Consider the following 64762-nt stretch of genomic DNA (forward strand, 5'->3'; position numbering starts at 1 on the left):
AGGGGTTGGCACCTATGGCGTGGGTTGCCTGTATGTATTTGGCTGTATAGTTTTATGATCAATACAAATTTTTGCACTTCAAAAAAAAAAAAGAATTGCAGCGGAGGAGAACACTGAAGCTGAAAGACCATGAGAGAAAACAGAAGCAAGGCGCTGCAGTGTCAAGCCTACAGCGCCGCAGCTGTGTCTCCATCAGCAGCAACCCCTCACCATACAGAACCTCCAGGGCTGCAGCGCTGTCCAGCACTACAAACACTGCCTTTGGCAGTAAGCTCGGCGCTGCAGCTCAGTCACTCCTTTACAAGACAGTAGCTATAGCGCCGTGGCGCTATGTTCCCAGCACTGCAGTGCTGTCCAGCGAAGCAACACTGGCTTTGGCAGTGAACTCAGCGCTGCGGCGCCAACATTTAGAAGTCTGGAGTGGAGTGGTATAGAAAGATGCCTTTTTAGAGCTGAAGGGCAGAAGAGGCAGGGATGCCATTTCTTGTTTTTCAGTTTTGATTTGTTTTCTTCTTATTCATTTTCCCTGCAACCAAACATAGCTTTAATTCTCTCTCTCTCTCTCTCGCCTATTGGACCTCTTATTAACTAAGATGCTTTTAGGGGATAAGAATAAGATATGTTTTCTGAATGATAGAAGATCAGAGCTAAGATGGAAACACATACTTTATTATTATTATTAGTATTATTATTTTATTTTCATTCATAAGATATATATGTATCTTTGGAACTGGAACTTTGATAGTGTCTAAACAAAGTTATAAAGGCAAGAAAAGAAAGGGAAAAAAACATCCTTTTTAAAGATATACTAAGGTAACACAGCACTATATGTATGTATGTATGTCTAGAATCGCCACGTTCATGACTTAACCGTAAACAAACTGTTCATACAAAATGCTTTTCAATATGATTTTTATTTTTTATTTTTTGCTTTGTTTCAGTCAATTGATCCTAAGCTAATTCCCATGTAACCCACATATCCAAATTTCCTCATCTTATCTGATCATTTGTCTTCCCTAACAAAGAAAAAGCAAGCTGCCCCTGTTTGATAACCGAGGCTGAGTTGGTGTGTATCAGATTGAAGATTGCAAGTAAGATTCATGGCCACTACAAGGCAATTGCGTGCCAGGAAGGTAGACTCCTGGATGCTACCTGGCTGAGATCTACCTGGCTGAGATCAGGGGACAATCCAGGGTCAAATCGCCTTACATTGTCGTGCATAAAAGACACAACATTTGGTCTTCGTGGGGTCTTTATTTGGGCCTCTGTTCCCTGAATCAAGACATGGGCTGAAAAAAGGCTGACTTGCTCAAAACCCAGGTAGTGTATTGATAAACAGTGTTGGGTTAATGTCCTTAGCTCCCTTCCTTTGCTTTAGAACTTCATTATTAACTTGAAAAACCCATTTGTTTAGTCTGGTACAACGAAGACCTTAAAAAACGTTAAGCTAAGAGATGGGACTCGCCAGAGAATCATGGCCATGCAAGGTAACTTTAGGAATGCATGGTGCAAAACAAAAGAAAGCTACACAACATCAAACATGAATCCATCCAAGATCATATGAAACTTTGGCTAGAGGGGATGAAGGCATTAGCTAACACAAGTAACGACAAGGGTTCAATGGAGATTGGAGTGTATGCTTGATGATCATGAAAGTTTTTTCTATCTTAACCAACAGCCTAGCGGGGCCAAATGCATGTGGTCACCTTCCAATCCGATTCATGGTTCCTTTCCTTGTGTAGGACCTTCCTGGACCAAAGATTTGAGGCACATGATATTCCTTGGTTATCCATGGCTTGAAAATAATTACGTTTTGAAGACCATTCCGAAGTCTTGCTTGAGAAAATCATGTGCCGAAGTTTCTTCAAAAGGAATGGGATGGTTTACTCAAAATAATGAATATATGATGGAGCAGAAAAGCCTTTTCCCTGGCAAGTTTTCACCAGAGATCGTGAACAGATTTGCTTGAGATGGAGACAGTGAAGAATAGTCACGAGAGGGGCGCAGCAAGATTTGATTTTGCCATGGGGGAGTTTCCGTTAGAAAAGGAGAAACCAAGGACCGCCATACATTAAAAATCTTTCCACATCATTCACTGCCATAAATTGACTAGACCAAGTGATGATCTTAACGCAACTGTCATGATCATCAAACTCAATTTGGCCTTGGGTGGATCCTTTAATTCAAGTTGATATCCATAACCATCAAAGTTTTGATGAGGAAAGCTAACAAACGACATCATGAAAGCCACGTGTGCCCTTCCGGTTCGTGATGTGCGCACGTGTGCCACGGCCTAGATATGCCCACACACACACATGCTGGATCCCAACCACAGCCCCCAGCAGGAAGAGATGGGGGTTTTGTTTGATATAGGCAAAGGATAATGAGTACTATTATTGACTCACCCAATATCTCTAAAAGGGGAAAGCTATTGCTACTATTGCATACTGGTTTTCTTTACACTAAAAAGGGTTATTTCCCTTTTTCTTTTTTTCTCATTCTTTGGTGGGACTTCACAACACACAGAATGTAGTTGTACATAAATTCTATATTCAAGTGTACCTAGAGAGAGTACGTACGATGAGGAATGAGTGCAGAGAAAATAGATGGATCACAAACTTGTCCTCACATGTTTTTCAAGTTCTGAGGGAGGGTCAATCTTGATTTGCTAGGAATGGTATCTACCTTTGATCCAATGGTGAACATAAAACTTCTTCTAGTGGAGAATCATACAGGTTTTGTATTGAAAAACATCTGTATGGAAGCTGTTCGTGAGCCATGAGATAGTATTCCTATTGACTGTTGAACCAGAGCATTACATGAGATTCCACTCAGTGATTTCATACCCTCTTCCCCTGAGAGAAAGGGCAACAACTTAGATATGAAACTTTTCTGTTCAAGCTAATTTGGCTGTCAATTACTCTTGTTAGTTAGCCTGTAATGCATCATTTTCCCTCCCCTAATTTCATGACAATGCTTGCAAGATTGAAAGATTCTTTTGTCTTGCTGAGTTTTTTTTTTTTTTTTTCCAAAATCCTAAACTGTTTGTGTCACATTTCTCTTTTCCTTTTTTCCAAGTAAAACAAGTTGTCTGGTGTATTGATAAAGACATTGTCAGGACCATATTTAAATTCCAAAATTACTAAAAATGATGCCAGGAATTACCATTGATTTCTTAACCTGCCCCCAAAACAAGGATTGAATCCTGAAACTCAAGCCACTGTTCATCAAGCTCTGATCCCTACCACTCGTAAAATGTTTTGTAGCTAGCTCGATCACCTATAAGGTTTTACCCCAGAGCTTCCCCAAAGAGGGGGCAGCCAGATATTACTGGGCCATGGTTGATTTACATCAGTCAAAGGTGACTTAGGAAACAATTAATTAGAGCCCTTATAATGAAAGAATCTAAACCTATTAATTAAAGAGTGACTTGCAAGCTCTATAAAAGAAAGGGTGGGATCTACCAAATTCTCTCTATCCCTGTAATTGATATACAGGTAAAAAAAAAGTTTGAGTTTGTAGAAGTACACGACATTGAACCATGGCCAACAACCACTCAAAAGCCAATCCCACTAAAACCAGAGTAGGGTCCCTAGAATCCAAGGAAACATAGGTTTTTGCCCCCCCCCCCCCCACCATTCCACAACACCAGCTCTGGTTTTTTCACAGTGTGAGAGAAAGGATAAAAGCTTGTTTCCCTTGTACCCCACCTTCACTTGTACAAAACCAAAGCACAAATTCACATCAAGTGGGGTCTCTTCCAAAGCCTCCAAAAACACTCTTCATCATATAATATTATTAGACAGTGCATTTGATTATTATTATTAGTAATATAAAGCTAACCCTTCCCACTACTCTCAATCATTTCAAACCCATTCCCTCTCTATACAATCCCACCACTTCCTTTTCTTCCTTTTTTATGGTTCCATCCCTTTGCTTCATCGATCTCTATCCCAACAAAGACCTTGTGCATCTGTGACATATAAACCCCATAGCAGGAGCATTGAGGTTTTAAGCCATGTCGGTTACAGGAGTTTCAGACCCTGATAGAATGTTAAAGAAGTCATTCCATCGCAGGAATGACTCTGGTGAGCTTGATGTGTTTGAGGCTGCACGGTATTTCTCAGGGTACAATGAAGCAGCCAGCTATAACTGTGCAACATTCACTCAGAAGATCATGCGGGAAGAGAGGCAGCCCTGGAGAGGAGGCAGGATCAGCTTGGACGTACCGATGAGAAACCCTTTTCCTCAACAAACTCATGCTGTGGAAAAGCAAATTAAGGAGAAGAAATACAAGCAACCGAGCTCCCCAGGTGGTAGACTTGCTAGCTTCTTGAACTCTCTTTTCAATCAAACAGGTTCCAAAAAGAAGAAATCAAAATCTACCACGCAGTCCATGAAAGATGAAGAAGAAAGCCCTGGTGGGAGACGGAAAAGGAGGAGCAGCATTAGCCATTTCCGTAGCTCTAGTACCGTTGATACAAAGTCCTTTTATTCTTCTTCAAGTTCTGGTTTCAGGACCCCACCTCCTTACGCACACACGCCCACGAAAAGCTACAAGGATTTTAGAAGCTATTCAGATCACAAGCAGGTGGTAACTCTGTCAAAGTACAGTATTGGACAAACAAAATCTACAGCTTTAGCAAACGAAGTCTTGGAAGACAAAAGGAATACAACAGACTATTCTTGGTTGGATGAGAAATTCAAGTTCAATGATGGCTACTCAGAAAAACACAAGAATAATCTCGGTACCCGTCATCAAGAGAAGGATAGGAATTGGGCTGATCGATATCCATCAGAGGAGAAAGAATTCAAGAAGTTCAATGAGGTTGACGACGGTGCAGATAGTGATTCAAGCTCTGATCTGTTTGAGTTGCAAAACTATGACTTAGGCATCTACTCAAGTGGCTTGCCTGTGTATGAAACTACACATATGGACAGCATCAAGAGGGGAGCACCAATTTCCAATGGTGCACTATGAGACTACATTTTCACCTTGTTGATGGGTTTCATTTGTTTTCATTGATAAGAAAAATTGATGTCCTAGATTTTGCTTTCTTTTCTCTTTTTTTTTTTTTTTTTTCTTCTAGCTAGCTTCTTTGAAACTTCGTTGAATGCTTTTCTCTCTGTATGTACAGTTTGGAATGTTTGTTTGTCTTTCCATTCTCATCAGTTTTCTTTGTTTTACCCTTTCTTTGGAGCTAGCTATTTCATTTCATGGATTAATGCATAAACATCAAAAGTCCCCCATTGGAATGGTTTGCTTAGATTGTGCCATGATTAGTGATTTTCCACTAAACTAATGGAGAAACATCAAAAAAGCCATCATCACGTCACACCATGTGGATTACATCTTCTACACTTTTGACTTTTGGACAAGAAACAGTAATAGGTATCACATTAATTAATGTTTCCTACCCGCACGTGTGATTCACATAAGCTTAACCTTTTCTCTCCCTTTTTTTTTCCTTTCCACTACTATTTTTCATGGGAAACAAACATTTATTGTCCTAGAAATTTATTAAGTTTTGCATGCTTGATGATTAATTAAGCCACCCCATCAAAATTCTGTCTGCAATTTCAAATGGTCCCCTCTCCTCTTGCCTAGACTTGATCCAGCAGGACAAGTTAGTGCCTATTATCTGATCTATGTGTAGAAGGATATTTTTAGATTTTAAAATTGAGCTCGGGTGTCAAAACATTTTTGGCAAATTCAGTGAACTTAATTACAGCTAGCCTTCCTAGAATTCATCATTCTTGCATGTAAAGGAAACGTCAAACAGATGCAATGATGCAGAATGGTGGGTAAATCAGCAGGGGAACTTGTAAAGCATACAAGGGTAAAACGTTGTACGGACGCTGTGCACTTTCGCCTAAAACCCAAATTATTAAGAGCTTGATTAATGCCTCAGCATAAGTTTTGTTGTCTAATCAGACAATCAACATGGAAAGGCAAGCATTGTTAATACTTTATAATATTTTCTTGTGAGAGCAGATGGATCGAAAGCCTAATCTACATCCATTAAAGATTGGTTGGAATAGCTAAGAAGCAAGAACCAACTTTTTGTACCTATATTGACAAGCTATGTCGACAAGGATATCATTGTTAACGACAAGTTTATGCCAAAAATATTCCATACAAAAATGGGTGTGGCATGGGATTTTCTTACAGGCTTTCTACCAATAAAAGGTTAGGTCATTTCCAGTTTTCCGACCTTCAGATCATTCCGGACAGACCTGTTCACAACTAACTTTGGGAACCAAGTTAGTTAACAAGAACACTCTCAGGGAAAAACAGGTGAATTGACCTTAAACAGAATGAAATGATGGATTGCCAAATATAAAGGTTGTAGCTCTCATTCTCCCTGTGTGAGTACATGCGTATAAAGCTAAAAGTGGGGTGTTTTTTTATCCCCTCCTCTCAGTCTCTTTTGCCATCAAAATGAAGCCTAAAGCTAAATTGATCATGAACCCTATTGATAGCCTTTAGAAAGAATGATGCAGAAGAAAATGATGCATATAGGGCACTAGAATGCCCATCAGAAGGCATGATATACTCACAATGATGCATGGGGTACCAGAAGGGTCCAGCAGGGCATGTAGCATCGGGATGGATGGGCCTTGCCTTGTGATTTGTCTAAGTTAATGTGATGACCAAGTTTGATAGGAGAGAAAGAGGAGACAGGGACAAGATAAGCTTTTCTTTTGGGCAAATGAAAAATCTTTCTTTTGTAAAAGCTGATAAGAACCCAACGAGTGAAACACAACCCAGAACTGCAATTGCTGCGAGATTAACTCCATTTCAATCACCCAAAGTATTGATTGTATGCAATCTAATCTATGTATCAAATAAATCTAAGGAACCAGATATGTTAATTGTAATGCTTGGAATTATTAGATGGTCTTCACAAGTACCACCCAAATCTCCTGTTAAGAACATTGTGAAGACAGCATCAGACCTTATTTCCAAGGCATGAAAGCGACTTATGGAACATGGTCACAAACTGATTTGATAACAGGTGAAAACGATATACCAATTACCCTGTAGAGAATTCACTCTGTTACATGTTTATCCTGAACAACATGATCATACATCATGTTTTTGGTATTTCCATGACCTTGCCTGTCTGAAGAAAATAATAAGAAGGCCTAATGATACCTTATCAGTAAACATGATATAAGTGTTGGCTCACAAGACCTTTACAAAAGAACATAAAATAAAATATTGGCTTTGTAAGCAGCCAAGGAATCATCTTTATTATTTGTATTAGATACCAATGAAGCATTATTTCTGCTAAGAAAGAAACTGCCAAAAGATCACAGTGGCTGTCACTTAGAATAAATCAAGTGGCTGATACAAAAATCACAGAAGTGCATTATTAGTGAAAGCAGCAGCCTAGTTAAAGTTTGTGATCCACATAAATGACAGGTACAATTCCAGGACAGCCATCAAATTATCATGAGCCTACCATAACTTCAAACAGTGTCTATATGTCTTAATATCAAAAGGGAATATAGGTGCTGTGTTTTCATGCGGGCAACTTGAGCTTGGATGCAATTTGCACCGATAAAATTTGGAAAAAAAAAGAAAGATAGAGAACAAAAGCTAAAGTGCACAGCAAATAAGACAATGAAAATCAAGGAAGAAATTTTTTTTTCCCCAGCAGACCAAATTTAACTCATGACATACTATCCAAATATCTAGTATCCTGTTGTATGATGAAGCACTTAAACAGATAAAGATTTGCTCATTAATTCTATGAAAAAAGATATTAGCAAGTATTTAAGCTGTGCTTATCAAAGTTTTGTAATTGATCTTTAAGCTGACCTCAAATCCCTCTAAAATATGCTAGACTGGTTTGAGAAGATTCATATTGCCTGCCTCTTAGTGGAAGAAAGAAGATGATAATTATAACCATGAAAAGATATATATTCCTAAGAATTTTCTTAACATTGTCAAAAACACACATGCCTACTGTTATACCATAATAACAGAATCTCACCAGATGGTTCTCAAGAAAAAAGAAAAAGAAGTGAGGAATCCTGATGTATATTACAAATTTACCAGAGAATACACTGTTGAACTTTTGCTCCACAGCCATCTAGGAATCAAAACCTTATAAAGTGACTGCCAAGGGATATATTAGGTACTCAAAAAATAACAAAATGTGGCACATTGCAGATAAAAAAAATTGGGGAACAGCATCATTGACAATGAAGAAACAAAAATTTAGTCTTTTGCTCAATGCTTATGGAAGGAAAGCTAATTTCAAGTAGGGCACTCTCTCACCGTGTTAATAACATAAGCCTGTGCCACTTAAGAGAAAAATGAAAAAAGAGTTCAAATTAAGTTCACTTAATGAGCAGGACTGAATCTGGTATGCTGTGGTTTTTAACAGTAATGTTTGTATACCTTCTGTTTCAATTTGCCATTTTGAGTTTGTTGTGTCTTCAGTTTTAGGAGCAGCACACTTTCTTTAGTTAACAAAATGCATGCATCATTGATCAGCTGTTTTATAATGTTGTTCCAGGAAAGGAAAAACAACTATGCTTATGCCTTTTAGATTTAATGCTTGCTAATAATTTCCCAAATATACATATCTTTTAGAAGAGCATGGTCATGAGTTTTTCCATCAGAAGAAACAAAAACTTTGTTAAAACAGGTAAATTACAGAACCCACCAAAGGAAGAAAGATTCCACATACAGAAAGGAATAGAGCAGCAGCACAAACAAAACAGGAAAACTAGTGCTTAATTAATTAAAAGAGCACTCTGCATTGATTGCATTTGCTTGCACCTCCCCTGCTGCTGCTCCTTTTAATACCTTTCAATTCTGTCATAGCAAGGCTAGTTGCAAAACCAATTCTCAAATCCTGTGAGGAATCGTTGGGCTATCTTTCCTAGTATTACTGCATGGGTTGGACCCTAATTGGAACAAACGGTGGGACTTAGTCCAATTGCTCAAACTTCCTCTTCATATCAGCAAGGTTCCTTTTCTTTTCATTGTAGTCACAGCCATAAACATAACAATAATAATAATAATAATATTACTTTGATATAAAATGTTTATATTCAATATTAATAAACTCAAAATGAATTTGGATAAAACCTTACAAAAAGTGAAATAATTTATCCTATATTTTGTTCGCAATAAAGCAAAAGATTAGAATTTTAGCTAGGCTCTATGTCAGGGAAGTGGTACTCCAAGACTCCACGTTGTAATCAGCTTAGTTATTTGTGTCATTTTCTATCTTTGCCTTTTCAAGCTTGTTACCCGGAGTGGGAAACGAAAGGGCTACACCACTACTTTCTAGCTATAGAATGGAAGACAGGCTAAAACCTGACAATATTGTAACGTAAGGACAAACTTAAATCAATGTCAAATTTGGAAAGTAAGGAAAACTAACAAGGAAAAAACTTCTCTCAAAACAATCAACCAATCTTGTTTCCCACATCCTCTATTTCGATAACAAATGTCACTCAGTGCAATTCTTGATGGGATCGAGCCTGTTCCTTCTGATTTTCCAACACATGGCAATTCTAGAATGAATTGATTGCGAGAAGCAAAGAAAAACTTGTGTGATATCAACAGTTCATCCACCCTTACAATCCTGAGTATTGCTTTAGCTGAATGGGGAGGCTAGGCAAGGCAGCATAGAAACCAGAAACAGACTATCTGTCAATTGTCATTCATCCTGATCAAGCCCATTAACCCAACATGGCATCAGGCTAACTAGCCCAAAAACCAGCGTCTTTTCCTGTCTATCTCTTGTGTCTTTACCAGCTGTCTTTCTTTTTTGTGCCTCATTCCATTTTCTTCTATATATATTTATGAAGATTTGTATGCATATGCCAGTCTGTCTCAGTTACAAACACAACTGCAAAACTAGCTAAATGGCAATTGAAAGTAGTGGAGTGTTTTTTTTTTCTTTCCATAAAGCAAAGTGCAGCTTTTGCCTCACATAAATTGCAAAGAGATTGGATTGGTGATGGGGACATATGCACCTTCCTGGTGTGAGTGCTTAGTGCTTAGTAGGAAGGGGCTTACTTTCCCTTCCCTTTCTTTTTCATATCTTTCTCACACTTCACACCCAAAAAGTATTGAGAAAAATGTATTAGCACCTATCCCTCTTGCTTGCCATTTTGTGACCTTCACTTCCCAATTTGGCAGTATTCCCCAACCCCCCTTGCTACCTTTTTTCCCATCACTCTCTTTCCTTGGCTTTGCCTTTCAAAATCATCATTCTCTCTTTCTTTGCCTTTTATTTTTCTATTGCCTAATGAAGGTAAATGTTCACATCATTATCTAGAAGAAGTGCATATGCCATTTTAACCCTTATGAAGAAAGAGGTTGTTACCCACCACTTGAAATGATATGAATTACAATGTTTTTTTGTAATGCATTTGAAAAATCTTGCTCCTTGTATCTTAATGCTTCACATTGTACATGCACAAAATTTCCCAGTACATATTTCTTCTGTTCAACAACCAACAAGATATTGGTTATTCAAAAAAAAAACTTTAATGTTGTCCGAAAAATCAAATTATAAATTATATCAATAATTTAAATAAATCTAACGATCGTTATCTTTTCTTAAAAGAATTAAAGTTAATAATAATCCTAATTACCATGAACTTTAAATACAATTAGCCATGGAATGTAATAAGCAAAACAACAAAAAGGACAAAATAAAAATAGGATGACATTCTCTAGAACATAGCTAAAAATGGGATTAACCCAAAGAGGAAAAAAATTGTGTCCATGTGCATGGCTTGAGGATTACAAAGTCACATTTGCTGTAACCCCAAAGAGATACTTTGGGATTATGGGGTTTTTTCTTGGTGAAATGCATGCATCACTATTAACTTGAGATATGTTTGACAGTGACAATGTTGGTTAACAACTTAAAATGGGGCATCAAGCAGGTCATTTTCAGAGATCTTTTGCTTTTTTTTTTGTGGGGGGAGGGGGAGGGGGAGGGGGGCAACACTACCAAAAGTGGTCCTTAACCCTAATTTGGTTAAGGGAATTTGGAAAGAAAACAACAAATTTCAATAAAAACCCCCATTTTCAAAAGCTGGAGAATGGAAGGCAGCTTTGAGCATATTGTGTTCTTATCCCTGGGAAGGGTCTGGCTGCTGCCACTGGGCTGCTGCAGAATGGACAAGTTGTTGCAGAGAGGGGAATGGATGGATGGATGGCTGGCTTTTAGTTGGCATTCAAGCAAGAAATGGCTATTATTGTTGTAAAGAATAAAAAAAAAGTTGTCAGCTGAGCAGAGCAGGTTCACTCACTGCCCACAGTGCCCACTTCCCTCCACATTTGCTTTTTCCACTAGGACACGTGTTAGCTCACCAAGATGTACAAGTGGCAAGAAGGGGTCTTGTCATATCCCAACATGATATCTTACCAGAAATTTCAATTAATTGAGGAGAAACATATGGCTTTCAATTCTTCTGCCAGTGACCTTTTGTGGGTCATCCTTTTGCCCCCAATTACCAGCTAGAAAAAAAGAGTAGGAACAGCCTGTATCTTCATTTTCAGTGTCTTTTTCTCTGTGGTTAAATAGTAAAACAGTGAAAAATAAAAATAACTTTTTAACTTTTAACCCAACCCAGACGACCCTTTCATTAAGGCAATGCTCCCTAGCACAGGTACATGACCATGTGTGATAAATTGTGAGGTTTTCTTAAGCCTTCCATGTGAATTTACTGTGAGAGTTTTAATACTGAAATAATAAAGTGTTTGATAATTTAGTTATTTAACTATTCATAAAAAATAAATGTTCCTAAAGTTATTATATTTATTATATCTTTATTAATTTTTTACCAATAATTGAACAGTCAAAATTTAAATAAAATAACTTTTTTTACTCGATGTAAAATTGATCATGTGATGCCCACCTTGTTCATCATTTTTGTCTCACAAATCCCCAACTGAATTTTTTTAATACATTTGATAATTAAATTTAAAAAATTAGTCCTTCGAAGATTTTCAATGAATTTTTTAAGTTAATTTTATTTAAGGAAAAAAATTATTTTTTTCCTTTTAACCATTTACTTTTTTTCCTTTTTAACTATTATCAATACAAAATACTTGTAAATTTACAAAAAAAAAAAATCCCACAAAAAATCCACTTAATATTTAATTTTCATTAACATACCAAATAATTTTTATATCATAAATTCAATATTAAATTTATTTCAAAATTGAGACCATTTCCATAAGGTTCAAAGAGGATATTTGTTACGGAATCTTGACACCCCATACACCCCAAAGGATCAAGTGTTCCCAATGTCCAAATTTATAAAATGTCCCAAAAAAATTTTAATTTATATTTAATCATGAATATTATTAGATATATACGTATTGTACTGATTCATATATATGTATACATATATAAATGTATAGAATAAAAAGTGGTAAGTAGGCACTAGAAGCAGAAAGGCTTAAGCAAGAAGGAAGGCTCCCATTCCAAGTGCTGCAACATGTTGTAACTTTTGATCAATGGATGGGTTTAAAGAAAGCAGAAACCAACCAGACACATCAAAATCAAAACAAATCAAAGAACACAAATCAGATTAGACAGGGACCTAATTTGACCTTAATCAAAACAAAACAAACGAATATAAAAAACATTAGGAGTTGATGATCCTCCCTCTGCCTGTGTGTGTAGATTGTTATGTCCCTGGAACAAAAAGGGTCAAGAATGGAATTTCAGATGGAAAAACACCCACCCCCGCAAAAGCTACAAAATACCTGGACATGCTTTTGAGACAGAAATACTAGTAGCAGTAGTAATAGTGGAAATCATGTTGACTCACAGTGTATCTGCTTCGACCTCATCACAAACCTGAGAAACAGAAAAAGCAATAATCAAAATAAAGCCTTTTGCTTTTCTTTTTCGTTTCTTTCTCTGTTTCCTCTCTTTCGTTCAACATTGCTTTCTTGTTTTCTCTGTGGTAAGCCAAAGAAAATCTCAATGACCCCTTCTTCTTTTTTTTTTTGCGGGTTTTTGTTTTCTTCGAGGGTCTTTTGGCTGTTGGTGTTTTTTGTTTGGTTTCCGAGAAAACTGTAGGAAAAGGAGAGAAAAATGGGAATCTTGCAACATCCCAAATTGTTCTGCTACAGTTTTTAACAGGGACTAAACATGCCCATGTGAATTCTTTTTGTCTGTTAATCTCTGAAAATGGGTAGTTTTACTTTTTTTTTTCCTCTTTTTGTTTTTTTGGGTGGATTAAGCTTTTGGTAAACAAAAGAGTGAGCTTTTTTCCTTACCAACTCTGTTTTCTTGGGATTTGAAATGTGAAAGTATTTGGAGTTTTTTTGATTCTATAAGCTTTGGGTGGACTTCTACTTGAGCAGAGGTTCATGTGGTTATTATATTTCTTTACATGATTTGTTTTATGGGATGGGAAAACTCAGGAATATGAGAGAAGCAGTAATAATAGGAACTTGTTCATTTTATTTTCCTTCTTTTTTTTCCCTTGTTCTTGGAGAAACACAAAAATGAAACATCAGCCCTTCTGGGCAACTCAAAACATCAGCTTTACTCAGTTAAATTCTTGTGAAGAAGTTGATTGAGTTAGATTTTTTGGTTTCTCTAACCAATGAACAAGACAAGCATTCAGTTTTGATTTATTTTCTTCTTAGTCATTTTCCCTGCAACCAAACATAGCTTTGATTCTCTCTCTCTCTCTCTCTCTCCTATTGGACCTTCTATTAAATGCTCATGTGCGATGTCTTTAGCTTTCCTTTTTGTAATGTAATGTTAAAATTGAAATATGCTAAATGTAATCAATGGGCTGTATCTTTATCACTCTGTTCTTTACTTCTTTTATTATTAGCTCATTTTTTTTCATGTGTGTGTCTACAGATAAGCAATTATTATGTTCTTCAAGTTTCCAATTTATCTGTTCCTTGAATTGATTAGCCTAATGATTCCTTTTCTTTTCTTTTTTTTCGTTTTATGAATTATGTGTAGGCATTTATATTATTCATATTGATGGAGTCTTGGAGCTATGGCTCTGAAGGCAAAGGCCTTCTTTTTACTGATGAAATGGATTTGCCAGTGGATGCTTTTGCTAGAAGTAGAAAAGCACTCATAGGATGGGACCTAAAGCCTTCTACTGATTTTGAAGCTGTTGAGGGTATGGAATTCATGGATTTTGGTTTCGCTGATATGAACAAAAAACCCTTTTATGGTAACACCAGTATGGAAATCTTTGGTGCTGAGATTGGTAATGGTTGTGCTAAAAGGGTAGTTTCTCCTACTTGTATGGTTACCTCTAGTTCATATTATGGTGAAGAGGAATCTGGTTCCAAGCATTCAAGCTCTTTGATCGAGTCTAACAGTCAGGAATCTTCACTCATTGATTTGAAGCTAGGGAGATTGACTGACCATAGAGATGGACAGGATGGCAAGTTTTTGAAGGAAACTTCTGTCGTTTCTTCAGTTCGTCCGGCTTTTATGGTGAAGAGAGCTCGCACAACAAGCTCTTATTCTCATACTCCTTGCTGTCAAGTTTATGGTTGTAACGAGGATCTTAGCTCCTCAAAAGATTACCACAAGAGGCACAAAGTTTGTGAGGCTCACTCTAAGACTGCCAAAGTTATTGTTAATGGAATTGAACAGAGATTCTGTCAGCAGTGTAGCAGGTTGGTTTTTTCTTTTTACACTCTTTTTCCCTTCAATTTGATATGCTTGTGTGTGAAATTTAATTGTTATCTAAGCTATTTTTAATTTAAGATCATATTGTTATTATATTTATAATGAGCCCATGCCCATGTACTGGCCTATTTGTTCCATTTAAGCTTACTATCCTAATTATCATGGTATTTAGTTTTGCAGTTTCATGGTCCATATTTTGACATTATTGCTGGTATTAATTGTAATTCCTATTGCTTCATCAGGTTTCATGGACTGGCTGAATTTGATGATGGTAAGCGCAGTTGTCGTAAACGCCTAGCAGGGCATAATGAGCGCAGAAGGAAGCTTCATTTCAATACCCTTTCTGGAAAACCACATAAATTGCTGCAGTCATATCAAGGTATGAAACATTCTCTTACCGTTGTATCTCCTAAGGAAATTAAGTTACTCTTCTTTATACAATTGAAATTCAGATATAAACTCAACCTGTCGTGAAAGGCAGAAGAAAAAGGAAAAACTTTTTGGTCATGTGATTTGAGCCACTTGAGACAGTTTGGTGCTAATGTCCTTGACTTTATCCTCATTTGCATTGGTACAGATAGTAACCTATTTTCTTCAAGTAAACAAGGTCAGTGTTAAAATTGATGCAAGCCTTGCGAATTTTTTATTTCTCATACAAGAAGAAGTTGAAGGATTTGTTTTCCTGCAAGGCTTTGACACATTACTTTTTGTACAGAAGTGATAGTTTTGTGACAAAAGAAAATTTAGATAAGAATGAGTTACCTTTTTGATATGTTTCTTTTATGCTAGGATGATAAAGTTAGACTTGATGTTTTGGAGTTCAGATTTTCTGTTTCCTTGGGGTAACTGCTATTCAATGAATCTGCTTTCTAGTGTGTTAATTTCAGGCATTTATATAATAGAAATGTATATCAAAGCTGAATTGGTGCATTTAAAGAAACAACGTGAATGTTAGATGTGATTTAAGCATTTAAGGTTTGTTGATTTGATTGATAAACATATAATTTTAGAAGTTATACTGTTTATGTGTATAACATCATATATTTTCATTTATAAATGAAGTTGTAAAATAAAATTTCGGTGCTATCATTTGATCAAAAGATGATGTTTTCCTCAATCCCCACTATAAATGTGCACCTTTTCTTAATGTTTAAGGAATTCCTCACTGCAGATTGCACTAAATGAAAAGGTGGAATGGCCCAGTCATCCACTCCTAAGATTTATTATAATAATCTTTTTCCAACAATCTTACATGAAAAACATTCCAAATATTTTGAACAAGCTCCACATGGAAGCCATTCCATATTTTACCAATATGGTTGACATTTATAGGAACTTTTGCATGTTCAGCTACATGAAGTTGTAATCCTTCACAATCCCCTAAAACATGGTACATCCATGCAAAAAAGAAGGAAAAAAAGTTTCCAGAGAAAAGCATCCTAATTTTGTTTTCTTACATGTACTGGTTGCTTTTAAGTTTTAAGAATTTGAAAAGCAAATGCCATACCTAATCAGGAATTTTTTAAAATGAAAAAATCCTCATTGTCTTCAGAAACGCTGAATTGGAAATATCCATGTGGAAGCAGTTTTTCAAGCCTCATATTAATGGAATATAAAATGCTAAAAAATAAAAGAAGCATATTAATCTTATCTAAAGTTTTAATGAGCTCAGACATGCTTTTCAAAGTCGATTAATCAGTTTGATTTGCAAGTTAAAAGAGCAGTTGAAGCAACCCTACGGTCTTTGCTTGCTTTGCTTCCTAATTTGCTGTAGAATGTCATTTTGCCAAATGTTAATATATTGTTCATCTATGTGGGCTGTCAGGTACCAAATTTCTGGGGACCTCCATACCAAAAAGAATGCCCTTTGTTATCCCAAACATCTTTCAAGGTGACTTTGTTTATCCAGGAAGATATGAACAAGCTAATCAGAGTCAGCAGGTTAAATCTGAAGAGAAACCAATTTACAATCCTCAGTCAGCAATACCGATCACTAATTGCCAGTTGCAACCAAAATCTATCTTTCACATGCAAGGCAGTGGGAAACAGTATGGTTCTGGAACATTTTCATCATCAACTGAAGGCTTCAATGCTCCTAATGCAGCATCAACTGTGAAAGTATCATCTGGAGTTTCACGCTCAGATTGTGCTCTCTCTCTTCTGTCAGCTCAATCACAGGACTTGTCAAACCATGCGGCAGGAATTCAAATGACTAGGCCCTTGATCAATCATGCTGGCCATGCCTATCATAGCTTTGAGAAATCTGCTGGGATGAGTTCTTTGGAAAAATCGAATGGCTTTTATACATGTGGAATGAACCCTATGGGAGCTGGCCAAGTAGGGGCTGCTGTGGTTTCTGATGCTGGTCATAATGCTAATTTTGAAGTCCAAGGAGATGGACATTTTCAAGATTCAGATCTTTTGAGTGCAAGGTATTGTCTTTCTCCTGAAAATGGAACCACTGTAGATTTGCTTCAACTTTCAACACATCTCCAAAGAGTGGAGCGACATAGGAATTCTATGCACGTAAAGCTGGAAAATGAGGACCTGTGTTATTTCCTTACCACTTAGTTGGTATGAGAGCAACAAGGTATGTGCCAAAATCGTTTTCTGATTTTCATCTTTTGTGTTCTATTTTTAGTTATCCTTGAAAGTAGGAAACTCTCTTAGCTTAAATATCTTTGTATAAAAGGGCTGTTGGATTGTTACGGAGCCCACAAGACTCTCATGGTGAACTTTGAAATGTTAAAAGAAAGCAGACAAAAAATAAATAATGAATGAAACAGCACATTTATTGAGTTTGTTTTCCATAATTTTCTAAAATGGACGAGTGTGGATTACTTGCTTTCAAATGTTCCCCATAAATCTAGAATTGGTTAGGTCAATAATGATTTCAAAGGTTAGGCTTACAGAACCTGTTGAGGAAAGAGTAAGCTAATATGCCAATGCGAAAACCATGAATGGCCTTCAACCATAGCTATTTAAGCATAGCTGTTTGAGGATTAAAAGAGAAAGATTAATGTTCTATTGTTCTTGCAGGTTTACAGGAAGAGGTGCAACAGTGCTGCATTGAATGTTTCACCTAATTGATGCACTTCAAAATAGGTTGTTAGAGATTCAGATACGATTGGTAGTACATCTTGTTTCTGATAGGTATATATATAACAGAGTAAATTCTGGACTTTGTAACTGTAAATTGATGCAAGTTCAATATTTGCTCCTTTTGAGAACTCTTGTTCTCCACTGGATTTATGTAGTTAGCTGGTTTAATGGTTCTGTTACCACATGCTAGTTACTATTTGAGACAGTGTTGGACTCGGAAGACTTTTAGCTGGTTTAGTGAACCCATCACTTTGGTTGCACTTAAGGGGCAAAGTTAAAAAGGAACAAACTAAAGAGTCAAGTAGGAATAAGACCCCTATAAAAAGTTTAGAATGGAATCATGTAGCACTAACTGCTTTTATTTATAAACCTCTATACTGTATAAAACTTTAAGTGGTTCGTGTCCAATTGGAAGAAGATATGCTTGTGAGTGGACTGCATATCTTTGTTAAAATACCTTGCAGATTTAGTGCCTGGTTCATGTTAATTTAGTCTTTGGAGCATGATAACTTTTCTGCATTTGTTTACAGCCACCATTTTTTTGTATAAATTATCCCAAAAGTCTTGGAGTTTTGACTGGACATAGGCTTTAGGACTAAAATATGAAGACTTAAGCATATTTTATCTTTAAGTATATTTGTAAACCCAATTTCTTCATCAATTGGGACAAATGAGTAGTGGCCACCTCATCCACCCATCAACTTGCCTTTATATTGCTCAGTGCTTTGTGGCCAATGAGTTGTAAATAGCTCCTGTTTTTCCAAAAGTTAACAAGAATGACTAAGCAAGTCCCACAGGAATCTTATTTAAGAATTACAACTTGGCTTTGAAAGTGTATACAGAGCATGAAGAGCTGATTCAACATATCTTTTCCTGCATTGTCTGATAGGCAGATTTGCTGTTGTGCATGCGTGTCTTATGCTTCCAACTTGATAATCTTTTCTAAATTATTTCTTTATAATCAAAATGATGTCACAGGTGACGCATTGTTCAAGGCACTTGATGATATAGTTATCAATTATCCTGCTTTGAACTCTGTCTTGATGTAGTTGTCAAAAGCATGTCTGTTGTAACTTTAGTATATTTGACTTGAACAATCATGGGTGCTTCCATTGATTAAGCTTTATTCAATTCCAAAAAGGTGACTTGGGGTTGTAGAGACCACATTGGCTGTATGCTGAAATGATTTATTTAATGCAGGGAACTGATAATGCCATTGAGCGTTTTAAACAATGAGAGGCATCTATTCAATTGATTTATTGCCTCAACAGGCAATGTTTAATCCTGATGATGACTCGAAGTATTTGGAAAAATGGGTTTGTGTTGAATTTGTAAAAGGAGGTCCCCCATTAGAGTCCTGCTTAGGAATTTAATCAAAGGTGATGTCACATCAGATAGCATTGTCTGAAAGCCAACTTAAATAATAAGTACTCAATTATTCTGATAGCTTGGACTTAATCTAGTTGTGATTTGCACTCTAATAACTTACTTGGAAGACCTTTCTGAGGCCATGTCGAGTCAAAGAACAACAATGGACTCCCCATCTGTTTCTGTCAATGAGAATAAAGAAATACAGGGGAGTGGTGGGTGGTCACTCTCCATGGAAGAGGACATAATGTGGTGATTTCATGTGAACTTAATTGGCAGCTTATATCTAATAGATTCTCTTGTCTAAAGAAGATCTTCTTCATTGCTACAAAAGAGAAAAACCATAAACAAAGAAGAACTGGGTGAGATTGTTGATTTTTAGAGGTGTTCATGGTTCAGGTTCGATTGAGCTGACGTCTTTAAAAATCATACCAAACTCAAACCTGACCTACCCATAATCCTTACAATATATTTATATTAAAAAAAAAAGAGTTACATCATATAATAAAATATAATATAATGTATACATATAATTATGGACTTTAAAAAAATATTTTTACTCATTATATTTTTCAAATTGTCATTTATTATTTTATATAATTTTTAACTTTTTTAATTATTATATAAGTAATATATACAATTGTATGTAGTTCCCTCACAAAATGAGTGAAATTTAATTTTTTAATATAAATGTTAATAGATTTATTCAATTTCTTAATATAATTCTAATTATATTGAATGGCTTTCTTTTAAAAAAATGTATGTTTCTTAATTCTAATAGTTTTGAATAATATAAATTAATATTATAAAATTTTAATTATTTATATTTCAAACCTTACACTTTAGAAACATTTGTATATATCTCTAATTTCTTTAAAAATAAAAAAAATATTCACAAACATGACAAAATATACTAGTACCTATAAAATCAATAAATTCATTAATTATTAAATAAACAAATATGATTATCAAACTCCGCTCATAAAGTTTAAAAACTCTACCAATCGATATATAAAATAATAATCTCTGTATTAATACTTTAAAATTTTTAAATATATTTGAGATTTTTATTGGAGTAAATTTCAAAATTATAATTAAATATAACACAAAGCATTATTAATAAATATAATAATTCTTTTGGGCCAAGCTGGTTCGGACCTAAAAATCTAAAAACAAGTCCGACTGGAGTTGGGCTGGACCTACAAGCTTGGTTGGGCAGCCCGGCCCTTCGAACTTAATTAAAAAACCTTTGCTCTCAAAGTGGCAAAAGTACATGAGGATCTTGCTTAGTCATTTTACAATTTACACAAAATTTACAAAGTATTCAATTTACAAAATTAGAAATTAAAACCTCTTCATGTAATTAAAATAGGGATTTTGAAATTTATAAAATAAAAAAATTACTGAATTGATAATAACTACTTGAATTTCTTTATTTGTAATTAATTGGATATATGCATATATATTATATTTAACTCTGTTTGTGAAATTTAAAAATGACATTATATATATAAGATAAAGTCATAAAGATTTTTACAAAAAAATAATTCCAAGGATTATGCATAAAAAATAATAATACCAAGATAATAGTCAATATCATTTTTTATTAATTCCTTTCCCTCTCTCTTTTTAGATCACATAAAATTATGTATATATATATAATAGTAATTCCTAAAGCATTCATAACAGTCACATAAAAAATATTCAATTTCACGATTTTAAGATTCAAATCTTTAAAACATTCACAACTGTTATATAATTTTATTGAACTTTATTAAAGAAAATGACGATGTTTGATTTCAATCTGTTATATATATTCCTGTTAAATTTAAATTCTTATATTTTACTTTTGAATTCATATATTCAATATAAAATAATAAAAGAAACTAATATTTTAAGCAAGAAATTAACTAGAAATCATGATTTGAAAAAGTTTCAGAAGAACTATAATTAGAAAGCATAGAAACAAGAATAATAATAATAATAATAATATTAGAAAGGTGAGACTCTAGGATAGTTGTGTTCACTAAAAGACCAATACCCTAACATTAACACGAGACATTAGATGATAATTAAGGAAAGTTTGAGAGATCAAAGTTAAGGTTAAAATCCTACTATGTCTTAAATTTTGGTAGCAATAAACCAGGCTCTATCTCCATATCTCCTGCCCTGATCTCTCAGCTTTCTTTGTTGCAACTTTCATGCACCCAGTGCTTCATTCCTGCAAAATCGATTGTAAACCCTAAAAAGCATCAGTTCTTTCTGCCAGGATGGAGTACTTTTTAGCATTGTTTAATAATGTAAAGACTTGATTGTAATTTATCATTACATTGCTGCGGCTCCCGGAAACTGATGTTGCTGGGGAATTTGGAATGTACCTAGCCCACTGTTCCCAACAGGTCATGGAAATCAGAATCGAATAATGTCTTTAAATCTTGTTCGGAGAGAAAGATGAAAGATCATAGAGACTTTCACCAGCAGACATGAAACAGTTATGTCTTACATTTTTAGCTGCTGCGCTGAAGGCTTCTCGATGTGGAATCTCAGGATTTGCTGCTTTAATGCGCTGTATCTCCTCCCTTTCAATGTAATCAAGATTGCATGAATAGAACGTTTTCGATGGGAAAGATCAATCAGTATTAAAGCAGAAAGAACATATTTGTAAGTTTCCCTTACTTCATGAACCGATTGTAAGCAGATGGGAGCCTGTGTTTCTTCTCAGGAGCTGCCAAAACAGTTCCCCATAGATGTAAATATTTCCAAAAAGAATTACTATGCTAGCTAGAAGAATGTGGAGGGGAGTATTTAAGGGTTTCTACGTTTTACAACAAACGGTGCTTTGGGGGAGGATGGCTCGCTTGATGGTGATGAGGATGGAGATGGAGACTGACCCTTCCTGAAATCACCGCAGAAACTCTGCTTCTCCTTGACATGAACAACTTCCATTACTAATCAAATCAAATCTTAGTATATCTTACCAAATTTTTTTTTTCCATTTTGAGATGTGGGGATATGTAAATATGCATAATTGTGAAGCTTACAGAACCCAAAAAAATGGAGAATTGCTTCCTTATTACTAGTTTACTACCACAAACTAATATCTGCACTCGGTCTCCACCTTTCTGATCTTTTCTTTCTCTTGGTCTAAAATGGAAACGTATGTACCTGGAGACTGAGGCTGGTTTGGGGATCGAGGCATTGACCTTGCAGTGGAGGTCTGGTGCTGAGAAAGGAGAGGTTACTGCAGTGACCGCATTTCACTGTCACAGTGTCCAGCAACCTTTTGCATGGGATCCCAACCTGTCAAAAACAAGAGAGCTAATCATACATAAACCCCGAACCAACATATCATCATCATCATCAAGAAAAAAAAAAAGGACTGGATTATTTCTTTTCTCTTTCTTTCTTTCTTTGTAGCTTTTCATTGCCCTAAATAAGTACTGAATTAAATTACCGCAAGAACAGTGTTGCAGAAGTTGCAGCGGACATAGCAAAGATGCTCGGATTGTGGAACCAAGTCCATCCCAACTTTCTCTTCAAGGTTCATATTATCAAAGGAAGGGAAGGGAAGGGAAGGGAAGAGAAGAGAAGAGAAGAGAATTGAACAGAGGGCAGCTAGCGAGGTAAACAAGGGTGCTGTGGGTTTCAAAAGTAACGAGAAAAGGTTAGGGTTTTTGATGTCCTGATGCCAACAGGACGATGAATATAGAATGAGGTTGTGGGCTAGTTGGGTATCTATCTCTCTGTTTAGAGAGGATGGGGGGAATTGGTTAGAGCAAGAGAGTCCAAAAAATGAAAATCTTTGGGGTTTCTAATATTACTTGTCACAGTACCTGCTCTGCAATTTTCAGACATTCAGTTGCACGGGAACTCCATTCTCTCACACTCTCTAGAAATTAACTTCATCACCAGTATCTCTCCAAATACATCATTCCTTTACTTTGCACTCTCATTTTTGCCCTACATCATACTCTTTTAAAGAGATATATTATCAGTTTAAAGAGTTAGTTTCGTAATGAAAATTAATGAATTGAATTTTTCATTTTTATGAGATGGATGATTATGTTATCATGTTAATAGTAAATGTCTAGTTAGATAAAAAACCAATTAATATTTATATGTATTTATCGATACATGTCAAGAAAGATATAATAACAAAATCTATCTCTTTTTAAAAATTCTTATCAATTTGACATTTCCAACCCTCATTATTGTCAATGAGCGAATGTGTAGTACTAGTCGGAATTTGGATGCATACACGTTGAAACTCAAGGCATTCAGAACAATTTAGTTGAAATTGCTTGGCACAGACACCCTAGGCTAGCTGTCCTGACTTGACCCTATTCCTGGCTAGCTACGATATTGTAATTGAGGTGATCAATCATCTAGTTCTCTGAAAACTACCATGATTTTTATCGTTTTAATTTTTGAGTAATGCTTATGGAATGGAATTGAGTAAGTTTATATTTTGTTTAAATCGATGGTAAGTGGTTTCTGGATTTATGTTTTACCCGCAATCTTACCTCTTTTTCATGCAGATCTCAGTGGAAAAAAAACAAAAAACAGGAATCAGAAAACCTTTTCCAAGACTGAGTTATCTTCCTGATGCACAAAGAAGACAAGGGATCCAGGTCCTTTGGGTGGCATGGTAATGGGAATCAACTATCATTCACATCTTCGAACCAAATATTTTTCACAGCCAAGCAGTTAGTCATTGGCCCCCAGAGGTGGGGGCCTGGCTTGGATAGAGTTTGAAAGGGTGAGAAGATAGTGAAGAGATGGGGTCCTGTCCATGCATTCCATCTTTTGTGGGTGCAATGTTAAACAAGGAAAGCTGAAAGAGACGGATCCTACAATCACATGTCAATGTCACACAAGCACACGCACAGTGTTGATAGCAGCAGTACTGATGATATTTAGGAGTGAGAGAGAGCTGAAGGATGGGGGGGGGGTTCCTGTCTTTTTGTGACGGGACGATTCCACAATTGCCAAACCTGGAAATAAAGCTAGTTTGACACTCGGTTTCCTCACCTTTCTTTGCTGGTATAAATCGACTTCCCCAAGGGTGCTTTTGCACTCAAGGCCCTGGCCTTGGTCCGATGTAATGGTGGTTTTGCTTTTTCATTTACTTGCTTTTCCTCCTTTGGGGTCTCTCTCTCTGAATTCAATATATATATGCATTTGTTTGCCACGAGATTCCCCCATGGTACCTCTCTCCTTGATTTTGTTACCATTAGTGCATCGCTCATTTCATACGTATAGTCCTGTTGATTAACGGATATAGACACAATGATTAGAGCTATGGAGACCCTGTTTCTTATCCATATCAGGAAACTTTGAATTGTGATTGGACAGCTCTTTTACGTCTTTGACAGAAGCAGTACCCTTCTTTTTGACATCAAGCCCCCAGCTTTCTCCTCCCAAGGTACGGGAATTTTCATTAATCCCCTTGTTGAGTATGCTTTGGTTCGGATCAAAATACTACCATAATTGGTTTGACAAATAAAAACAAATATACTGCTTAATAAATATCGTATCATGGATCCTAGTTTTATGATTGATTCAATCATGTGAAATTGTTGTACGATGGATTATTGGGTTCTTCGTCAAATTTTCTACTATAGTATTATATATTATCTTTTTATTCAAAACTTATCATATAATGTTAGCCAAGTTAATCGAAAAGGACTAGCATATTTCAATGCCTCATACATGTTGAGTCGAACTTTACTATAAAAATTTTAATTATAGAATAAGTGACGCATTTTTAATGAAATTGATAGCTTGAAATAAATCATTAAGGGTGTTATTTTTATGCACACATTTCATGAATTTAATATTCTTACAGATTCTGTTAGTTAAATTTTATGTAAATATTAGTCTGTTTCTTTAAGACGAGTCCTTCCATAAACATAATCATGTTCATGTTTTTCAATATTAAGAATCAAAATTTTGCTTGAAGGATAGTCATTATTGTATATTTTAATATTGTACCTATTATTTCAAACCGGATTAGAACAAATTTTTCTTCGTTCTGTTCCATAGACCTGATCCTAGCATAAAGTTTGACCAGTTTTTACCATGCCTCAGCATTAAGTTTTAGCAGATGCAATAAAGAGCCATAATTACATGAAGCAGCAATTGCTCGTCTTTGCCAATGATAATATGGAGCTAGGTTTGGTTGATAATAGATTGTCAGTCTTTGGTGATATGCATGGGAGGGAGGCACTGGCAAGGAAACCATTAGCATTGCCCATATTATTGTAAAGGGTTCTTTGTGAAGGGAAAGAAGTGTTGTAAATAAGAAAAAAGGATATATTGAAAAATAATGGAAAGGAAGATTGAAACAATTACTGAAATACTATGTGTTGTGGTAAGTGAAAAAAAAAAATGAATAATAGAGTAATGATTGAGGATAAGTAAAGAATAGATAAGCGGTAGAAAAAGTTAATTAAGAAGCATTAAGTAGAAACGTGTTCGAGAAAGAAGCCCTAGGTGAAAATGTTATAGCCTAGAAAAGTGATTTCAAACGAATTATGAAGCACTTTATAAATAGTGTCAGAAGTAACGGTTACTCAAAAATAAGTTTTAACACATGTAATAAATAATGTTATTAAGAAGAGTTTTAATGTTGAGTAACCTAACCGTCATCTTTCAAAAAAAATATTAAGTAATCGTTATTGAACTTTAATGTTGAGTAATGATTAAATATCTTATTGAAATAATGGGTTTTATGACTATTAATAGTAGAAGGTAAAGCGAAAAGGTATATAGGAAATGCTACATGAGAATAAGTTAAAGAGATAAAAATGTACGTGAATAGGTGTGAGAGAAAAAGGTGTATGTGAACAGATACAAGAGAACAAAGTAACGGTGAGAGAGAAAAATATTTGTACTTCAAGAAAATGGTAAAAGGAAAACTTATTAATTATTTTCATATCTGAGCCATCAAGTCAAACTCTTTAGAACATCTCAATATGAAAGTAACTCATGAACTCTGTACTTATTCTGAGTTATTTTCATTACTATTCTTATAAAGTGGTTATTCTGTGCAAAGTAGTTGTTCTATTTGAATCAATTGTTCCACATAAACTATGTTTTATTTATTCTAGTTGTTTTGTATGAAATAATGTTTCAGTTGTGCTGCAAGAAGTAGTGTTTCACTTATTTTAATCATTTTGATTATTCTCTGTACAATATTACACTGTGAAATCATTTTAAAAAGAATACGTTAGTGGCCAGAAAAAACTATTTACACATGTGAGCTTATAGCGAGTAATATAGAAGTGATTGTAGGCTTGTGGCTTATACCTTTCTAGAAGTAAATATTTTTGCAGACTCCCTCATCAAATTTGGTGTTGATAAAATTGAAATGTCTTATGCATGATAATAGAATGAAGTGGATTTTGATGATATTTGTTTATTGTCTTTTTAAGACTGTTACAGTACATATTTTAACCTTCATTCGTACATTTACATTTGATTATTTTGATGAAGATTATAATGATGTATCAATTTGGAAAGTAGTGGAAAAGATGAGATAAAAATTGGCTGCCAAGAAATTTTGCCAACGAAGTCGTTGTAGTATAGTGGTGAGTATTCCCGCCTGTCACGCGGGCGACCCGGGTTCGATCCCCGGCAACGGCGAAGGCTTTCTTTTTCCTTTTAAAAAATATTTTTATTGATCGAAAATAATTTTTTTTTTTCGGAGAGTGGAGGGAAATACAGCATTTCGTGACTTCAGTTCCCGCCATCAAAACCATCTCTCTGAATCCCTGTTACTTAGCCATTCTCTCTCTCTCTCTCTGTAATTTTGCTTTCTACTAATTTCTTTGAATGGCGAAAACTAAAGAAGGAGAAGAAGTAGCGAAATCAGACGGTCTGGAGATCATCTCCATCGGATCCCTTTACAAAGGCCCCTGGGACAAGAAGTATTGGAGCTCCTCTAGGGTACGTTGTGTTTTTTTTACTTTCTTTTTATTATCTCTCCTTTTAATTCGATGTTGAATGATCTCGTTTACGTTTTGTTTGGCTCGGTTACATAATTTGGATTTTCTATTGTTACGAGCGAAGACTGGAAGTTAAAAAATGAAGAGTGAGATATAATTCGAGAATTTTTCTCATGAAAAATTTGAATTATGACTAAATTAACATTTTTAAACTCTAGTGATTATTCATATATTTTTGAAATTATCTGTTTAAATGCAATTGAGTAGATATTTTCAAGCTCACAATTTATATATGCCTTATCAACTAAAGAAAACCAATGAACTCTTATTGATTGCCGATATAAGTAATATTTTTATGCCAATTATGCTGTGAAAATGTAAACGAAATATTGGAAGTTCTAATCGCATATCCTAAAAGGTTTTGGCAATAAGAAAAAAACTGAACTAATAGCTGAAGATTGAAGAAAAAGGATTAAAAACGTGTAACTGTAATAGGAAAGTTTAGTTTCAAAAGGCTACATAATTTAGTTTAGGAGAAGTGAATTGTGAGAAAAATAGAATAGAGGACGTACCACTTAAGCAGTTCAATGACTATTTTAAATGGAAAAGCTATATTTATTTATTTATTTTCAAGTTGAATTAGCTTAAAATGAATTGAACTTTGTTTACTGAAGGGATAAATAGTTAGCAAAATTTGTGTTGAACTAATAAGCTTATTGGAGGATATGGGGTACCTCATTGTAATATCATTATGTTGGTATGAGCTTCTGTTTCATTTAAGTGGTTTAATCTTGTTGATCTGTAGGGTAAAGATCGATATCCTTATCCTGTGGGATATCAAGCTGTTCGGGCTCACAATGGAATCACTTATAAGACGGAAATTCATGAAGGTCCTAAAGGGCCTTTATTTGTGGTGAGTAGGCAGACTTAAAGTTTTTAGCTTGCACTTGCATCTTCTTTTCCAGTGTTACTTTTCTCAGTCGGTTTACTAAAGTATAAGTGTGCCTCTATCTGTATGCAGATCTCTTGTGATGGACAATCGTGTTCTGGACAAACTCCAGACATTGCATGGGAGAAATTTCAGAAGACAGGTTGCCCACATTTGAAGATATGGCATGGAAAGAGATTCTCATGCAGGATAGATGGTGTGGAGGTATACCTTGCTGCTTCCTTAGCAGTTGGAAGTTGCATTTTGTTTTCCTCTCCTTTTTTGGTTAATGAGATTGCTGTTAAAAAATTAAATATGGATAATTGTGGCTTTGCTGATATTGCCTTTATGTTCTTCTTTTTAATCTGGATGACAATTCATCTCTACCTTTCCTTGTTTTAGAACTCTCTTCTGTCAAATCCATGCACTATATTTGTTGATGGTCTGAACCTCCTTGGTCTCTAGAGGGAAAATTTATTTCAGAGGAGATATTTCCAAATTAAAACATAATAATCTAGGGGCTGCTCTGGAGACTATTCAAACTTTAGCCAAAGTGATGAGAATGTGTGAGCATGTGGAATCCTTGGAGTTACTGTCTTTATCTGTCATCTATACCTTAAAGACTAATCTCAGAGACCCTTAGATTGAGAGTAATAAACATGATCAAGCTCTGATGTCAAGGTGAAGCGGTATGATACAGAGCATATCAGGTGAGCTTTTTTCTTTGGCAGATTTTTGTCTGGGTGGCTCAGGTTATTGTATTCTTTGCAACCTATGCCATAAAAGTGCTCTACAGAATTATTTTACAGATATTGATGTCAATTATATGCATGCATTTCATATACATGTTTTAAACCTTTTGCTTGTTCTTGGCTGTTTTTTGTTCTTTGTGGCGCTTCTTTGGACTACTTGATTCTGCGCTGTGTTTTACTTGCCCAATGGTCAGAAAATCCATTTCCTGTATCATTATATTCTTATTTTTCCTTAAATTTGGATAGGGAAAACCATAGATGAATGCATAGAGTAAACTCCTTTTTTCTTTGCATGTAACATGCAGTTTTTTGGATTCAAAAATCCATTAATCCAAAGGTTACTTCGGGAATTGGTGGCAAATGTCAATGGAACAGCAGAAAGGAGTTTGTTATCTTCCAGATTCTGCAATGGGGCTTCTATAATGGAACATGACAATCGGAGCTCAAGTATCTGTACTCCTCCTGATTTACTACCATACTTGGCCAGATCACAGATCAGGAAAAAAAGAAGTACAAGGTGTGAAATAATGCAAAACAAGAATGGGCCTGGCCTTAAACGACCCCGATCTAAGGACCTGACTTGTGATGCCGAGGCTTCAAATTTAGTACAAGGGAATCGGGTGAATCCTAAACATGGGTTTCCTCACACTGCTTCAAAAGAAGAAAATGAAAAACTTTCAGTAGCATCAGTAGTGCACTCAAAATCAGTGGGGGAAGATAATAACTACTCTTCAGCCAAAGATGGGTTTCAATTGAAATCTGTTGATTTCTCAGATCATCATGGGGAGAAAGAAGTCAAGAGCAAGTTCGTTAGTTCCCAAAATGCAAAATCCACTAGGGTAGCTAACAGCACATCTAAAGAGGTAAGACTGGTTATTACATCTTTCTGTCATTTTAGTCCATTTCCTTTAGAAGAAAATGATGCCTTTTAATTCTCATACATGTTTCTTCTGTCTTCTTGCAAAATTTAGGTGCTTATAGCTTGCATTAGTCTTACCAGCTGAGAGCTATGCTCTTAGAAGCTATTTCACCAAAATTATCATCCTCTTCCCTTTCGGGGAAAATTTATTTTAAATCATTGTTTTATAGTCAGTTGGTACAATATTAGAAGCATTCTTCACTTCTTACAGTTGGATAGGTCAGGAGATACTGAACTGGAAGGATTCGTTTTTCCGGTAAAAACCAATGCCAAAGCTGGAGATTCGCCAGTTCCAAATGACTCCCTGGGCATCAATGATGTCCATCTTTTTGCACCTGATACTTTGGATTTTGCGGAAGGTATTTCTTCTTTGCAGTATTTACGGTACATTGTTACCCAGGTTCCTTTTCAATTGTTGATAATTTATCATTCTGAGCTTCCAATATTTAGTAGTTGACCACAATATCAATGCAGATGATTGTACAAATCTTGCTTCAAGTGCAAGGGATACAACTAGCAGTGTGAAAGAAGAGTTAACTTCTGCTAATGTAGTCATTTCTGATGGCTTGGTGACTGAGTCTCATCAAGAAGATGAAGTAGGAACAGCTAATTCAAATACAGGTTCTGAAAAAAGTGATTCTGATTCAGTCAGTCAGGAAATGGCTAAGTTGATGATGACGGTTTTACTTCCTCAAGCTATTCCTTTACTTAAGGAGTCTTCAAAGAAGAAAAGGGAAATTATTAACCCATACAAAGTGTTGCCCCATGTGGTGAATTCTCGAGTGAACAACATTGAAACTAACCATTTGTTGAATCTTCCATCTTCTGGTACAGGCAATCTTGAAACATTTGCATTTTTCTATGAACATGTTATTCTTTGGCATGTAGTATCGAACACCTTTAGTCCCAATACTTTGTAGCTTCATGCTAATCTTTTTCTTGCCTCTCGATCATAAGTTTTTTCTGCTAAACTTGTAGCCATCATCCTAACTGAGGAAGCACATGCAGAACAGGACAGGAGAATGCATACCCAAAGTATAGACCATGGTTCAGTTGTGCCAAATCTTGAACATGTGAACTCTGTTATTCTTGACAGTTTTGAGGATGATCAGGGAGGGGATCATGTAGCTAAGCAAGCTGTATCGTTTTCCAAAAGTGTGGAGGTTGATCAAACTAGTTTCAATAAAGACACATATCATTCCAATATTCAGGAACAGCTTGTTAGTATCAATGTGAAGCAGGAAACATCAGATTGTTGCGATGAGATCTCTGAAAACCAAGATACAATCTGCCATAAGGAAGTAAACATGGCTTTAAATAAAAAGCCTCACGGGAGTGACATAACGATGTCTGAGTCTGCTTCAGGGCATGTGTCTCTAATCATGAAAGCTTTCTCTGAAGATATCCAGGGTGTTTGTGTAAATTTGGATGAAAACTCAGCAGATATTGAAAACCATTCTATGGAAAAGAAGCCCAAGAATGCACTTAATTGTGCTAAAGGTAATGACATTCATCCAGCCTTTCTTGAAAATTCAGCTGTCAATTTTCTTGTAAGTACCCACAGGGCAAGCAAGTATTTCCTGAATTGATTGACAAGATATCAGTATGGCTCAGAATGAAAGGTCTTAGTTTCCTACTAGCCTGCTGTCAACCTATAATTAATTTTAAATTTACCTTCATAGTTAGAAACTATGTCACTCAGAACGGAGCTTATATTGTCCAATGTTGTGAAAGTATGGCTGTAGGAGCTGTAAATCATGCAATTTACTTATATCTGATTGTCAGTTTACAAAATTTAGATATCTTGCACTCATGATAATTTTATTCTTTCTGTCTCAGTTAATCGTGATTTTTATGATTTTCAACTTGATGCAAATAATCATGTTTCTGCAGCTGTAGATACAAATGATAATAATCCAAGTGGCATTGGAAGTCCTGTGCAATTATCAGGGAAGGACATAAGTGCTGACACCAGGACTCCTAAAACGAACTCTTCCTATCAAGCCCAGCATAAAGTATATACTAGAAAGAAAGTCTCAAAACAAGCTTATTCAACTAGAAAATACACTGGTCCTCTCTCTGAAAGTATCATATACAGAAATACTGGAGATGATTATGCCCCTAATGTATCTGCTACAACAGGAATTTCACTTGTTTCAAAGAGTTGTCACTCTTCTGATGAAAAACCATGCAATAGAGATATCTGTGATGCTACAGACATGCTTGAAGGACAGTCGTATGGACTGCCTGTGGAGAAAACTACTACAAATTGCAAACCTGAAATGAGTAATATGCCACCTGTTCTATCTAATCGAAATCAAAAGTTGGTTTGTGCCTCTAAAGCAAAGGATGCATCATACTTACTTGTTCCATCTGTTTCACTTGAAAGGGGATTTCAAGAAAACTGTCACAAGGAGAGGCTTGAGCATAGAAGCACTGTAGAAAATGGCTGTCCTGCTTCATGTCAAAATCAGGTTACTAGTGTTTTTGACACGAACAGATCTAAAGCAAGGGAAGTTCAAGGTAGTTCAGATGTCAACCATTGCAGGGATGTAGAGCTTAATTGTGATCTAAGGGGCATTGTCAACCTTGTAGGAAGCTATTTCCATCCTTTGCCTATTTCATCAGTATGGCTGTGTACAAAAGGAAATGAAATCCACATTTGTGTTTTATGTGGTCTTCTAGTAGATAAGGACAGAACCTTGTTCCTCTACAGGGTATCTATTGAAGAACCAAGTATAGGATGCCCTTCTTTTGTTGGTTACACATCAGTAACATTGACATTTTCAGAAGTAAGCTTTGGTGGGCGGATATGTTGTAATTCTTCAGCCATTTTTATTGTACTTATTGATTCCTTGACTTTGTTGCTTACCTGGTCAGTGATAAAATTTGTGACATTTTTTCTGTGCTTTCCTAGATTGATTCAGAAAGATGTGGCTTACAATTCACCCCAGATGGGCAATGCCTTGTTTTACTTGACGGTATTAAAACACCTTATTGCAGGTTGATTGTTTCTTCGAGTTTCTATCATGTTAAAACAGATTTGAAACAACAGTAATATTATATTAATATCTGATTTCTTTTCTTAGGGAAGGGATAATAGATTGTATCTGCTCAATATGTTCTTCAGGCTGCTCTAATGAGAATGGAGTAAAAATTGTGCAAGTAAATCATGGTTATGTTTCTTTGGTTGCAAAATTGGAAACAGTTGAAAGTGTGCAATGTATATTGGTTTGTGAAAATAACTATCTTGTTGCTGCTGGAACGAGTGGGAGACTGCATCTTTGGGTCATGAATTCAACATGGAGGTGAATGTCTTCCCTTTCTCTCTATCTAATATAACAACCTCTTCATTATCATAGCGGATGGTATGATCTTTGTTTTGTTCTGCAAAATGCTTAGTTTGTGGTTTTCAGCAGCAGATTCATATTGTAGCACTGAATTCAGCTGTTGTAAGGGAATGTTTGCTTTATATAATTTGAAGATAACCTTACTTTCTCCCTTTTCCTTCTACCCTCTCGAAACATGTTTTCTTGCTTAATTATTGTTATTGAAGCGTGCAAGTTTACCTGTCTTCCTTCTCCACTTTTTGCAGTGCATGGACAGAAGAATTTATTCTACCAGCTGGTGACTGCTTATCTCCTTGTGTAGTGGAATTGAAGAGAATTCCAAAGTGTGCTCGTCTGGTGATTGGGCATAATGGTATTGGGGAATTTGTTGTATGGTATGTAGCCTTCTGTGTAAAATCGTTTTCTTTTATATTTATTTGGTGATCCTGAGTGTATATTATCTGTAATTGCTGGGTAACATTGTGGAAATATTAATTTATTAATAGGCACTCCGTTTTTTGTATCCTTTCGTGCATCATTTTGTGCATAAGGCTCCAGAGGGATTTTCTTGTATTTGCCTCTCCGCATAAAATCTGATTAGTTACTGATAGAAAACATGTTTTATTTCTCAGGGATATTTTGAAAAGGCTCATTCTCTCAAGATTTTCTGCTTCTGGCAATCCAATTAAGCAATTCTTACCAATCAGTTTATTCAGTTGGCAGCCTGTTTTCAGCTATGCTGATATGAATGGACGCATTGATGAAATCTTCACGACAACAAAAATTTTGTTTTCTGAACATAAGGACTGTTTTTTTCCTCCATTGGAGGGGGAAGATATTGCTCTCTGGCTTCTTCTCTCGACTGTTTCTGATTTTGAGGATCAGTACGAACGTTTACCTAGTAATTGCCAAGCCAATCCAGCCAGATCATGGAGGCTAGCTTTACTGGTCAAGGATAGGGTGATCTTGGGGAGTACACTGGATCCAAGGTACTCTAAAGTTCTATTTCTGTATCTTAAATCTAGATTGGGCTTTTGCACTCGTAATGAAAGAGACATACTGTTCATGGAAATGGTATCATTCTATTGTGTTTTTTTAAGGCAGTAAGTAACTTGTTTTCTGGTAAAAGATAATATTTTTCTTTGATGCATGCCAATCCATATTTGGATCTATGAAAATTTTCATTTTATTTCCTCCAATTTATGTTTCCCTTCTCTGTCTGTAGTAACCAAAAAAATTTGGGAACTGCTCATCCTAAATTGTAGAATATACTTTTGATCTCCTTAGGCTATCCTGTTTCCCTAAATTATCTTATTACTCATTGTGGAGGTATATGCAACCAAGTGAAGATAGGTTGTGAAACAAAACAGTATACTATTTCGTGTGCCTTTTCAAGGAAACCTAATCTACTGGATTACGTACCAAGGTGATCATTTATGTGAGAGTGCATTGGGTACTTGCAGCTGTTTTATGTGGTGTTTGGGTTTCTATAAAGAAAGGAAGAAACAGATTGCTACTGTATCAATTTTATTTAAGCTGGCTAAGTATACACTTGAGAAAAGAAGTTTCTGAGACTTAGCAAGTAAATGTGTCAAAAAATAATTGATGAACTTTACTGTGCAGGGCTGCTGCAATTGGTGCATCATTTGATCACGGGATCATTGGAAGAGATGATGGGCTAGTGTATATGTGGGAATTGTCCACAGGAACTAGACTTGGTGTTTTGCATCATTTCAAAGGTATGACTGAATTTGCTTTCGTAACTCCTCAACCGAGAAAGTGGAATTTGTTTCTGTTATTGTGAATTGAAAGAAGGGGAGCACTCATCTGACAAATAGCATCTTTCCTCCTTGGACATTTTAGACCCATGGTTAAAACAGCAGAATTTTTACTTAAAAAACTTTATCTGATATAATTCTATTTAGAGAAAGTAGAAATAAATTGTCTCGCAAAATCACTTGATTGCCCAAATACAGGAAACACATCCTCTCATCTCTTGTCTTGCTTAGATTAGATCTTGAAGCCACTTTTTGTGTTCATCCATCTGCCGTTTCATAAAATTCAAATACTTTTAACAGTATTTGTTGTCTTAGTGATAACAATGCACGTGCATCTAATTGCTTCCATGCCCTTCTTTTTAAATGTTAGCTATTAAAGTAAAACTCCTTGATGGGCTCACTTAGTAGTTTGTGGTTTTTGGAACGTGTGGTTCCTTGATAAGGTATTAAAGCTTTTTTGATCTAGCAGTTCCAACTTTCGAGTTTGAATTTTGGCTTTTACTATTCTTCCTTTTTACGGGCCAATGGTTGTACTGCTGAAGGCGACAGCCTCTTCCTGTTCATAAAGTCCTCATCCCTAGTGAAGGCTGGATTCCATCTTAGGTTCTTGATATAATCACGAAAGGGACTTTTACCAGCCATGCTAGTTGACACCTTTGGCTGTCTTTTCTTTATCCTCTTTAATTAGATTTAAACGAGATATGTAATATGCCTGTACTTGATCCACATGGCCAAGGCAAGGGACTTACGTCCAAGGGAGCAATGTTAGAGATCAAAATTAAACTCATTCATGAACCTTCACCATACAGCCTAAGCTATTAGTTGCTTGGTCCTTTGACATTCAGGTTTCGATTATAATGAACATAGGAGAACCTCTGGCTCGGTTGTGATGAATTTCGATGGACTATAAGCTTTCATACTTAAGCTTTGCTTCAATATTATGCGTACATAGCTGATTTTCGACTGTGATATGGTGATCAGGTGGCAGTGTTTCATGTATTGCAACTGATGATTTGAGGCCAGATGTCGTAGCCGTAGCTGCTGATGATGGCCAGCTGCTGATTTATCTACACAGCCAAGAGAACTTTGCAAAATAAGTAAGACACTAATAGCAAATAAGCTATTTGGTCTCTTCCATGGCTTCTTCTCAGTGCTTCAATATGTAACTGTGCAGTTAATACTCATTACAACTCACTCATTCTGCTGGGTCACATACACATTTTATATATGGATTTAGCAATATAACAAATGTTTGTTTCAGCTGGAATGAATTATACCCATGTTGAAAATGCCTAGATCTGGTTTTTACTGTTTTTCGTTTTGCTAAACGATATGCTCGAGTTGTTGCATCACTATGATTAAGTTGCCGGAAGTTTAGACCCACATGGCGATGTGGAGGCTGATGTGTATTTTTTGGCCATTTTAGGTGCTGATTGGGATTTCTCTTTGCCATTGATCGTGCTGGAACCAGTGACTGTCAAACATAAGGCTATGCTAATCCAGACACATAAAACAGATGTGCGGTGAAAGATAAAGATAGTTGTTTTCCTTTTTTAAATCACGTTCAAATAAAATAGATCTAATTCAATTCTTACAAATATAAATTAGAATTAGCTACCAAAAAAAAAAAGCATATACCTACAGACATACATATATTATTAAAGTAAGTTTTTACTTATCAACCAATTAAAACTTCTTAGGAGCTTATTAAGTGGTTAATTGCTTGACGTTTATTCATCAATTAGACCTTTAAGCATTATTTTTTTTTAAAAATGATATTATAAAATTATTCTTATTAACTACATATAAAATAAAAATGTGAGATATATATATATATATATATATATGTACTTAATTAAACAAACTGATATATGATTAAATAATAGATTTAAATTATTTTAGTATCATGTAATTGGTAAAATCATACATGAATTTTGTAATAAAAAATATATCGATTAACTATTGTGATAATAAACCGAGAACTATAAATTTTCAGGTTGTCGGGCACGTAATTTTTTTATGGCAAGGAATGAATTGCTGCAGTGTTTTGAAGTGTAGTCCTTTTTGCTTTTTCGATTCCTTGACTGTTTCTTTGGCATGCCTCCATTCATTCCTTGCGTCAAATCTTGATTCATTAGGCTTTAAATTAGAGGATCTGAAAAAGTTGTGCTGCATCTGATCAGTAGATCCAAATGATTCAGAGAAAAAGAAAGGGAATGGGGAAAACAAGATCTGAAACATTCTTGGGTGTGTGGCTATTGACTTCAAACTGTTACAAAAAGTTACAGCCCGGACATGACAGGACAAAATATAATTAAGTTAGATCACAGGGACCAGCCATTGATGAAAACAGTGGGCCTCTAACGTTCTCTCTTTGCCTTATTCATTCAATGCAGGGCAATCGTGCCCCACTCCCGCTCTTCACGAGAACAAAAAAGTGTTGGAAATCTTCTATCAACTTCTTAACTTTTGCCCAAAAGATAATTGAATTTCAGAATGTTTTCAGGTTCAAATTTCAAATCCCACTCCAGAAGGTAATCATCTCAGACCAAATACACCTTTGAATGATCACAAAATAATGAGAGACAGATTTTCAGATTCAAATTCTATGCCTTATTGTATTAAACTTGGAGGTAAGACGAGATGCATTAATCCAAAAAAAAAGGAACTGCCATAAAACAATCCAAAATGTGAAAAATACCAAATGATAGTAATGATAATAATCCAAGTTTGTGACCGTATCTAAAGACAAGAAGCCACTAATTCAAAAACTTTCTACTTAGAGCTGCCATTGGGTGTCTTTGCTGCAGGTTTTCCTCCAGGAGAGTTGACCTCATCCCAAGCTTCAATCCATGTAACCATGGCATCGGCTAGCTTAAGGAAGTAGGGATCCACTTCGCCCAGCTTTGTCTTGACCTGATCGGCAAGCGCAAGGTAACATTTCTGCACAGTGGTGCAATCCTTAGGGAGGACAACAGACTGGAAGAATGGGATTGCTTTTTCTTGCCAAAAGATGCCATTGTACTCCTTTTTGAGGTTAACAAAAGGGTTGCTGGCTTTGCTGTGCCATATGTAGGGTAGACCAGTCTTGACTCCCAGTCCCAAATGGTCACATATAACCTGCACATTCAGAGACACACATGATTAAATACAAGAAAATCAGAGGTTAGCAATGAATTTCATAGTAACATTTTGTATTGTCACATGTTCTGAGGTTAGCAATGAATTTTATAGTAACATTTTGTATTTTCACATGTTCTAACTCTATCTGTCATATTGTCATGTATAGACAACATGTCTGACAAAAATACCTAACTTGATTTCAGTATATAAAAATCCATAGCTTACTGTTATCATGAAACGAAGATAATGCTTGGACACAAAGGATTGGATGAGAAACAGTTCACTGAAACAGAATGATAGGGGAGACCACATGATGGAAACAAAGATGCAGAAAGAACAGTACCTTCATGCACCAGCCAGCCCACATATCATCATACCGTCCAATTGGCTGTCCATCACCCATGAGTCCAAAGTACATTGCAGGTCCGATGAGTTCGCGGTCAAATGCCAGATTCATACCGCACATTGGGAACAGAGTTCCCTTGGGAACTGTCATGACTGCATCAACATACCTTGAAACACAGAAACAAGTAATGAACAACTATACCCAAACCAAGTTCAAATGACCATTTACTCGGTTACATTCCCCAAGGTGAGATGCATATACCTAGTATTTCTCTCAAGAGGCTTGACAAGCTGGGTTGGTGCATCATAGTCAGGGATGTTGAGCCACAAGCCATGCGAAACCGCGGTAGGGGCACCCTCTCGGAGACTGAAGGGGTAACCACGGACAAAGTCTGCACCTTCCCTGTATGGATCATAGAGTGTGTTGAAGAAATGTGGGGTGGATGGCGTTAGGAGGTTCTTAATGTGCTGCTCAAGCGCATTGATATCTTTCCCAGACGGATCTTTGGCAACCTAAACATCAAAACCAGAAGATGTTAAAAATTGAAACTGTTGAAATTTTCAAAGGAAGAAACAATCTAAGAGAACCTAAAGGAAGTAATGAAAGGTTCTACAAAACAAGCTAAATAACATAAAAAGAGCAAAATCAAAGAATAATTCAAATCATCATCTATCTGATTAGATCTATAATGTACAATTACATTACTCAAACTTTAGGTATAACAATAACATAAATCAACAGATTGCAAATCTAATATGCTAACACAAACAACCAAATCAACAGTTAATTGTCAGCACTAATATCATTATCTAACAGCAAATGCAAGCAATGACAGAGGAAAACAACCAACAATCCAACAAATTACTCTGAATTCAGCCACATTCACCAATAAATTAATATGCTATGAAGAATTAAAGCTATCTTTCTTTCCCTTGTTCAGTGATAAACAAGACCAAGAAATAAAAATAAAACAAAATAAAAGCCAAAGTTATTCCTTACCTTCCCCTGTTTTTTCCCATAAACCAAACAAAGAACAGAGTAAAAAGAAAACACTACATCATTTTAAAGGGAATTAAAAACCCAAAAAGGAGAAAGCTTTAAGAAAAGGGTAGTAGAGCAACATACAAAGCAATCATCATCAATGGTGAAGATGTATTTTTTCTTGGAAACAAGGTAACCGAAGCATCTACAAGCAGAGTCCTTGAAGGAAATGCAAGAAGCTTTTGGACCCAAAATCCTATTGATATCGTTCCTGTTATAGAGCTCATAGTCAAAGCCATTGGGAACCCTGATGGTCTTTGAAGGGTCACCGTCTTGGACGATGATCAGATGGTATTTCTCGAAAAAGGGTCTCCACATCTCCAAAAAGTCAAGGTTTCTAATGGTGGGAATGACAATGTCGAGTTCATCTTTTAAGAGGGGTGTGGGTTTGGCTGAAGAAGTTGCCATGGAAGACAGATAGAGAGACAGAGACAGAGATGGAGAGGGAAACGGAGTCAAAAGAAGAAGAAGAGCCAAGGAGTTCAACTTGAACGACTAAGGCGGAGATATGTCCCTCTCTATAAAAAGAAGATATTTTTATTTTTATTTTCTTTTTTTTATTTTTTATTAGTCAAGAAATTACACCATTGGATACATCCTTCACGTTTTGATTACTGTGAATTTAGGTTCTTTAACCTCTTAAGCATTATCTCTAATATGATTTGTTGGGGTGGTTTAATGATTTCAGTCAAAAAAGGAAGTCTATTATTTTATCTTATGTTAGTACACCTAAGAAAGTTAGAATTCAGTTTTTTTTAACAGGGAAAGTTTTTATTGCTATAATTATTTGGTAACCATACAACCATTCTTCCATATAGATTCATTAAAATCTAATGGTTGTTACCTTTATTTAATAAATGAAATTCAATTCAAAAAAAAAAAAAGTCTCGATGATTAAAATATCGCAACATAAAAATCTCGATAATGAATTTTAAAGATGGGAAGAAATTGTTTACTAGAAAGGAAAATATTACTTCTTACTATGTAATTCAAGACTTAAAAGTGAGTGTTATATCTTCCTTTTTTTTTGTTCTTGAGTTTTATTAAAAATATTTTCGATGTGTATATATATATATATATATATCAATCAAGATTAATTGTAGGGTTTTTTTTTTAAATCTTAAAGGATAAAAAGATCTCAAAAAATCAATAAAAATATGAGTGTTTCTTTATGAATAATAAAGATAGAATACAGTCTAATTGTCTTTAATAATTTTGCATAATTAATCCACAATTTTCTAGATAGTTTCCACTTGGTTTTGATTTGTAAGGCAATGGTTGGCCCCGTCTCTTCCTCTATGGGCCAATGGGTTCAATATTTTCAACAGGAGATGCATGGGTCTAGTTGCCTTTTCTTAAACTTCCAAGTACACTGCTTAAAATTGTTATTAGTTTCTTCTAATCCTTTATTCTCTAATCAAAATTCCCCCCTCTTTTTTAAAGTAATATTTTCACCCAAATAATTGGTTGGATACAAGTAGAAAACATGTGATTACGGTGAATTTGCATCAAGAAAAATCAAAATGTATTCATTGAAATCACGATATTAAACAGTAATATGAAACAAATTTCAAATTATTATTAGTGTATTTGATTCAATAATCCGTAGTCCAATCATTGGATTGAAAAATAGAAAGTAATGACTGGGAGGCTTGACATGGTACAAGGAAGAAAGAAAGAAGATAAAAGAGTTACAGAAGATTCTGACAGATTAATGAAAAATTAACATGGCTCCCAACATGAACCTGATAATCCGAACATGACAGGTTTTGGTAGTTTCATTTTGTCAGAGTGGAATACGCAAAAAAAAAAAAAAAGGGTTAAAAAATTAATTAAAAAATGGAGCAAAAGAGATTCTTCCCTTGATAGGAACGTGGCTGGACAGCCACAGGAAGGTCATGGGTTACATGTATTTTTCACGTTCGCAGCCTGTTAACAGTTAAAATGATACATTAACAATGTGACATGTTGAAGCCTCCCCTAAACGTTTTTGCGAAGCACATGGCACAGGCTGCCTTCCCCTTGCTTTTCTATTGTTTTCACATGAAAAGTATCCAACCAAAAATGGGTTAATCCTCCCAACACAAACATATCTGACTTTGTGGCTGAAGAGGGCTTCTTCCAGGCCCAGGTTCAAGTAGCAGCTGCTTTCCTTTTCAGCTTCCTATATCATTTCAGCCTAGCTCAGCTTTACATCCCATTGTCCCAGATGATGCTGAGTCTTCCCACAGTTGTCAGTCTTAGCAGTAATATCCAAAATTGTGATTCGATTCATTCATAAATCCATGCTATATCTTCATTTCTTTAGCGGTAATGTTTGTTTGAAAATGTTCAGTACTTTGATACCCTAATGTGCAGTCCCTTGGGTGCTTCGACTCTTGGGAATTGCTGGATTTCATTTGTACCAGCTTCCTCCCACCTGCAGGGAAAAAACCATTTCCATCTAGTCAGTGCATTTGTTTTGGGCCAAGCAGGGGGAAAACTCTTAATGAGCTACTGTACCCAACCTGTAACTGGTAACAAAATAGTGAAGGAAAGTAGAAATTTGGATGATGCCCAATTCCTTTCCAGGACACAGCCTGCTGCCTCCTCCAAATAGGAAGCAGTAGTTGTGAGACTCCAAGTTCTTATCCTGCAGTTCCGTTCTGTTAATATTTTCATGTAATTGGAGGCTCAAAAAGCAGTAAAATGACCTATGGGATACTTCCAAGTTTGTAGTTGCTCTCACCAGCCATCTCCATGGATTGAAGGTTAAAGGCTCTGGATAAAGGAATGGATCATAGTTAATTTCCCTTGTGTAAACGTATATTCTCCACCCTTTGGGAATGGTAAATCCTGACAAAGCACAATGCAAAGTGTTAGATACTCGCACCACATTTTGAATCTTGTACCTTATCCCGCAACACAAGAAAGATTCTGGCTGTGTGGCAAAAACCTGAAAAAACTGCACAAAGGAAAAGTAGCCACTTTGAAGCTCAGAGTTCCTTTGAACATACCGTTTACTTCCATATCTTCTGTTGTCTTCCTCAATACCCCATTAACAATTGTAGCTAACCTTGAGGTTTCAAAAATTACCTGCATAGAAAAGAGATTGATTAAGCTTTAGTAAACAATAGATTAGCTGTAGAACATATCAGAAGCTGGTGGCAAGACTCAGATATTGCTCACAGCACGAGTAAAACTCATAGACTTGTAATCATTCCAGTCGATTGCCTCCCCTGGCTTTTTCTTTTCTCGGATACTGACATGCTCTTCCTATGCAAGTAGAAGGGTACCAGGATCATCAAAACCATAATAAAGAAAACACTAAGAATTCAAGCAAACGGAACTGTCACTCACTCTTAGTTCTTGAAGGGCTTTAGGATGATCATGGAGATACTTGATGGCCATCATTGAAGTAGTCGAGACAGTTTCATAACCCGAGTACATGATAGTAATTATTTGATCAATTATCTCCTTGTCGCTGAGATTGTACTTTGAGTCTTTGCAATCTAGAAGGCGGTGAAGCATGTCATCGTAGACTGTCGAAAGGGCCCTTCTCTCCTCCATAATCCGTTTCAACATCTTGATGATTCTTCTCCTTCCCTGATAGAATCACCATTGAACACTGGGATCGAACTCCTTTATAAAAGATCATATAGAAATGTTTACAGGGCATTATTTAGTCTTCCAACGGTATACCTGGATCCCATGATGGTAATTGGTCCCTGGAATGTTTATGGGCAGTGATAGCGTTCCTACTAATAACTTATCAAAGTCTGGTTTGAAAATCTCATATAACGAAGTTGATTCCTTTTCAAGAATTTGCTTGAAGGATATGGACAACGCCATCTAACAGAGTAATTCCAAAAAAAAGATAAAGAGTTAAGCATACTGTTTGATACCTGGGTAAACTTTTTTCTCTTAAAATCTTAATCTTATAGCAGTGTCTTGTGAACATTTCTGATCTTTATTAACCATTTTTGTTTTTACTTAGGCGTTTAGGCATAATCATAGTCAATGTCAAACCTCATGAGAGTTTTCATCTTCTTTTCACTCATAAACTGTACTTTCCCTATGGTTGAAACAGTCTAACTATAAGGAAAGAGCAATGATGGCAGATTAAGACTCATGAACCAAAAGCCATTAAATGCTTAACAACTAATAGAAACAAACAGTTTTTGCACTGTGCTTCTGCTTCATTTACATCTAAAACTTCTTTCTCTTCTATTTCCTGTTAAAAGTTGTGCTTATTATATGCAAACCTCATTGGTTCTTTCTTGGATGTCGATAGTACTTTCTCCATTCCAGTTCTCAAGGAAAGATCTCATAAGCTTGTCAATTTTTGGGAGCAGCTCGTCTTTGATCACGAGAGGGCCAATGAGAGACAGCAATGACCCTCTTATGCGCTTGTGAGCAGAACCATGCACGGCTGCAATGTTGCATTTCCCTAGTATATCAAGCATGGATTGAGGGTAGCCAGGTACAAGCCCTTTTCCTTCATTCATAAGGATGTATCTGTTGAGCTCAGGATCCATGGAAACAACAGTTGGACACCCCAGTATGTGAGTCTTGAATAAACTTCCATACCTGTCAAAACAAATGTGAGAGATTTGCAAGGAGGAAACATGGTTTTCTTCTTCTTCTTCTGGTTTTTTTTTTTTTAATTTGGCTTTACAATTTGAAGACAAATAACTAGAAGCTCCATTAGAACTGTGTTCTTGTCAGAGATTTAACTCTATTTGTCTCATGCAGCTTTATAGAGGAATGATTTTTAGTGGTTAGAGTCTCATTGTTAATCCATTCCAAACACATCCAAGGGACATTGGTCTTGCCTCTGATATGCAATCACCTTTTTATGATTGTTTCCATGCAAAGATACCGTATGCAACAAAATGGAAAGATCCACAAACCATGTCATGCTCATTGTTGTTATCTGATGACTTTCTGAAACAAGAAAAAGGAAGCTTCCCAGTTAACAAAAGGGCTGACCGAAGCTAAACTATTCTTCCGTTTTCATGCTATCTTTTAGTTGAAACGATCAAAAAACAGAACTTGCTACACTTAAAACAAAAAGAGGAAGCAGAAAAGTCACATTTACAAGTCAACCAACTTGAGAGAAAGAGGGGGAGAGTGTGCGGGGTGAGCAGAAGAAAGCTTACCTTGCTCTCTGCTTTTTCATGAAATTTGGTCCATGTTTGAGGAACTCTGTAGTCTCACCAAAAACCGGCCAACCCATAGTCCCTGGAGGCAAGCCTTTTCTTCTACTATATCTTATCTCATTCCATTTCAACATAGCAAAGCAGGTACAGAACCCCAAAGCAAGCCAACAAGCCACTACCACCACCAAGAATGCCATTGATGCTCCCAAGAAAACCTCAAGAGGAGTGCTGCAAAATGGTATGGCTTGTTCAGGCTTTTAAGAATGCAAGAGGTATGTGCCTTGACAACTACAACAGAGTTGAGGCAAGAGAGAGACAAAAGGGCAATTCCTAAATCGGCCAAAACCATACACCCACCTAATAAGCCCCTACTATTATGAATAGCTGAGTGTAGTAATAAATGTAATAATAAAGACTACAAACTTTAATCTTAAACAGAGAACCACTGCAGTCTTAATTGCAGTATCTTTTGCCTCAAAAATATGGTCAAAGATGTAACTTGTTAATACATTTGAAATGTATTTAGAGAGTTGCAATGCCCCATGGACTAAACTTAGACACAGAGTCAATACATCTGAGTACATCATACAAGATTGCATAGACAACTTTGCAATCAACAAAATCATGTTTTTCTGTATGAATTCTGATTAATTCTAATTCAAAATTCACTAACGTGGAGTTGCTAATGGGGATTTTATGCCAGCTATTTGGCAGGGTTCCACTCAATCACTTGGAACACAATTTAACCTGAGGATGTCATGACGTGACTCCAAATATAAAAAAAGGCCCCAATTAAAGTTGTTGGGGGTTTGAGTCGAAGGCTAAATGACAGGAAATCATATTGGAGTTCAAAGTGTTGAATGCTACGTTGACTAGTGCATACCAATCGATTTATCTGTTACATGACATATAACAGGGGACAAAGACCCTTAATACCTTTGGAAAAATACTGTGAGAGAGTGAAAGATAGTTTTGTTTTGCCTTTTCAACTCTGCTGCTGCAAAAAGTTTGAAATGCTATGGTCCTTGCAGCATTGTTGTAATGTGCCTAAAGGAATATCATGAACTGGCAAAAGAGAGTTCATAGAAATGGGTGCCAAGAAACTAGACAGGAACTACCTTTGGCAAATCAGTAACTGTATTATTGACTTTTGGACTATGCTCTTGATAAATATCTTACCAAAGTAGTTTTTTAAATCGACTGATAAATTACCTGTCAGTGTTTTAATACCCCATGAAACCCTTAAACCTTCATTAAATTCCTTGAAGGATAAACAAAATGATATGTATGTTTACCTCTACTTGATCTCCGCAGCCCCAGCAACAAAATTCAATAAGCCTTCAAGCTCAAGGTACAAATTCCAGTAGATGTTGCACGGTAAAGAAAAACATGTAAATTTAGCAGGTACCACAAGCCAGTTAAAGAGTCAATGACTTTTCTTCAAACCATTGATGACATTCAAGCATTAGAAACTTATTTTCATGTATCAAATCATAACTTGTACACAAAAACAATGTCAAACATGAGGAAAACGAAAAAGATAGCTAGTGCTTTACACACTTTGTTTTGGGTTAGGAGACAAAAAAGAAAGGTTTTCTAGATCCTTAGGACTAGCAAATGGCCAATTTAGACCCTCCCACAAAGTTTGAACCAAAGGGAGGAGCAAGGGGCATCCAATGCAACAATAGCACCTATTTTTTTTCTGTACCAGTGAAATTCCGAGAAGAGAGCACCCCATAGTTTTTCCATTGTTGAATGATGTGGGATGGTTCATGATTGATGCTCAATTTGACTTGGTTCACAACAAGCCGCAAAGAGTGGGTGGATGGGTTTTACATGCAGGGCCAAACTGCAAGGCCGTGTGGGTAAATGTCAGCCAGTCCCCACGTGCAATTGTTTTTATTCTCTACTTTGATGTGATTTATCATTTGCCTCTGCCCCTCTGCCCCTCTGCCCTTCCTCCCATTCTGCTACTATAACTGATTGCTCCTGTTTCTCTTTCCCCATCCATCTTAACTTTTCCCTTCCTTCACAACCCTTTCTTTTTCATAGTTTATCTTGGACCAAACCAAGAAATTCTTTAGTTTGGTTTCTTCAAATGTGGAAAGAACATGTTCTTTTGGTATCAAAAACATATTGTCAACCCCTAGTATAGTACGTAGGAGATTTATAGCATTTTCCTTCATCCACTCTGCATTAATCCAATTATGTTGAGAAAGAAAGCTGAAAAGCCCTGTAATCTGGATCTGGAGTTTTCTTAACATGGTTTTGGTGGAGCTAGCTCTAATAAAAACGATACAGGTTAAGCTTTGTAAAGAAATTATCATAGACAAAACCACGAAAATGGTGGGGTGGGGTGGGGTTGGGGGGGAATCTCTTGCTTTACAGTCAATAATAACCCATGGTGTAATATAAGCAAAACGAAGCATGCTTCCTGTCCAAGTCATATAGATAAAGGAAATCACCTAGTTCCTTTGTCCCTTTTTTTAATGCTAGATCCTAATAGACTTCGTAAATTTATACTCTTGAGATTGATAGCATGTGATAGATACTTCCTAATAGCACCTCACATGCTTCATTTAAGACACAAAGAATGAATAGACTACCCATGGTAGTTTTCAGAGTTTGGTTGAACATTAAGTCCTAGAATAACAAGACTGAAGCTCTGACTGAGTTTTTAAATATACAGTCTTTTCTTTTCCTTTGTTTTCTTTTGTGCTAAAGATCTTTTTCTTCTTACAAGGTCTGCCATGTTTTGGAACCCCCACCAATCCTTTAGTCAAAGTATTATATCCCATTGGACTGATCTGCTAAGCTGTGCTACCCAGAGTCAAAATTCGACTCAGTTCACATATTTCTTTATTTCTTTCTCCTCAAGTTGAACTTTCGGTTAAACTCTTGAGCCCTTGAGCCAAATTGGCAAAATCAGTAGGACATTGCTATTCTAGGAGTCTAGCTTATGCAATGATATATTGACACAAGCCAAAGAAATTAGATAATTTCAAATCCTCATGTGATTAGCTGCAAAACCAAGTTCTGAAGCTTTTGAATGGTTGTCTAAACAAGTGACCATTCCTCCTTGTCAGGCTTGAATTTTAATGAATAATGCAACTTATGAATTTGGCACATAAAGTATAAACACTATCTGTGGTGCTCATCTATAAATTTAAACCTCTGCATCATCTATCAATGCAACAACTTTTCTACAGTTCACACCACAATTTCCAGTTTCTGATAAGTTGTTACAAAATGCATAGTCCATCTGCCTTAAGGAGAGCATGTTGCTGATGATGATCCGGGCTGCATGCCAAAAATGTGAAAACAATTAAAAAGTGCTTTTTTTCTCTTAGGATGATATATGCACAATCAGACCATAAATTACAGTAAATGAGAGGTACAGGCCTATAGCTATCTGTTAGCCCCAAATTAAGATCTGAAGCAATTGCTGGTAACTATAGTTAAGGAGGGTGGCAATTGGTAATTGGTTTGGGTTTGGGCTGCAATATTTCATGCGGCACTTTTTTACATGATTTGCTCAAGGTAGAACTAACCTTTGGGCTTAAAAGCTCATAAACTGGTTGCTTCTTGAGCTTTAAAGCCTGCATAAAGCAGGCCAGTAACAAAAAAAGTAGGAGTCTTACTAATGTGAAGAATGAGTTATGATCTTGTTCCAACAAAAATGGATTTGGGGCACAAAATTAGGTCTCTTATCAGCTAAAGCTGACTTAATAGTGGAGCAGACAACTTTTATGTTCAGCACATGCTATGCTAGTTTTAACTTATTTGCTGCACTCGGCAGATAATGCTTCCTCATACCAGCTTCCTGTTATGTTGCTCAGACTTGGGTACAATTGTCAGGTGAAACAGGTGTGTCCATAGCCTCATACTTATATCCATTTTGAGGCATCTGCTATGTGTCCAATAAGGAAAATGAATAGCTGAAAACAACATGGGTCACCTGTTTACTATGTGTGTACGCTACCCTAAGAAAAGGCCTCTGTACTTCAGTGCTAGTTCAATACACATGTGACTTCTGAAAAATTAGAAGAAAAAAGAGAAATACTGATCTTACCACGCATGAATGGACGTCATCACAGCCACACAACAGCTTGCCATTCAATTTGTCAACAGCTTGAAACACTCCTCCTCCATCACTTCTCTGCAGCAATAATCCCAAGCAAACATTTCATTTCAATTGAGATGAATATCCCTGATGCAAAACAATGGAACTGCTCATCTAAGAGCAAGATACCTAGGGTAAAATACGTACCTTATAATAGTTAACTGCGACAAAGTTAGCCCACCGACTGCCTGCTGCCCCATAGCATGAATCCAGCATACTAACAACCACTGCTGAATTGTCTTCACAAGTCATCCCTTTGATTGGAATTGAGTGGAAGTGATTTACCAAAACCAGAGATTTAGTTTTGTCATTAAGTGGTGCTGACTCTCCCCGGTTACCACATTCTCCTGTATGCTCCCCATCATCCCCATCTGAAATTAATGTTAAGATCTAATTTAGACACAAATTCTCTAATAAGTTAACTGATGAACTGAGGTAGTGGTATTACATTGATTTTCAACCATGTAGTTCCACTGATATGCTATTCCTTCACTTTCTTGCTTAGACTTCTTTGAAGTGAAGACAACCAGCCTTTGGTTGTTTGCAACCATATCCTTCACTAATGGCCAATCTTGACCATTTTGAGGCATGCTTGAGACTGGAAACCAATACTTCATTAAACCCGAATCTTTGAAAACTTTTGATAACCCATTTGGGGTCTCCACATAGTCTTCTAGGATCAGTGTCACAATTTCTGATGGATTTGCAGATAAAAAGGCCTCTACTTCCTTGAATGTGTCAATGGCAAGCCCCTATAAAGAAACATATACTTGTCACTACCCTATTTTCCATTCTCCAAACAATTACCAAAATTCAATTGAATTTCTGTTTCTACTCCAAGACGATGCAAATTGGAAATGTAAATGGTGTTTTCTGCTTAAAACAATGGGATCTGAATTACTTACAAACGCAGTATAATCATGGCACTTCCCTTCAAAAGAATGGCACAGCCATATGTCTTCTTTAAAATCATATGTATCCAGCATCAATGCTCGAACTCCATTCTGTAAAATGTAACAGTTTGTAAAAGAAATCAATCAGCTAGAGGTGAATTCCGGAATACAGGAACAGGATTACTCCGCACAAAAGAAAGGGTGCTTACATTTAACTGCTGTGTTACAGTGTCTTCCTGATTAGTAAAGGTAATTCGGATTCCAGTATGAAGCGGTTCTGCTTTGTTGGCAAAGGAATTGTGAGTCGTCAGAAACGCATATTTGTTGAATGGTAAAGAATCGTTCTGCCAGAAACATGACATCACAGTAAAAACAACAAACAAATTCATGATCTTGCCTGTTAAAAATAATGGCCATCAAAAACAGTGATGGGCAACAAGAACTGAATTATGTAATTCAAGGAACATAAAGAGACAACGATATAAACGTTACCACAAGCTTGAATTGGTTTGTAGTTGCTGATCGGATACATCTTGAGCCATCAAATGCTTCAGAACAAGAAAAACAAGACAGCCCCGGTTGGCAGTCTCCATCAGATGAACATTCATCCAGGAGCTACAATAAAGAAAAAAAAAAAACAAACATCATTAAGATCAAAGATGACTTAAAAGACTACAAAAACCAAACCAAAGTACAACTACAACTAAAAAATTGCGGATAATTTAGTAACCTTGCATTGCCCATTAGAGCAAGCAGAAGTAATAGTATTAGTAACAGCAAAACAGAGAAAAACTGAAACCAGGAGCATGGGCACGTTTCTTGGGAGACCCATTGTCCAGAAAAACTGAAAGAGAAAAAGGGTATATTTGGGGTATTGGAGGAGGAATATAAATTGATGGTGGGTTTTGGAACTATGACAAAAAATCTATGGAGATATTGCCTCTAAAAATGGAGGCTAAGGAAAGGAAGGAAACGCCTTGTCATGGAAAATTCAGGGGAAAACATGCAGTGAAACTGGCACTGAATCTAGTCCTAAATGACACAATTGGAAAGTGTGCTGTCACATTTCTGTCGTTCATAATTTCATGCTCAAAACAGATTGGAACAGAATCCATTTGTCTTCCTCCCTGCCCACTTTACCATTTTTGTTCAGAACTAAAGCAAATCCCATTGGCCTTTATATAACAATTAGAGTGGGATTAAAATGTCTTAAACTAGACTTAGGACATTAAATATACTATTCATATATTTATATAAAAATATATTATAAATAATCTATCGAAGTTATCGAATAAATTATCCTTCTTAATAAAAAAATTGACACAAATTAATCGAATTCAACTAATTTCGATCAATTAATTCGACATAAATTGATTAATATTCATTAAATAAGTAGTGTAAAAAAAATTCAATGGATATTTTTTTTCTATTTCAAAATAATTATTTAATATTACAAAGTACTCTAAATAGTAGTAACTATTATTACTTTTTGCCACGTAGCATTAAGTAATTGACCTCGAACTGCCACGCAGACTATGTTGAATATAACTGGACCAGGTCGCCAAGGCCCAACCTCGGTCCACGAAAACTTAACTACCCTGTCTTCCCAATGGCCTTACCAGTTTAACTCACGCGGCCATTTCTATAGGGTTGACGGTGGTTCCTTGCTCTGGCTGCTCTCTCTATTCAACGAAGGAGGGTGCCCGCCACGCTCCAATTTATACATAAGCTTCTTCGGTCTCAGGCAGGCGCCAAAAAAGGAATCTGAGAGAGAGCCCAGAAAAAAAACAAAGGACGCATGCCGACCCTTACGAAGCTTTATACGATGCAAGAAGCCTCGCAGCACAACAGCAAAGAGGATTGCTGGGTCGTCATAGACGGCAAGGTTTTTTTTTTTCCTTTTCTTTTCATCTTTCTTGGCTTGGTTGTTTTCTTGTTTTTGGGCCTTGAAGTGTCCAATACGATCTGTTTTGCTCATGGATTTTCTCCTGGGATTATGGTTTTGGCTCTGTTTGTCGAGTTTAGATTTGGATACTTTCTTGGAATGAACTAGTTTTAATAGATCTCTTTCTGTTCTGATTTTGGTTTACGGCAAGTTTAAACTGTCTTTGGATGATAACCCATTTCGTTTTACTTTCTTCTTTGCAATCCTCTTCCTTGGTATGATTACATTTTTTTCGTATGAATCTTCAGAACGCCTGCAATTTTTTATGGGTCATCTCAAACACAAAATACAAGTTGGGTTAACACTATGCAACGTTTAGGCTTTCTTTGTCGCAAAAGGGGTTAGATAAGATTTGCAAAACCCAAGTTTTCGAATTTGCATAATGCTTATAGGATTTCACTTGAAGAGAATAGTTATGGTTGTGTTGGGTTTATAGTATGCTTACTGGATTTGCTGCTTCTACTTTGGTAGAAAAGCTATATTTCCTTGTTTTGGGATGTGAACAATGAAATCCCTATCACAAGTCTCCTGTCTTTAAGCATTCTTTGTTTTGGAAAGTGAACAGCTTTTAAATAATCATGCCTCATCTAATTATCACTTTGAGTCATGGCTCCATATTCCTTTTTGATAGGAGATGAAGGTGCGTTTGGTTTGCAGGATGATGGATATGATAGGATAGGGTGATTATCATCTTATTCCATGTTTGGTTTGCACTTAAGTGGAGGATTGGATTGCAAAGAGGATTAGTTATGTTATTCTAAAGTGGCCTCATATGCCCATCTGCGGTTATTATTTAAAGTGTGTAAATGTGTATCTAGTTACATAATTTTCCTAAATTTCAGCTAATATGTACTTTTAGAACCTTTTTAACTGAAATTACTGGAAAAGAAATTGACAAAAATCTTTAGTGTATTGTTGAGGAAACTGTTGAATAAAGGTGGAGTTCGTAATCGCACAATATTGTCCTGCTAATAGTACTAAGGAAGCAAGCTACAGGGTCATAGTTCATTAGCCTTATTGAAGTTGGTCTCTTAAATGATCAATGTTCATCTAGCTTCAAGGGCTTATGTACTAATTTTAACAGCTAGGAATTGCAGGATGCTACTTGACGTCCTGTGCTGACGCACTCATTAGTATTCAAAAGTTATTGTAAATGTTTGTAATGATTCCAATGGTTTTGGATCAATTCAGGTTTATGTACAATAAGTTGTGATTTCACGTGATGAATTCCACCCAACACCTTGTATGGTACAATCATTTATGCTCAATCCTCCTTTTAAGGAAAAGAAAAAGTTATTCCGTCATCTCTTATATGAGTGTCATTAACTTGTTTCCGTAATTTGTCTCTTGATTGAAAATAAAACATCCTTTCCTTTTGTAGGTATATGATGTTACTTCTTATTTGGATGAGCACCCAGGAGGTGATGATGTAGTGCTTGCATCGACAGGTAATTTTTGCTTCCGACTGATAATTTTCTTATTAATTTTGGAGCTAAATGTGTCCACATTATGAAATAACGAATCCCCAAAATAACATGCTTCCTTTAAATTCTTTGAAGGGAAAGACGCAACAGATGATTTTGAAGATGCTGGACACAGCAAAAGTGCGAAAGAGCTCATGCAGACCTTTTGCATTGGTGAGCTTGACACATCCTCCCCAATCATTCCAGAACTTGAAATTTCCTCCAAGAAGGAAACAACTGATTACTCTCAGAAGCTCATGGGTTTGACAAAGCAATACTGGGCGGTTCCTGTGGCTGTTGTTGGCATATCTGTGGTGGTTGGGTTCTTATACCTGCGTAGGAAGTAAAGCAATATGATTTTTCCCCTATTGGTAGCTGAAAGGGGAATGTTAACCCAAATTTTGAATAAATAGGTGGATAAGGATTAAGAACATTTATTCATTGTTATTTTTAAAATCTGAAGGTAGGGTTTGATCAATTGATTACCTTCATTAGTAATACATGCATGATAGCATTGAAAAACAGGGAAAATTCTATACATTAATACAAGGGGGACAGGTTTTCGTTGTCAAGATTGTTTGTTTCGAGTTTTGAAGCAGTTAAATGAGCCTGATGAAATGTAGGAATTGGTGATTTTGTGGGTATACGTCCCTCAATAATAAATACTGGTTGATGAAACATCCTTGGCTTTTGTCATTTGGCACCCAAAATACGTTAGTAATTGCAATATTTGAATGAGTGTAAGCATTTATACAACAGGTTTTAGGTGTGGTGTTCTGCTTCGATTTAATAAGGTGACTCGCGTTTTGATGGGTAGTTAGCAGGTTCTGGATTCGATGGTGGGCTTTCTGAATGCTTGGCATTTCGATATTCTAATTAAGAATTGCTATGAAGTTCAACCCAATTCATCTTTCATCATATGAAGGATCTGTCAAAAGGAGCGATGGATATTTGGAAAAGCCAATTAAGCGAGTAGAAACACAAGAACACATGAGCTCTTTTCTTTGTCAAAAAATCTCAAAACTTTTCCACTAACAAATTTTCTAAGTCAAAGAGTAACACTTACAAATTCTCTCTTTCATTATCTCACCAAGAAACCCATCAGTACCCTCTCACAATCTCTTTACTTTTTTGCCGCATATACCTCTCTAAACAATACACGTAAAACCCTAAGCATATACACATGTATAGGCACTTGGAAATCTGAATGGTATTTCTTGATAGGCTAACGCACAGGAATTCTTTGTTACTCAACATCTTGCTCTTGGTTGTTCTGTTGGTCTCCTTCTGCTGTTTCTTCTTCGTTCACTTCTAGGAATGGTATATCTTCTTCTTCTTCTTCTGGTCTTCCTATGATATTATCATAAGAATACCATGTGGAGACATAAGCATAGAGAAAACAGTTGAGCAGGGCCAGCATGGCATATGCGCGATAGATAGAATCCAACCAACTTTGGTTTATACTATCACCAAGCCAAGTCTCACCATATCTGGATATGCTGTAATAATCTAGAAAAGCTATGAATCCTATGTTAAGTACTGTTCCAAACTAGCTGAGTGAGCTAGTAAATACAGGTCCATATCTCCTTTAATCTGGAGCATAATGACCAAAGAAATCGTGGATGCCATCACCAGCTAAGCCTTCCATTGCGCCCAGGAAAAAAAATTGCAGAACCAACAAAAATGCTATAATGGGGGCAGTAGCATTCGGATCATTTGACAGGCCCTCTTTACTCAGAGCTTTTAACCTTTTAGACTCAACTGATGATGCAACAGCGTAGCGTATTATAGAAGCCAGCATACCAAAGCCTATCTTCACTCCATCAGAGTACCGTCTTTTTATTCTTTCTATTCGTTTTTCAAACACAATATTATACCCCCTTTTGACTGAAATTTGAGAAAACCACTGGATCATTTGAAAACCTACAATTGCACTACCACCGCTCATGCTGTTTACCTGCTCAGTGAAGAAGGTATTACCAAGAAATTTCACCATGCCATACGCGATGAAAGTTGCAGACATTGGAATAATATTTAACAGAAGTTTTGTTTGCTCCACTTCTTCCACCGTGCAGAGTCTCCATCTCTTTCTTCCGGCGTTAGATTATCATCAGCCGATGACTCTTTTACGGCAGCCTTGTTGAGCCACCTGTATTCAGGGATGATAAGGGTACATTCAACAAAAAACAACGAACAAATCATGAAAAAGCAAAAAAAAAAAAAAACAAATTATTGTCCGAAAACTAAGAGTTTAAATTGGTCAGAATGGAAACAATCATGGGGGCTGAAATAATTTAAGCCTGGCCTAAGGTTGTTACTTTCCTGAAGACTAAGGTTTAAGGTTTAAGGGATACCGAGTGTGTCAGTACCTCTGCTATGAACCTGGGTGAGCGATGATCGATTAAGAGGATAAATAGGACTATACACATACTGAAACTCGGGGTCTCGAGTCGTAGAGTGACTGGGGGGTGGTCTGAAAGAGGTTGTATGAGCCAGGTGCCAGGTGGAAGTGAGTGTCACTTCCTTTGGAGGCGGCACTCAAAGCTTGTTTTGCCTGGGTCCCGAACTGGCTGTGTGAATGGCAGGATGAAGAGAGGGGAGTGAGTTATTGTGAATGGAGGCAGTGTGTATTTGCTGTAACAAGTCTCCCGCCAGCTTAAGGCCAAAGACTTGCACCGGTATTTCTTTTCCTGCTGGAATGAAATATACAGATTTTGCTTTGCAACCAAAAAACCTCCCATACGTAACACCCTACCACCCCCCCACCCTCCCCCCAAAAAAAAAAAAATCAACTAGAAGGGAAATTAAGGGCGACTCACTCAAGATGGTCTTTAAGGAGTAGATTTTCTTCCACATCACCACGATGAAGTTGTTCCAAATTTCCTCGATAATTGAGATGCCTCTTCCGCATCGTTGCAGTCAAGGTACGTAGTATAGTTGAAAGAGGACTCGGCTGCAGTCGACGAGGGCCGTAGAAGGGGAAACCACAAAGAAACCAAAGTAAACCCATTACTATGGCAATGGCTGATCTCAAAAAACGCTGATGCCATTCATCTTCAAGAGAGATGAAACCATAAACTGATGTTATGGCTCCCAGCATCATGAATCTGATGCCAAACCATCTGATTATTCTCTGCTGCAACTGCCGCCAGCCTCCTATTCTTACTTTGCACAACAGGCGACTTTTAGTCTTGTTGCTTCACAGTGTTCTGGTACTCTCACAACCTTGGTTTGTTCAAAAGAAAGGGGGTAAAGGGGAATAACTTGTGCAGCCCCACCAACAATCACAAGAGCTAATCCTTCCCAGAAAGGTGAATGTTTCAACTTGTTAAAGTATTGAGGCACTGAGAATGCTAAAAGGCCAAGTCCCTGCATCACACTCGATAGAATCAACATCCATTGATAACTAAGGGAAGATTATTACTTTATTTTTTCTTTTTCCTTTTTTTTTGTTGTAAATATCTTACAGTAGAATATAAAACACTAGATAGAATCAATATCCATCGATAACCAAGGCAAGCATCTATGCAGAGAGCAACGTATATCTGCAACATATTCCTTAGACCTTCTTGAAGATTGACGATTGCCGCAGCTTCTTTCAGTTTCAATTTCCAGAGATCTGTGAGGAATGTCATAAGGTTTGCCAGCACATAAGTGATCATTCCCTTGCTGAAAAGCATACCTATTGAGACCGGAGGAAATTTTTTGGGGTTAATATTTAGCAGGAGAATTTTGGATAACTTCTCTTCGACTTCCACAACATGTATATAGATACATCAAAAATGATTTATATGGAATTTCTTAAAAGCAAGTTGTTTTCAATGAGTCATCGAAATATGAGAATAGATTAATTAAGCAAATGATGAAATACCATAAGTGAATACGACCAGTCGTTCACGCCATCTGAACCATCTTCGGAGTGCACCACATGTTGTCATGTTTACTCTGAAAAGGCTTTATGCTTATACCTTGAAATGTTGCCCTTGTCTTGTTTGAGCTTGCCGTTCAAGGAAGCAAAACATAAAGATGCAGGTTTGTCGTGGCAATTGCTCAAAAATCAACAAAGATAAAACTCAGAGAAATTAAGCAAATAAAAAAATACAAGAATTTACGTTATTCGGTTTCTTACTTACGTCCACGGAGTGAAACTATTCTTTCTATTATTGAAAAATTAAAGTATAATAAATTGACCTTTATGGTTCTCCAAACTAACCCAAGATCCCTTGCACACTCTTTCTCAATAATCTTCAAAGAACACTCACTCAAACCACTCTAACTCCACATAGAGCAAAAAACAGAGTTACAAGGTATTCCCTCTTTAGAGCTCTTAGAGCACTACTTACAATTCTAAAACCTATACATCCACTTTTATAATATAAAAGTTCAAAGTAGAATATGATTAGGACTCGATGTGGAATAAGAAGTTTAAAAACATACAACTACTCAATGTTGTATACAAACAAGAATCCTAATCAAATAAGATCTAGAATTTTAGTCAACTTAAAACTTAACAAATCTCCACTTTTAACTTGAATTCAAACTCCGTAAACTTCTTCCACCAGTTGCACTTAATTGCAACTTCCTAACTCCACCTACTTTCCAACACCTTGAACAACTCTTCAAGCATAAGACTTTCCAAATCATTAGCCTTTATAATTACCACGACTACACATACCAAATCAAGCATGGTCCAACACTCGATTCTACAAAACGACCAATGCACCTGTGTAGCTGTCAAGTCAATGGCACTAATTGACTTCGTAAAGGGACCTCGACGACCCTTCCAATTCACTACTGGCAATATTTTTCATCCTTTCACCATCGTCTACACCATTGGAATCTTTCATCACCTCATCGGCAAATGAAATCTCACTTTGGTAGCTACCATCCCCTGTGCACTGTTCTCATCCTTTCGAGGTCTCACATTTTAGATGATACAAGTCATTATGCAAATTTTCGCTCATCAAGACCATGTTGCCTTATGTGACTTTTACCACTCCATCACAAGAAGAATATCCATACCCTTTAGAGTCTAACAGGCTTAATGATATTAGATTCTTACGCAACTTTGGGACATAGGCCACACCACCCAAAGAGCGCACAACCCCATCAAACATTTTGATTTTCACCACTCTAAGACCCATGACCTTTACTATTGACTTATTACCCAAAGTCAAGTTCCCAACCACCCCTTCTTGAAGTAAATCAAAACAATCTTTTTGATAACATATGTGAGTAGCAGAAGCAGAATTTAAATACCAATCAGAATTTGCATCCATATTTTCTGAGATTGTAAGGATATCACAATCATCACTTTCAGCAACGAAAGCACACTCACCTTTGTTTTTGTTACTTTCATCTCTTTTTGTAAGACAATCCCTTTTAATATGTCCATACCCTTTGCATTTAAAGCACTGAACATTGTTAGATCTAGACTTGCCACCCTTAGATCCCATACAGGTTGACTTCCTCCTACGAACCTCAGTCACCAATGCCAAGCCACTTGGATCTTTATCCCCTTCCTTACTTTTCTTTCGGGCTTCACGAGACATTAATGTTGCTTGTGTTTGTTCTAACGTTATTGTATCTATCCCACATAAAAGAGATTTCACAAACACTATAAAAAATTTGGCTATTTCCAACGAAAAATTCTGTTGAAAATTTCGTTGGTACAAGCCTTGTGGGTAATACTTTTCGTTGAAAATCCGTTGAAATTTTCCAACATAAATTCCATTGGAAATTTGAAATTTTGCTCTTTTTTTTTAGAAATCCGTTGGAAAATAATTCCATTGGAAAGCCTATTTCCAACAGAAAAAACAGTTGGAACAATTTCCGTTGGAAATAGGATTTCCAATTGAAAAATAAATTGGAAATTTTTTTGTTGGAAATCCTATTTTCAACAGAAAAACATTTAGCATTTCCAACGGAATTTTCTGTTGGAAATATTTTGACCTATTATTTTATAATAAATTTTTAGAAAAAATTATCAGTTTTCATTCCGACACTAAATTTAATTCCGCATTCGAACTGTAAAATATATAAAAGAAATACACATTAAAAAATTGAGATTCAAGTCATAACATCTAATTAGAAATTATCCTTAACACACAATATATAAATAGTTTGATACATATGAATATTAAACATAACTAAATTAAAAAGTATCTAAGTGTTTGCACTGAAAATTATACATCATGTGAGGGAAATTTTTTCCTTACTTGACAAGTCTTGAAGGTCCCGCATCGCCAAGGGTTGAACGCGCATTACTCATGAACATGGTTTCCATACGTGCCATAAATTCACTCATGCCTTCCGCCATCATATTTCTCATTTCTTCATATATTTCTCATAATATTATATATATATATATATATATATATATATATATATATTCAAAATTACATTGTAAGATGCAAAGTAGCCCTTATAGTATAAATTATTGCATGCATGAATTATCAAAAAACCTAGGAAGATGGTTTATATTTATTTGCACATTAAATTGCTTTAATTAGAGATTCACACCTTCATCTTAAAATTGGTGACTGTACATCAAGTTTGAATTGAAATTATATATACATGATGTCTAGCCTTTCTTTTAAATATCATTAACCCATGTAGTTTCCAATTTATTACAATTTTTAAAAAATACCAAATTTGTCTATTATTTCATACGATTATGACTATTTTATTTTGAAATTTAAAATTGGGCTATAAATTCAAGCGTAAAATTATAAAGACTTTAAAGTGGAAATTATAATTAGGGTCTTAATTTTATTTGGGCTTAAGGTAAAATATGTTAATTGTTTTTAGCCTATCGGCTAATAAGATATTAGGCTAGTCGACTAGATGATTCAAATTGCATTAAAATATAATAAACATCATATTTATTTATGTTTTTAAATTATTGATAAAAATTTTAACTAAATTTAATACAAATCAAATAATATGTCAAATACCAACATTTAAATATGCCAAACGTTTAGGCTTGAAGTAGCAAATCAAATAATTAAAACAGGGGTGGTCAGTTCTTAAATACCAACATTTAATTGCTTATCTGTTTTTCTTAGTCACTTGCAAAATTAGACCAAAACCCAATCTCGTTTTGAAGCAGACCGAACACTGCTTTTATGCTTCCAGAGTCGACCTTAGCCTTTGACTGAAATTAAAGCAATGAAACGTTTAGGCTTGTAACCCTAAATCAAATAATTAAAACACAATAACATCACTAAAAATACGTAGGGTGCATCAATTGATAAACAAATATTGATAAAAATCAAATAAACAAGATATACAAAATTAACCCCTAAGGCTGGATTTGTGGAAGGGATCAGCTGGTGAGTAAGGCAGCACCAAGGGGACAAAAGCGACGGGGACAGATTCATTCAAAGAGTATTTGGCTCACGACGGGAAAGGTTCAAACCGAAGAATATGGCAGTAGGATGACGGGCCAAAAGTGGCGGAGAGAGACCAATTACTGTTAAAATAGGACAACGTCGGAATCGAAGTCAGGCCACCGGCAACGAGACAGCACTGGGAACGCCGTGGAAGTCAGGCAAAGGTTTTAGAGATAGGCGAGAGTGCTGCAGGTAGAGAGAGAAAATGGCATTTCAAAAGTCAAGTTTGGGGAGAAATTTGAGACTTTATAGTTAGGGTTTAATAATCAAAACTACGTCGTTTTGACGTAGGGTTAAGGGAACCGAACATGGCAAAACGGCGACGTTTTGGGCCAAAGGCAACTAATATTCATTTTGGTTTAATAATAAATTAAGTTTGGAAGATTTCATTCAAGTTTGGGTTGGTGGAAGAAATGGTTATCTTTTAACTCTTTTAACATGTGGGCAAAAGTTCAAGTCTTGACAACAACAGTACTTTTAGATATTTTTTATTTTCGTACAAAAAGTTTTTTTTTTAATATTACTCAATATAAACCATAGTGAGATAGGACTAAATTTTTTATATACATATATAATGATCACAACTTATAGGTTATACATTGATATGTATTAACCAAATTTGTATAATTAATTATCAATATGATATTTATAAAATGTATGATTTGGATCCTATTACATTAATAATTATAATCATCTAAATGAAATTTACTATAATCTTACATAAATTATATATTAATCTATATATGTAGACCCTTATTTAATATATCTCATATATATATATATATATACATTCAGTTATAAAGTTATATCAATTAAAAAATATAACTTGTACTTTATATGATTTTAATACAATTATATATTGGTTTTTTTTCTTAAATCATACTTGTTTATCTATATATATATATATATATATATATAAATATATATATATTTTTTCTATAGCTCTCAGTCAGATTTGCATGAATACATAGATACAATAAAATGATATTTTTTAAGCACAAATATTAATAAGTTTATTATAAAACTTCAATCTTAATTTACATATATTAGCTAATTACAATTAAAACGTAAATAAAGTAATATATATATTTTTATATGATTTTTATATCTTATCATGGTTTTTTATAAAATATAAAATTTTACATAATTATTTTTTTCAATTTTGGAATAATATAATTTTACCCTAATTTGGTATTATTAATCAATATTGTATGATTCATTAAAGTTAAAAAAATTATGCAAAATTACTCAAACGAAAACATATTTAAACTTTAAAAAAATTTTACTTCAATAACTATGTATTTGCTTTTAGTAATATCTAATTTTTAAAAAATAAGTACTAAAATTTATAAAAATTTTAAATTTTATAATTGGAAAAATTATGATTATTTTCAACGAAAAATTTCGTTGGAAAGTTTAAAAAGTCATAAACACTTTGATGCATTAAAAAGTTACTTTCCAACGAATTTCTAACGAAAAATTCCGTTGAAAAAGTTAAAGATTACATAGGAAAAGTTTAAGGTTCCAACGGAAAATTTCGTTGAAAATCCGTTGGAAATAATAAATAGTAAAACATGTGTTGTGAAGATGAAATTTCCAACGAAATTTTTCATTGGAAACTGTCAAGATTACTGTAGACACTAAATTATAAACAAGTAAAAATTAAAAATATAATAAACAAAAAAAATGAATGAATGAAAAATGATGAAAAAAAGAAAGGATAGTGGAACTTGTCCCTGGGTGCCCAGGGACAAGGCAATGGGGCGTGCCCCCTCCAGAACCCGAGAATCGGGTATAAAGGAGAGGGGGTACTGTAGCATTTCGGGGGGGATAACCTGCAACAAAAAAACTACCAGCTTTCTAAGCAATGGAGAGCAACCAAGGAGCCGAAAAATAGAGAACAAAAAAATAGAAAACCTGCAACAAGAAAAACCCCAGCAGCCACACCAAAAAATCCACAATGAGCACTGAAAAATCAATCAAAAAAAAAAGAGAGAAATAGGAATTGATTATTGAGAGTGGGGGTTTTTGGGATTTTGAGCGGAGGAATAGAGAAGGAGGGAGAGGCGGTCTGCTGCCGGCGCAAGAGGAAGGAGAGCTGGGCAGAAAAATAGAGAAGGAGGGAGCCGCGATTTGCTGCCGGTGCAAGAGGAAGGAGAGCTGGGCAGAAAAATAGAGAAGGAGGGAGAGGCGGTCTGCTGCCGGCGCAATAGGAAGGAGAGCTGAGCAGAAAAATAGAGAAGGAGGGAGAGGCGGAGCCGCGATCTGCTGCCAGCGCAAGAGGAAGGAGAGCTGAGCAGAAAAATAGTGAAGGAGGGAGAGGCGGAGCCGCGATCTGCTGCCGGCGTAAGAGGAAGGAGAGCTGAGCAGAGGAATAGAGAAGGAGGGAGAGGCGGAGCCGTGATCTGCCGACGCAAGAGGAAGGAGAGCAGAGCTAGGCGGAGCTGCAATGCCGATCGACGGAAAGGAAGAAAGCCAAGTTTGGGTATTTGACGAGAAGAAAGAAAACTAAGTAAAAAAAAAAAGAGAGAGCTTGTCTCCTCAGGGCCGAACGACGCCGTTTGGTATCCCATGGAAGGTTGTGCAAAGCTGAACAGTGTGTCTAGCAACAGCCGTGGTCAGTTTAGTTGTGTTGAGGCTCATTCGACTTAATCAGGTAAGGAAAATTTAATTTCTTTGCATAATGGATTTGTGATTATTTAATTGTTTGGGTATCATGGTTTGATTCGTTTAAGTTCAACTCGCAGCATTTAATCTAAGCTTCATAACTTGATGCTAAAAGGTTGATTCGGAGATATTTTTTTTACAAAGTCCTAAAAAGGAAATTTTCTAGAGAATGTCTTTAAGATTAAGATTAAATTACTTTATCACAATGCTCTAAAAATTTTAGATATGATGTGCAAGTTTAAAGAGATAATCTAGTTAGAGGATTATAAATATGTATAAATAAGAATATAAATAGAGGCATGAGAAATATTTATGTACGCTAAAATATATATATATATACATACATATATATATATATATATATATACATAAATATGTAGTGAATAAAAATAATATTATATCAAGTATGAAAATAATTATAATAGGGTAGGTAAGAGAACCAACCTTAGAGAATTAACTCCCAAGAAAAATATCATGACATTAAGGACAAGCAAACAATGCCGATGATGGGATAATCGATCGGGATGCGAGAAGTCGCAATCCCGAGCTTATGTTCCCCAGGCTCGGAATCCGAATCAAGGCCCCACCAGTATGATGGGAGGGTCTCGTTTTTAAGATTCCGAAATCCTTAATAAATAAAGAGCTTGATTATACAACAAAAATTATTACTTGATGAAATTACTTGATAAAAAATAAATAATAAGTAATAAAATAATGATAAAGTGATAACAATTCAAATACATATAATAATTAATTCGTGAAAATACAATATATATGACATTAAATAAGGAAATAAATAAATTAATAATAATAAAAAAATAACTAATTTAAAAGTAAGCATCGAATATTAAGTGGCATAAAGAAATGTGAAGATAAAGATAAAAAAAAAATAATAAATAAAGATCTTAGGTATTAGGTTTGAATAAAAATCGCTTATGAAAAATATAATAATAATAAAAATATAAAAATATATATAAAATAGTACGATAAAAAAATGTATAATTTTTACTCATTAAAATAACGTAGAATTATAAACAATTTGTCTAACTATAAACGAAAAACAAAGAACTTAGAACAAAAAAAATGTAAAGTATAAAAATAATAATAATAATAATAATAAGAAATAAGAATAGGAAATAGGATAATAAAATATATAATAAAAATAATTAATGATAATAAAAAATAAATAATTGCATTGGCATAGCATATATGTATTGCATCATACATATCATAGCACATAAATATTTCTGTTTTCGAGTCTAAGCCCCGATGATGGGATCTTTCGGTGATCCTGCGAAGGCGGGTATTTCTCGAAAAGTTCCTTAGATGAAAAGATGTCCCCGAGTCCCACCAGTATGATGGGAGGGCTCGAGAACCATCTTTAATAAAAAGCTTTTGCCCGAATTAGGTTCATTAGGCACAAAATATTATTTTAAAAAGAAAACGTACGATGACCCTGAAGACGGAAATTATTCGTCGAATTTGCGAAGGCGAGTTTCTCGGATAATTCCCTAGGTGAGAGAATATTCTGAGTCCCACCAGTATGATGGGCGGATTCGGAAAATATCCTCGATAAAAGGTTATTTGTCCGGCATTTTTTATCTCACGCCATGCATTTCATCTCGCCACTCATTTGCGTTCCATTTTAGGTTAAATAGGAGATAAAATAAAAATAATAATTAAGAAAATATAGTGAAATTAAAAATTAAAGCCCCATAGGATAATCTAAAAATGGTACCGTTCATGGAACGGGCGTCCGAGGGGTGCTAATCCTTCCCCGGGCGTAACCGTACTCCCGAACTTAGATCCAGAAAATTGTAGACCGGTTT

The 64762-nt window shown here is 35.8% G+C and overlaps 8 protein-coding genes, 1 long non-coding RNA gene, 1 other non-coding gene and 1 pseudogene across 14 annotated transcripts in view; 6 read left to right on the plus strand and 5 right to left on the minus strand.

The window, feature by feature from the left end:
- The window catches only part of LOC18610212 (uncharacterized), a 5775-nt gene extending 5066 nt beyond the window's left edge, over positions 1-709 (plus strand). For all 3 annotated transcript variants that reach the window (XR_016024578.1, XR_016024579.1, XR_001926677.2), the window contains exon 2: positions 1-709. This exon is cut by the window's left edge. This is a non-coding gene — a long non-coding RNA (uncharacterized LOC18610212).
- Positions 710-3810: 3101 nt separating this feature from the next.
- LOC18610213 (suppressor) lies at positions 3811-5261 on the plus strand. The gene has a single exon (XM_018115526.2). It carries the CDS (start codon positions 4019-4021, stop codon positions 4979-4981), a length of 963 nt encoding a protein of 320 aa, XP_017971015.1. The 5' UTR covers positions 3811-4018; the 3' UTR covers positions 4982-5261.
- Positions 5262-12671: 7410 nt separating this feature from the next.
- LOC18610214 (Squamosa promoter-binding protein-like (SBP domain) transcription factor family protein) lies at positions 12672-18228 on the plus strand. 2 transcript variants are annotated; one of them, XM_007045742.3, is made up of 5 exons: positions 12672-12963; positions 13986-14659; positions 14915-15051; positions 16498-17262; positions 17712-18228. In XM_007045742.3, the coding sequence occupies exons 2-4, from the start codon at positions 14007-14009 to the stop codon at positions 17241-17243; spliced, it is 1536 nt and encodes a 511-aa protein (XP_007045804.1). In that variant the 5' UTR covers positions 12672-12963; positions 13986-14006; the 3' UTR covers positions 17244-17262; positions 17712-18228. The 2 variants fall into 2 exon arrangements, with proteins under 2 accessions (XP_007045804.1, XP_088660045.1); XM_088803919.1 differs by lacking the exon at positions 12672-12963 and having other exon boundaries at positions 13984-14659.
- A 3096-nt stretch (positions 18229-21324) lies between these two features.
- On the minus strand, positions 21325-22689 carry CRC (Plant-specific transcription factor YABBY family protein). The gene is made up of 7 exons (XM_018114781.2): positions 22597-22689; positions 22308-22442; positions 21962-22067; positions 21819-21867; positions 21646-21721; positions 21472-21528; positions 21325-21363 (listed from the first exon to the last, which is right to left on the minus strand). Exons 1-7 carry the CDS (start codon positions 22687-22689, stop codon positions 21358-21360), a joined length of 522 nt encoding a protein of 173 aa, XP_017970270.2. The 3' UTR covers positions 21325-21357.
- Positions 22690-26717: 4028 nt separating this feature from the next.
- TRNAD-GUC (transfer RNA aspartic acid (anticodon GUC)) lies at positions 26718-26789 on the plus strand. Its single transcript has one exon. It is a non-coding gene; the product is annotated as a tRNA-Asp (tRNA).
- Positions 26790-26863: 74 nt separating this feature from the next.
- LOC18610217 (DNA binding protein) lies at positions 26864-36385 on the plus strand. The gene is made up of 15 exons (XM_007045746.3): positions 26864-27092; positions 27897-28004; positions 28113-28244; positions 29077-29634; positions 29902-30049; positions 30165-30518; positions 30669-31190; positions 31584-32482; positions 32608-32693; positions 32780-32998; positions 33286-33414; positions 33652-34008; positions 34643-34758; positions 35779-35894; positions 36224-36385. Exons 1-14 carry the CDS (start codon positions 26979-26981, stop codon positions 35892-35894), a joined length of 3858 nt encoding a protein of 1285 aa, XP_007045808.3. The 5' UTR covers positions 26864-26978; the 3' UTR covers positions 36224-36385.
- A 1002-nt stretch (positions 36386-37387) lies between these two features.
- Positions 37388-39792, minus strand: LOC18610218 (putative UDP-arabinopyranose mutase 2). The gene is made up of 4 exons (XM_007045748.3): positions 39392-39792; positions 38528-38778; positions 38264-38432; positions 37388-37917 (listed from the first exon to the last, which is right to left on the minus strand). The coding sequence occupies exons 1-4, from the start codon at positions 39713-39715 to the stop codon at positions 37573-37575; spliced, it is 1089 nt and encodes a 362-aa protein (XP_007045810.3). The 5' UTR covers positions 39716-39792; the 3' UTR covers positions 37388-37572.
- Positions 39793-41638: 1846 nt separating this feature from the next.
- On the minus strand, positions 41639-44645 carry LOC18610219 (cytochrome P450 85A-like). The gene is made up of 9 exons (XM_007045749.3): positions 44449-44645; positions 43552-43876; positions 42989-43138; positions 42647-42892; positions 42476-42562; positions 42304-42382; positions 42036-42142; positions 41815-41939; positions 41639-41726 (listed from the first exon to the last, which is right to left on the minus strand). Exons 1-9 carry the CDS (start codon positions 44643-44645, stop codon positions 41639-41641), a joined length of 1404 nt encoding a protein of 467 aa, XP_007045811.3.
- A 2794-nt stretch (positions 44646-47439) lies between these two features.
- LOC18610220 (PI-PLC X domain-containing protein At5g67130-like) lies at positions 47440-50596 on the minus strand. Its single transcript, XM_007045750.3, has 8 exons — positions 50195-50596; positions 49957-50079; positions 49674-49808; positions 49477-49575; positions 49020-49323; positions 48719-48942; positions 48521-48607; positions 47440-47748 (listed from the first exon to the last, which is right to left on the minus strand). The coding sequence occupies exons 1-8, from the start codon at positions 50294-50296 to the stop codon at positions 47716-47718; spliced, it is 1107 nt and encodes a 368-aa protein (XP_007045812.3). The 5' UTR covers positions 50297-50596; the 3' UTR covers positions 47440-47715.
- Positions 50597-51068: 472 nt separating this feature from the next.
- On the plus strand, positions 51069-53550 carry LOC18610221 (cytochrome b5). Its single transcript, XM_007045751.3, has 3 exons — positions 51069-51349; positions 52791-52857; positions 52969-53550. Exons 1-3 carry the CDS (start codon positions 51263-51265, stop codon positions 53217-53219), a joined length of 405 nt encoding a protein of 134 aa, XP_007045813.3. The 5' UTR covers positions 51069-51262; the 3' UTR covers positions 53220-53550.
- A 326-nt stretch (positions 53551-53876) lies between these two features.
- Positions 53877-56532, minus strand: LOC18610223 (protein NRT1/ PTR FAMILY 5.5-like; annotated as a pseudogene). The gene is made up of 3 exons (XR_016024744.1): positions 56340-56532; positions 55692-56241; positions 53877-55021 (listed from the first exon to the last, which is right to left on the minus strand). The product of XR_016024744.1 is annotated as a protein NRT1/ PTR FAMILY 5.5-like (transcript).
- Positions 56533-64762: the final 8230 nt, after the last annotated feature.

The sequence above is a fragment of the Theobroma cacao genome, chromosome 2 (genome assembly GCF_053813885.1).
Source record: "Theobroma cacao isolate CCN51 chromosome 2, ASM5381388v1, whole genome shotgun sequence".
NCBI lineage: Eukaryota > Viridiplantae > Streptophyta > Magnoliopsida > Malvales > Malvaceae > Theobroma > Theobroma cacao.

Excerpts from the sequence above, each read along its gene's own strand:
- CRC (XM_018114781.2), bottom strand. The coding sequence starts at position 22,689 with ATGAACCTTGAAGAGAAAGTTGGGATGGACTTGGTTCCACAATCCGAG. Across the intron at positions 22,443-22,596 it reads TCTGCAACACTGTTCTTGCG|GTTGGGATCCCATGCAAAAG; the intron begins GTAATTTAATTC and ends TGTTTTTGACAG. Across the intron at positions 21,529-21,645 it reads TCAGCGCAGCAGCTAAAAAT|TGGGCTAGGTACATTCCAAA; the intron begins GTAAGACATAAC and ends TGTTGGGAACAG.
- LOC18610220 (XM_007045750.3), bottom strand. The coding sequence starts at position 50,296 with ATGGGTCTCCCAAGAAACGTGCCCATGCTCCTGGTTTCAGTTTTTCTC. Across the intron at positions 50,080-50,194 it reads GCTCTAATGGGCAATGCAAG|CTCCTGGATGAATGTTCATC; the intron begins GTTACTAAATTA and ends TCTTTATTGTAG. Across the intron at positions 49,576-49,673 it reads CTGTAACACAGCAGTTAAAT|AATGGAGTTCGAGCATTGAT; the intron begins GTAAGCACCCTT and ends TACATTTTACAG.
- LOC18610219 (XM_007045749.3), bottom strand. The coding sequence starts at position 44,645 with ATGGCATTCTTGGTGGTGGTAGTGGCTTGTTGGCTTGCTTTGGGGTTC. Across the intron at positions 41,940-42,035 it reads TCAATCCATGGAGATGGCTG|GATAAGAACTTGGAGTCTCA; the intron begins GTGAGAGCAACT and ends ACGGAACTGCAG. Across the intron at positions 41,727-41,814 it reads TATTTTGTTACCAGTTACAG|GTGGGAGGAAGCTGGTACAA; the intron begins GTTGGGTACAGT and ends TTTTCCCTGCAG.
- LOC18610218 (XM_007045748.3), bottom strand. The coding sequence starts at position 39,715 with ATGGCAACTTCTTCAGCCAAACCCACACCCCTCTTAAAAGATGAACTC. Across the intron at positions 38,433-38,527 it reads CCTCTTGAGAGAAATACTAG|GTATGTTGATGCAGTCATGA; the intron begins GTATATGCATCT and ends CTGTGTTTCAAG. Across the intron at positions 37,918-38,263 it reads GGGCTGGCTGGTGCATGAAG|GTTATATGTGACCATTTGGG; the intron begins GTACTGTTCTTT and ends CTGAATGTGCAG.
- LOC18610221 (XM_007045751.3), top strand. The coding sequence starts at position 51,263 with ATGCCGACCCTTACGAAGCTTTATACGATGCAAGAAGCCTCGCAGCAC. Across the intron at positions 51,350-52,790 it reads GGGTCGTCATAGACGGCAAG|GTATATGATGTTACTTCTTA; the intron begins GTTTTTTTTTTT and ends TTCCTTTTGTAG. Across the intron at positions 52,858-52,968 it reads TGTAGTGCTTGCATCGACAG|GGAAAGACGCAACAGATGAT; the intron begins GTAATTTTTGCT and ends AATTCTTTGAAG.
- LOC18610214 (XM_007045742.3), top strand. The coding sequence starts at position 14,007 with ATGGAGTCTTGGAGCTATGGCTCTGAAGGCAAAGGCCTTCTTTTTACT. Across the intron at positions 14,660-14,914 it reads TTCTGTCAGCAGTGTAGCAG|GTTTCATGGACTGGCTGAAT; the intron begins GTTGGTTTTTTC and ends TTGCTTCATCAG. Across the intron at positions 15,052-16,497 it reads ATTGCTGCAGTCATATCAAG|GTACCAAATTTCTGGGGACC; the intron begins GTATGAAACATT and ends GTGGGCTGTCAG.
- LOC18610213 (XM_018115526.2), top strand. The coding sequence starts at position 4,019 with ATGTCGGTTACAGGAGTTTCAGACCCTGATAGAATGTTAAAGAAGTCA.
- LOC18610217 (XM_007045746.3), top strand. The coding sequence starts at position 26,979 with ATGGCGAAAACTAAAGAAGGAGAAGAAGTAGCGAAATCAGACGGTCTG. Across the intron at positions 30,050-30,164 it reads TACTTTGGATTTTGCGGAAG|ATGATTGTACAAATCTTGCT; the intron begins GTATTTCTTCTT and ends ATATCAATGCAG. Across the intron at positions 33,415-33,651 it reads ATTGGGGAATTTGTTGTATG|GGATATTTTGAAAAGGCTCA; the intron begins GTATGTAGCCTT and ends TTTATTTCTCAG.